The sequence below is a fragment of the Phyllobates terribilis genome, unplaced genomic scaffold, assembly GCF_046119375.1.
Source record: "Phyllobates terribilis strain yellow unplaced genomic scaffold, ASM4611937v1 Scaffold_7__3_contigs__length_470593459, whole genome shotgun sequence".
Lineage (NCBI taxonomy): Eukaryota > Metazoa > Chordata > Amphibia > Anura > Dendrobatidae > Phyllobates > Phyllobates terribilis.
This window is the reverse complement of record NW_027362767.1, coordinates 376914568-376986656: the sequence shown is the minus strand read 5'-3', so window position 1 is coordinate 376986656 and position 72089 is coordinate 376914568. Positions and strand designations below refer to the sequence as shown.

The following is a 72089-nucleotide window of genomic DNA, read 5'->3' as shown; positions in this document are numbered from 1 at the left end:
CCTGTCTAACTGGAGTTCCCGGACCTGCTTGACCCTCACGGTGATTGGAATGAGGCTTTGGCAACTGAACTATGAAAGTCAGAAACCTCCGTTTTTTCCAGCCGAGACCTGGAGTAACACGGCTGGTCCAGGGGCCGGTCCCCTTCTTGCGGACTGATCCCTCTGTCTTCTGACAGATTCGGGGCGTACGGGTGCCGTCCTGCACTCACCGTACCCCCTAGGATCCCTTCGATAGAACAGAGCCTTCCTCCTCTGGCTCTCCCCCTGGGCCTCTAGCACTAGGCCCTACTTGTGGAGCAGAGCTCCTAAAGAGACTCTGCTCCCTGACTGTCTTCACTCTCTCCTCTCACTGACTGCTCTGCCACCCTAAGATGGCTTCCCTTTTTATACCTACTACTATGGTGCACCCCTAAACTGCTTCCTCCACCCACACCCACTACTGGTTCCCCCTACCTTTGGGTTCCCCCCACTCCAGCCAGGGACAGGGCTCAGCACTGTGTACATGCATCTTGCCCTTCCAGCCGGCCTGGAGCAATATGGTGTTGAATGTGGGTGTTGGGGTTCTGGGCAGCACTCCCTCCTTACCTGAGAGAAGGAGACACCACACCTCTGGGTGAGGTGCAGTATCTCTGTGGTGACTGAACTCTCAGGGTCGCCACACTACCATGTCCTCACCAAGAGGATGACTGACCATGCTCTCCTCCTCATCCTCCTCCTCCCTCTCCTCAGGCCATCCACGCTAAACAGACGGTATGACAGTTGTGCGGGTAGTACCGTCTATAGCGCAGGAAACTAGATCCTGTTCTTTCTCCTCCTCCTCCTCTTCCTCACTGTCACCCAATCTACGTTGGGATGAGATGAGGCTGGGCTATGTGGAATCTCCCTGTATAGTTCCTTGCTCTATCTCATCATGCTCCGCCTGCAATGCCTCCTCTTTAATTGTGAGCAGCGATCGTTTCAGAAGACAGAAAAGTGGGATGGTGACACTAATTATGGCATCATCGCCACTCACTATCTTTATGAAGTCCTCAAAGCTTTAGAGCATGGCACAGATGTCTGACATCCATGCCCACTCCTCAGCTCTTATATGCGGAGAGTGACCTGAATACTGATGGACGTTTTGAAGCTGGTACTGAACATCTGCCCTTTGCTGCTTACAAATCCTCCCCAACATATGCAAGGTTGAGTTCCAATGTGTGGGGACATCGCACACCAGTCGGTGAGCTGGAAGCTGCAAACGATGCTAAATCACGGCAAGGGTGGCGGAAGCTGAAGCTGACTTTCTAAAATGGACAAGCAGATCTGGCAGATCTGGATAGGTTTTGGGAAACCGCTGAACCACGAGGTTAAGCACATTGGCCAGGCATGGTACGTTTGTGAGCCCTCCTCGCTTCAGAGCTGCCACCAGATTCTGGCCATTGTCACACATGACCATGCCTGGCTGTAGATTCAGCGGTGACAGCCACAGATCTGCCTGCTCTTTCAGAGCTATCCACAACTCTTCAGCGGTGTGCGGTTAGTCACCTAAGCATATTAGCTTCAGCACAGCCTGTTGCCGCTTGGCCGAGGCAGTGCTGCAGTGCTTCCAGCTTGTAACTGATGTGGTCATTTTGGAGATGGAGGCTGAAGATGAGGAGGAGGTGCAGGGTTATCTGCAAAGTCTTTAAAAAAGAACCAGACTCAGGGAGACCTAACAGTTGTACTGGCAACTTCCATCATATTGGTGTTCGGGGAACAGTTTCCCACCTTGTGTCTACGGCCACCACACTCATTGTTCCTGCCTGTTGTGGTGCTGTGCCTCCCTCCCCCTGTGTGCTGCTGTCCTTGCTCTGCATGTCGATGTCACCTTGCCAGGTTGGATCAGCGACTTTATCGTCCACCACCTCATCTTCCATGTACGCACCCTGGTCCTCCTCCTGACTTTCTGGCAATTGTGTCTCATCATCATCATCCACCTCTTGCAACAGTAATTGCACTTTCCCACCATCGCCTTCTTGTGACTGTGTCTGCATTTGGGCATCGCTACACACGTTCTCCTCTTGCCCCGCTTGAAGATGGTTGGGCGAGAGGCTCAAATCTATAAATGGAAAAATGAACAGCTCTTCGGAGTGTCCATGTGTGGGATCAGTTGTCTCCGGGCACTCGGCATGGTGGGAGAAAGGAGGATCAGGGTGAGGAATATGCGGTCCAGACTCATGGGTACTGAGACTTGACCGTGTGGAAGACAGGGTGGTGATGGTAGTGGCAAAGTGACTGGAAGCATTATCTGCTATCCAACCAACAACATTTTGACACTGCTCTGGATTCAATAGTGGTGTGCTGCGATCCCCTAGCAATTGGGACAGGTAGGTCGGGCGACAACATGTGAGTGTCTGTTTTGGCACAATTTCAGCTTGCCCACGGCCTCGGCCTCTGCATGCACCATCAGCATCACACCCACTTCTTCGTCCCTTGCCACGTGCCTTGCCCATTTTAAATGGCAGACAATATTTTCCACGGTCTCTACAAATGGCTGAATTTGTACCGCAGTTATATGTGATACGTCTGACGGATGCCCACGGTTTTAAATAGTGGGCTTGTAGTTTCCTATTATTCACAGCGACCACGTGTGAATAGCTTCACTGACACACTGCTACAAACTGTAAATGGAAGACAATATTTTCCACGGTTGCTACAAATGGCTGGATTTGTACTCCAGTTATATGTGATACGTTTGATGGACACCAACTTTTTTAAATAGTGGGCATGTAATTTCCTATTATTCACAGCGAACACGTGTGAATAGCTTCACTGACACACTGCTACAAACTGTAAATGGAAGACAATATTTTCCACGGGCGCTACAAATGGCTGGATTTGTACCGCAGTTATATGTGATATGTCTGACGGACGCCCACGGTTTTAAATAGCGGGCTTGTAGTTTCCTATTATTCACAGCGACCACGTGTGAATAGCTTCACTGACACACTGCTACAAATTGTAAATGGAGAACAATATTTTCCATGCACACTATAAATTTCTGGATTTTTGTCGCTGTAATATGGGATCACATCTGATGATGGAAAAGATCTGCCAATATTCTGCAGTGCTAACAAGAAAATGAAGCAGTAAAATGGTGTACTCTGGATTGCATTTTAAGCAAATAATCAGAATTAAAAAAAAAAAAAAATTAGCCCTGGCCCCTGATATCTGGGGCTATGTCTACGGATATCTGTAACAGCAGGAGCAGACAGAACATGCAATGGACTCTCTTGTGCTGTATACACTGCCACAAACCCTGCCTGACTAACTCCTGCTATCAGGATTAATATATTCAGCTGGATTAGTCCTCAGAAGGACTGTTAGTTCAGATAGATATATATATATACTCCTGGAGTACTTATATTTAACTATCACACCGCCAATTCTGTCCATAGCTCAGCAGCATCTCTCCCTACTCTGCCTGTTTCCAGGGTAGACTGTGACAAGCTTAGGGGCACCAGGTCTTATATAGACCCAATGACGCTATGCGGCCAGCCAATCCCTCTAATGCCACAACCAACATGTCTATGGCATTACAGTGTGTGGCAAACAATCCCTGCATGTTCATTGGCTCTCTAAAGAGCGCCAAACATGCAGGGCGGGGACCCGAGCTCCCACTCATGCAACCTGGAACTTGCTGAGCTTGTCGAGCAGAGTGATGCTCAGGCGAGTACAGAGCAGTGGCTAGCTCACTCGCTCATCACTAATGGTAATACCATAACAGCCACAGCCGGGTTTAAAAGTGCATCATATCAGCTTAACATAATATATCATATTATATGTGTATATATATATATATATATATATATATATATATATATACATATATATATATATATATATATACACTGCTCAAAAAAATAAAGGGAACACTCAAATAGCACACCCTAGATGTGAATGAATGAAATATTCTCATTGAATACTTTGTTCTGTACAAAGTTGAATGTGCTGACAACAAAATCACACAAAAATCAACAATGGAAATCAAATTTATTAACCAATGGAGGCCTGGATTTGGAGTCACCCCCAAAATTAAAGTGGAAAAACACATTACAGGCTGATCCAACTTTGATGCAATGTCCTTAAAACAAGTCAAAATGAGGCCCAGTATTGTGTGTGGCCTCCACATACCAGTATGACCTCCCTACAATGCCTGGGCATGCTCCTGATGAGGTTGCGGATGGTCTCCTGTGGGATCTCCTCCCAGACCTGGACAAAAGCATCCACCATCTCCTGGACAGTCTGTGGTGCCACGTCCACAGGTGGATGGAGTGAGACATGATGTCCCAGATGTGCTCAATCGGATTCAGGTCTGGGGAACGGGCGGGCCAGTCCATAGCTTCAATGCCTTCATCTTGCAGGAACTGCTGACACACTCCAGCCACATGAGGTCTGGCATTGTCCTGCATTAGGAGGAACCCAGGGCCAACCGCACCAGCATATGGTCTCACAAGGGGTCTGAGGATCTCATTTCCGTACCTAATGGCAATCAGGCTACCTCTGGCGAGCAAACGGAGGGCCGCAATGGAGGGCTGTGCGGCCACCCAAAGAAATGCCACCTCACACCATTACTGATCCACTGCCAAACCGGTCATGCTGAAGGATGTTGCAGGCAGCAGATCACTCTCCAAGGCGTTTCCAGACTCTGTCACGTCTGTCACATGTGCTCAGTGTGAACCTGCTTACATCTGTGAAGAGCACAGGGTGCCAGTGGTGACTTTGCCAATCCTGGTGTTCTGTGGCAAATTCCAAGCGTCCTGCACGGTGTTGGGCTGTGAGTACAACCCCCATCTGTGGACGTCGGGCCCTCATACCACCCTCATGGAGTCGGTTTCTAACCGTGTGTGCAGACACATTCACATTTGTGGCCTGCTGGAGGTCATTTTGCAGGGCTCTGCCAGTGCTCCTCCTATTCCTCCTTGCACAAAGGAGGAGGTAGCGGTCCTGCTGCTGGGTTGTTGCCCTCCTACAGCCCCTTCCACATCTCCTGGTGTACTGGCCTGTCTCCTGGTAGCGCGTCCAGCGTCTGGACACTACGTTGACAGACACAGCCAACCTTCTTGCCACAACTCGCATTGATGTGCCATCCTGGATGAGCTGCACTACCTGAGCAATTTCTGTGGGTTGTAGAGTCCGTCCGAGTCCGTGTTGCTTCCTAAGTGGACAGTTTGATTTCACAGAAGTTTGATTTACTTGGAGTTATATTCTGTTGTTTAAGTGTTCCCTTTATTTTTTTGAGCAGTGTATATATACACACTGTCATATCCGAAAGTGTTTACCCCATTGAAATTGTTCTAGAAAATGAAGTATTTCTCCCAGAAAGTTATTACAATTACATGTTTTGTTATATACATGTTTATTTCCTTTGTTTGTAATGGAACAACAGAAAAAAAACAGAAAAAAAGGCAAATTGGCCATAATTTCACACAAAATCCCCAACATGGGTCAGACAATATTGATGTTACCCTCAACTTAATATTTGGTTGCTCATCCTTTGGAATAAATAACTGCAATCAATCACTTCATGTAACCATCAACAAGCTTCTTACACCTCTCACCTGTCATTTTGGACCACTCTACTTTTGCAACCTGCTCCAGGTCTCTCATATTTGGATTTCTTCCAACAGCAATTTTAAGATCTCTCCACAATTGTTCAATGGGATTTAGATCCGGACTCATTGCTACCACTTCAGAACTCTCCAGTGCTATGTTTCCATCCATTTCTGGGGGCTTCTTGAAGCAAACCCAGCTTTCTGACACTGGGCACTACATTGCGACCCAAAATCCTTTGGGAATCTTCAGATTTCATGATGCCTCACACATAGTCAAGGCACCCAGTGCCAAAGGCAGCAAAACAATCCCAAAACATCTTTAAACCTCTACTATATTTGACTGTAGGTACTGTGTTCTTTTCTTTCTAGACCTCATCCCGTTTTCAGTAAACGGTAGAATGATGTGTTATGCCCAGCTGCGCTTGGTATCACAAATCCTAGAAGGGTGTATTGAAGGATTCCTCCAAAAGAGGCCCCCATAATCATTCACACATCTCCACCTTCCACCTTAAACCACCAGAGGGAGCCCGTTAGGGATAGATAAAAAGGGAAGGTGGAGCCAGGCAGCAGTTAGTTGAGAGACAGAGTCTAGTTGAGTCTGGTTTAGCAGTGAGTCCAGTTCAGTCTGAGAAGAGTTACCTCAGAGGACAAAAGCCTGTTCCAGCTCCTGCAATTGCTATCCTGCAGTGGAGCTTACCCAGATCAAGATTCAGTTGTAGCTCAGAGAGGTGAGCTTTAGGTGTGCTGGCGCCATAAGATCGGTGAAGCATGGCAAGCTGCCGTTAGTGTGAATAGACTAGTGAGGGCCCGAGTAGGCCGAAGGCGAGTGGAGAGAGTTAGTACATAGGGGGCAAAGGAGCTTAATTGGCTCACCCCGAAGCAGTTACCGGACACCGGGTCCGAAGTTTACCGGGATCTCTATGACCCAGTAAGGCATAACCGGAATCCCTGGAGAACTACAAGTTCCAGGATCGCTAAAGTGCTGATACGTAACAGAGCCAGGAGACACATAGGCCCCGCAAGTTAAGGAGCGTGCACTCCAAGGAAAGGCCCTACCACAAGGTCAGCCAGCGCAGGACAGAGACAAAGTTAGGCCTAGCTCCAGGCAGGTCAGAAACTTACTACGCAGAAGCAAGAAACAGGAGGCCCAAAACTCCCTCATTGGGGAGGATCCTGACATGCACCCTTCACCCTACAGTGCTCCGGGATGTGCCTGAATTTCCATCAGCAAAAGGTACTGAAGTAACTATTATGTCTGTCCCTGTTCTTGCTCTGACCCGACTGGGTCTCGCCTGTCCTGCATTCCCCGTCCGTACGCTGCTCACCTGTGGAGAGCTATACCATCCAGCTGCTTTATCACCGGCCTCAGTGGACTGCCGCAGCGCTGGTGATTCACACCAGAAACCACAGGTGGCGTCACGAACTTTCATAAACTTAAAAACCAAATATCTATCTTTTTAAGGAGCGACCCCAGGGTACGGGCCCGGGAGCCGACCACCGCGACATCCCAAAGGTAAAGGCTCGGGTACCGAGTTATCCCCATCCCCCTGGGCTAGTCAGATGTGCTTTGCCAAAAAGCTCTATCTTGCTCTCATCTGTGCACAAGATGCTTTCCCAGAAGGATTTTAACTTACTCATGTACATTTTGGCAAACTGCAGTAACCTTGAGATTGTTGACATTTTTCAACAATTTTGATTTTCAAGTCCTCAGACAGTTGTCTTCTCCTCTTTCTGTTCTCCATGCTTAGTGTGACCCACACAGACACACAATGGGAAGATTGAGTCAACTTCTCACCCTTTTTATCTCGTTTCAGGTGTGATTTTTATATTGCCCACACCTGTAACTCACCACAGGTGAGTTTGACGAGCATCACATGCTTGAAACAAAGTTGCTTACCCACATTTTTGGAAAGGTGCCAACAAATTTTTCCAGCTCATTTTTGCAGTTTTTTGTGAAATTATGTCCAATTTGCTTTTTTTTTCAGTTTTTTTTTGTGTTGTTCTAATACACACAAAGGAAATAAACATGTGTATAACAAAACATGTGTAACTGCAATTATTTTCTGGGAGAAATACTTCATTTTCTGGGACAATTTCAAGGGTGCCAACACTTTCAGCCATGACTGTATGTGTATATGTATGCTGCCATGTAAATAAAATGTATATGCTGTAATGTAATGTGTAAATACAATATCATGGCACTGTCTGAGCACCTTGTGTTCTAAGTTGTATTTGGCTGGGAAATCTCAGCGGCGTTTCCATGTCTTCTAAAAATAATGGTACTTTCCTGAATTCCAGTTTACTGGAGGAGATGCCAAGTGGTAGGAGGGTTAAGATGTTAGGTTAAGGGCATTGGTTGGCCCTAGAGGGGGAGGTGAGCAGGCAAGGTCCTCAATGAACTTGCTATTGGCCTGAGAGAGTGTACCTGTGCTTGTTTGCTAAGAAACCACTAGTGCCATTAATGGATTGGGAACTCAGTGGAGTGATGTGTTCCCTGAGTAGAAGGTGTCTGGAGTGACAGCTGAATTTCTCCATGGTGGGACCCAGAGTTTCCAAATGCCAAAGGGTTATGGTGTAGCAAGGTCGTCTGGTCATGGCCATGGAAAAGCAGCAGTTGAGGAGGCTGAGAAATCTGTTTTTTTATGTATTGCTAGACTGTGTGAGACCTTCAGCCCTGATGAATGAGAGTCTGGGCTGTGTAATAGTCTCAGTCTTAAAGGAGTGTCCCAAGTTTCTTATAAAGCTCCCAACAGCCACCAATAGCAATAAAATAAGTAAAAAAATGTATATTCACCCATTTAATCCACATAATTCCAGAGACTACAGAGGTCAGTGATTGGTGGCAGCGGTCAAATGGAATATATAGATATATAGGATGTCAACAGTGCATCCTATTTAAACAGCAGACCAGCAGTAAGATTCAGAGATGCTGGAACTGTGAGGACTAAATGGGCAAGTGACCATTTTTTACCTATTTTATCTTTATTGGTGCCTTGGGCAGCTTTTTTTAATCTAACTTGAAATACCTGTTTAAGAGGAATTGAGACAGTGACACATTGTGGGCTGTATGAGACCTTCAGCCCAGTGGGAGGCCATAGTGAGGCCTATGTGGAGTGTGTGAGAGATTCAGTCCCGAAAGTAAGTGACCTGAACACAATGAAATACTGCTCTGCATCCTGAGAAGTATCCTGAGTGTGGTCCAGTCATGTAAGTGTGGCACCCCAGGGGTCTGGTTTTCCACAGTAACAGCAATGTTATGTCTGAGAGCAGGTGGGAGGTCTCTTGGTCAGGGATCCTATGCATGCCACACCTCCTGCCCAGTCCTGGGAGGGGAAGAACTTCCCCTATAAAAACCTAGGGCTGAGGCAGGGTGAGTGAGTAGAGAAGAAGCAGAGAAAAGAAGCAAATATAGGAAGAAACAACAGGAGCTCTGAGGGAGCAGTGTTACAAGGAGTCAGGGGCTGGCAGCTGCAGAGCTCGCCATGACTGAGAAGTTATCACCGGACCCGGAGTCCGAGGCTGTGGGGACTGACTCCTATCCAGCAGCAGAAACCGACCGGCAGGGGATTGCAGGTCCTCTGGCCCAGAAACCCGAAGGCCCCGAGTCACCGGCCATACGGGTGAGCACCACACGGTACACTCAGGGACGTGGGCTACTTATACCCGCCTCTAGCAAGGTAGCCAGAAGAGTATCGTTAGTTTGGGAGGCCTACAACTCCGCCTGGCCAGGGGAGATCCCATCTGCTCAAGGACTGACCAGGCCCCAATCGCTAGCCAGTACTCCGGGAGGGTCTATCTTTGTCACCAGTAAAGACCCTGAACTACACAGTACCGTCTCCGAGTGGTTCCTGCTACCCCCATCATCCACGTCGGCTGCCCTGAGGCCATACCCCTCCCGTTGGGGGTTATACTATCACACTGCACAATCCTACCACCGGCCTCAGCGGTCTGCCCTGCAGCAGCAGCTCCCTGGCTGCACTCAACGGGTGGCGTAGTCGTCCAACATCTACCGCTAAAACAGCGCCACTTAGTCTGACTCCCTGGGCACGGACCGGATCACCGCCACGAGACTACAACCCTCAACAGATCCGGCTCCGGGTAAGCTCCCGCGTGCGCAACGCAGCACGACACAGGCCCAGGGGCGCGTCAACTTTTGGCGTAGTCGGCAGGATTTCGTGCCCGCAACCACCGGGTACTGCGTGCCTGAAAAAGACTGTGAAAACTTACCCGTGGTGAAGATTCCCGCCATCCGGCGCCATCTTCCGCTTTCTTCCCGCCATCGGTGGAGTTTTCCCGCCATCCGGCGCCATCTTCGGCCTTCTTCCCGCCATCCGTGGAGTTTTCCCGCCATTGGACGCCATCTTGAGGATGCCGCGCGGGAAGAAGAGGGGCGTGGACTCCGAAAACACGCGAGAACTGAAGCCCCGCCTCACGTCCGGACGTTGCGTAAGGTCCTGGAAGGAGCCCAGCAGACGCCGACGTCACAGGAGCGCGACGGAAGGTCCTCAACCCTGACGATCCACTGCGGAGCCGCGGCCTACGGAAGAGGATCATCGCAAGGTAGGCCACGGTCCACTAGGGGGGAGAAGGATGTCGGATACGGAGGAGAGCTTCACCGCTCCAACCCCCGCCAGCGCCACCACTGTTGCGGTCATGCCTTTCACCATGCCCTATATCCCGGGGGCAGCCTGGCTACCCCAGTACTCAGGGGAGTCACATACCCTGCAGGACTTTAGAGAAAAACTGGATAGCCTCTTCCAGGTGTACCCCCTCACAGAAGAGCAAAAAGTAAGCATCCTGGTGGCCCAATTAACCGGGGCAGCCCAAAGAGAGGTAAAGTCCTGGCCACCTGGGGGGAGGACTGTCGCAGGGATACTAACCCGGCTGAGGGACACCTTTGATACCCGCACCTCAGCCGAGATCAAGCTTAGATTCTACGGGTGCAAACAGCGGGCACATGAGAGTATAAGGGACTATGCCCTGAACCTACAAGAGGCCCTGAGAGCCATTAAGCAGACCGACCCTGACGGCGTGGGAGACGAGGACAGGCTGTTAACTGAACAATTTATAGAGGGTTTATATTGCAATGCCCACCGAACCCAGTTGCGGGCAATGGCCTTACAGGACCCTCATCTGGGATTTGCACAGTTCAAGGACAGAGCCATCCGGGTGCTCCGAGAACCGGCACCAGGTGGCGTTGTGACCCACAGACGCCCCACTACTACCTACCACCAGGAGGCGGCGCCCTTGTCGGCAGGGCCTGTGGGAGCTGATGCGCAGGCTTTGAACAATGACTCGGCTCCAGACCTGCACCATCAGGTCCAAGAGCTAGCTAAAAGCGTTGCTGCGCTAACCCGAACTGTGCAGTCTTTACAGGTTTCCACTCCAGGGAAGATCCAGCTGGCATCCGGACCGGAGGACATCCCGTGGCGTCGACCAAGGAGGACCCCACCGGCCAGAGGAAGACCCAGCGACCGATACAACGAGGACGGACGACCCATCTGCCGCCGCTGTAATCAACCCGGACATATGGCAAGGTACTGTCCTTTAAACTGGCACAACCTAGGGTAGAGGGCCAACCCCTAGGAAAAAGATCATCAGGCCCATCAAACTGGCGCGACAAATATGTGGGAGGACGTCCAGTCTTGCCTGTGGTACTGGATGGCATTCCTATGAGTGCCCTACTGGACACCGGGTCACAGGTCACCACCATCCCGTACGTGCTCTTCAAGCAGTACTGGAATGACTCGGATATTACCCGCTACCCTGACGACGACTTGAGTATCATCGCCAGCAATGGTCAGCCCGTGCCACAGATCGGATTTAAAGAGGTGACCATTAAAATTGGTAGAGTTGAACTGGCAGCACAGGGACTGATCATTGTAGACATTGACAAACACGAGAGTCACCCAAAGATAACTCTAGGAACTAATGTAATTGAAAATTGTCTTGCAGAGGTGATTTTCCTTTTACAGCAGGTTGCCAAGAACGCCAGCTCCGGCGAGCAGCGAGTGCTCCAAAAAGAGATCCGGGCACTGATGCGACGGCAACAGGTGGAACTCTCCGGCGGTGAGATTGGTAGCGTGAGAATGTGTGACCCTTTCCCTATTGCCATGCCCCCAAAAAGTGAAATGATGATTTGGTGCCGGGCAGCTATTGGTCTGAGAGGTAGAGATTACCAGGCAATGGTAGAACCAGTTTACTCAGACAGTAGGCCCACCATCTTGACAGCACGGGGGGTGGTTAATGTACGCCATGGGAGGGTGCCCGTTCGCATAATCAATATCGGGAAGAGGGAAGTGTACCTGCCCCGGTATGCCACGCTAGCCAAATTATATACCATTAACCAAAATGCTATACAATCTGTGGAACCCTTGCCTCCATCTCACCCGGAGGAAGGTAACGGCTCTAAGAAAACAATGGAGGACTGGTGTCAGCAACTACATTTGGGTACTGACTCCACTCCCTCACATCAGAAACAGGGAGTCTATCGGGTGGTTCAAGAGTACGAGAGAGTGTTTAGTAAACACCCGTTAGACTTCGGGGGAGTCAAGGGGGTAGAACACCACATCCCCACGGGAGACCATCCTCCCATAAAAGAGAGGTATCGACCCGTACCCCCTGCACACTACCAACACGCCAAGGGGATGCTTAGAGACATGAAGGAGGCTGGGGTGATCAGGGATAGCTGTAGCCCCTGGGCAGCTCCACTAGTCTTAGTCAAAAAGAAAGACAACACCATGAGGATGTGTGTAGATTACCGGAAAATCAACCGTATCACACACAAGGATGCGTACCCCTTACCAAGGATAGAGGAGTCTTTGGCTGCTTTAAGATCTGCTAACTTCTTCTCTACCTTGGATCTCACTAGTGGGTACTGGCAGGTTCCTGTAGCAGAGGCGGACCGGGAGAAGACCGCATTCACCACCCCGATGGGACTTAGCGAGTTTACCTGCATGCCGTTCGGACTCTGCAACGCACCAGGAACCTTCCAACGATTAATGGAGTGCTGTCTGGGCCATAGAAACTTCGAGACGGTCCTGTTGTACCTGGACGATGTCATCGTATATTCTAAGACTTATGAGGACCACCTGAAACACCTGGCGGAAGTGTTCGAAGCTCTGGCAAGCTACGGCCTAAAGGTGAAACCCTCCAAGTGTCACCTCCTGAAACCAAAGGTGCAGTACCTGGGACACGTGGTGAGCGCTGACGGAGTGGCTCCCGACCCTGATAAGATCACCGCAATTAAGGAATGGCCAAGTCCCTCCAGTGTAAAGGAAATGCGGCAGTTCCTCGGGTTGGTAGGCTACTACCGCAGGTTCATCCCCGGTTTCACCAAAAAGGCAGCTCCTATGCAGGACCTCCTGATAGGCCAGTCCCGGAAGGCCAAGAACCAGAAGCCGCCCTTCAGATGGGAGAAGTTGGAAGAGGAGTCCTTCCGCCAGCTGAAGATGGCCCTCACGGGGGATGAAATCCTGGCGTACCCGGATTACAGCCAGCCCTTTATCCTCTACACCGACGCAAGTAACATCGGGCTAGGAGCCGTGCTGTCCCAGATCCAGCAGGGGAAAGAACGAGTAATCGCTTACGCCAGCCGAAAACTGCGACCCACCGAGAGAAACCCTGAGAATTACAGCTCATTTAAGCTAGAGTTCCTGGCAGTGGTGTGGGCAGTCATCGAACGCTTTAAGCACTACCTCGCTTCTTCCCGGTTCGTCGTGTACACGGATAACAACCCGTTGACACACCTGAACACAGCAAGACTCGGTGCCCTAGAGCAGAGATGGATGGCCCGTCTGTCCAACTACGAGTTCACAATCAAATACCGGGCAGGACGCTCCAATACCAACGCGGACGCCCTGTCCAGGATGCCAAACCTACCGGACGTAGGAGAAGATCCAGAGGGACTGGAAGAAGTCGAACTCCCTGCGTTCCACCGGCATGGGACTATCCAGTATTCCCACCGGGTAAGGAGTAAGCAAGCCGCTACGTTTAACCCCTTGCCTCACTACAACTGGGAGGAAACGCAAGACAGTGACCCTGCCGTCCGACTGGTGAAGGAGATGCTGACTCGGCCAGAGGCTCGCCTTGACCCAGACGCTCCGGAGGAAGCCAAGCAACTGTGGGCTGAGAAGAGTCGACTGTTCCTTTATAAGGGGAAGTTGTGCCGCAGAATGGTTAACTCCCGGACGCATGAACTAATCTGGCAAGTAGTGGTGCCACGAAGAGACGCAGCCATGGTGATGGAGGCATACCACGACGGGGCTGGACACTTCGGATGGAAGAAGCTGGAGTTCCTGCTGCGCGAGCGGTTCCACTGGGTAGGCATGAGGGGAACCATCGAGAGGTGGTGCAGAGACTGTGGCCCGTGCAACCTAAGAAGGAAGGACCGTGCCAGCCAGAAGACTCCCCTGCAGTCCATCGTCACCCGGCAGCCGTTGGAACTGGTAGCCTTGGATCATGTAAAACTGACCTCAAGCAGAAGTGGCTACGTCTACACACTAACCATCGTGGATCACTACTCCCGGTTCTTGGTTGTCGTCCCCGTCAAGGACTTAACAGCTCGAACAGCAGCGAGAGCCTTCCAGCAGCATTTCTGCCGTCCACACGGGTACCCGGACCAAGTGTTGACAGACCAGGGACCTGCCTTTGAAGCGGAGGTCTTCCAAGAATTCTGCACTCTGTATGGCTGCCGGAAGATAAGGACGACACCCTATCATCCGCAAACTAATGGACTTTGTGAGAAAATGAACCAGGTGGTAATGGATCTTCTGAAAACGTTGCCCCTGGAAGAACGCAGTCTGTGGCCTGAGAAGCTGCCCGATCTGGTGGACCTATACAACCACATCCTGGTAGGTTCCACCAACTGTACCCCGGCTTACTCAATGAGGGCGAGACCTGGTAAGTTACCTGTTGACCTGGAAATGGGAGTCCTGACACCTGAGGACACTTCATCAGAAGCAGACTGGGACACAGAGAGGCAGCAGCAGTACCGGAGAGTACAGGAGAGCGTGGAGCGAAGTCTCTGTCAGGCTAGGGAAAGACAAGAGAAAACTTACAACCAGTATGCTCCCGCTGTTCCCCTGGTACCCGGAGAGCAGGTCTTGAAGAGGAAAAGACGGCTCCACAAGTTGGACGACCAGTGGGAGAAGGACCCGTACACCGTACTGCCCTCAAGCCACGACAACCCAAAGGTCTGTACCATCAGTAAAGACGGAGGGGAAACCACAACCATTGTATCCCGGGATCACCTGAAGAAGTGTCCCGAACAGCTACGGAACCCTGAAGAGGAACAAGAAGACCCTCGACCCGTAGAGGAAAGGGAAGACATGGTTAATACTGTGCTCGGAGACTTCCCTCGGTCTTGGACTCAAGTCAATGGTGCAGTTGTGGTACCCGTACTCACCTTCCTCCAACCAGCATCCCAAGCACCTACGGAGCAACAGGTAGAGCTGGAAGAACAGCCGGTCCAGGAGGCAGAAGACCCCACACCAGCAGACCAGGAGGATCAACCCTCTGCTTGCAGTGAGCCTGCCATATCCCTAGTGAGCCAAAGGGCCCGTAGACCGCTGCCCAGTTTACCCTTAACAGCTCCTACACCCTGTAGTTCAGGGCCAGACAGTCAGCTCCGTAGGTCCACTAGGGCCACTAGGGGCCAGTTACCCGCACGTTGGAGGATTTGAAGTGTATAAATTGTTTTATTTGTGGTTACCTGTTTATTGTTGCTTGTGTATAATTATGTGTTTCTAGTTATTTTTAGGAGTCCTTGGTGGATTTACCGGGAATCCTTTGTACATAGTTGGAGCGTAACCCAGGACGGACTAAAGACTGTTAAGGACTCGGGGCAGGACAGACCCCTACCTGGTTACGTCTCCCTGTTTTGGTGAAATGGACACCTTGCTTTCTTCAAAGACTGCACCCGGTTACGGACATGCCGTGACCACCTTTATGTGTTTCTTTATTGTTATTGTTATATCTTGTTATGTTTTTCTAAAATATGTTTAGTCCCGGAGTACTAAATTTCACTAGGGGGGAATGTGGCACCCCAGGGGTCTGGTTTTCCACAGTAACAGCAATGTTATGTCTGAGAGCAGGTGGGAGGTCTCTTGGTCAGGGATCCTATGCATGCCACACCTCCTGCCCAGTCCTGGGAGGGGAAGAACTTCCCCTATAAAAACCTAGGGCTGAGGCAGGGTGAGTGAGTAGAGAAGAAGCAGAGAAAAGAAGCAAATATAGGAAGAAACAACAGGAGCTCTGAGGGAGCAGTGTTACAAGGAGTCAGGGGCTGGCAGCTGCAGAGCTCGCCCTGACTGAGAAGTTATCACCGGACCCGGAGTCCGAGGCTGTGGGTACTAACTCCTATCCAGCAGCAGAAACCGACCGGCAGGGGATTGCAGGTCCTCTGGCCCAGAAACCCGAAGGCCCCGAGTCACCGGCCATACGGGTGAGCACCACACGGTACACTCAGGGACGTGGGCTACTTATACCCGCCTCTAGCAAGGTAGCCAGAAGAGTATTGTTAGTTTGGGAGGCCTACAACTCCGCCTGGCCAGGGGAGATCCCATCTGCTCAAGGACTGACCAGGCCCCAATCGCTAGCCAGTACTCCGGGAGGGTCTATCTTTGTCACCAGTAAAGACCCTGAACTACACAGTACCGTCTCCGAGTGGTTCCTGCTACCCCCATCATCCACGTCGGCTGCCCTGAGGCCATACCCCTCCCGTTGGGGGTTATACTATCACGCTGCACAATCCTACCACCGGCCTCAGCGGTCTGCCCTGCAGCAGCAGCTCCCTGGCTGCACTCAACGGGTGGCGTAGTCGTCCAACATCTACCGCTAAAACAGTGCCACTTAGTCTGACTCCCTGGGCACGGACCGGATCACCGCCACGAGACTACAACCCTCAACAGATCCGGCTCCGGGTAAGCTCCCGCGTGCGCAACGCAGCGCGACACAGGCCCAGGGGCGCGTCATAAGCAAGTGGACGGGGTGAGAATCGTGGAACAAGATCAAGAGGTCTCTATATAGAAAGTGGGAGTAGATACGAAGACTTCCTCATGTGCACAGTGAACGTACAGCTACAGAGCTTCATGTTACATGATGGAACCAATCTGTGACAACATTGACCTACGGGAACTTTTTTGTTCATTTGTCTGGAGGGTTGATATAGGTGTGCAACTGTTGTGCTGTGACTACAAATTACCTTAATCTGAATGGTTCTTTGAGGAACAGTACCATGAAAGAACTTGCATTGTGACTGTGTGGCCACTTCTGCAATGCAGAGACCAAGGGACGTGCATACTTCCAACCTTAGTGTCAAGAGAGGTTTGGAGCTATTCCATAATAGGTAGTGACTTTGTTGGTCAAGGATATTTTTGGGATAACCCAGCTACTAATGCTTACATAGGGCTGGTTATGTCTAGGATATAGTCTTTCATGGGCCTATAGCAGCTCTGAAGAATGTGGAAAAGCTGTCAGCCTCTTTGGGTGCCTCATCACTTTCTGTCTATCAGTGGAGTATCCCATGATTCCTGGCCCAGGAACAGAACAGCAAAGTTAGGTTTTGTAACTTTCAACTATTAATTGCAATTTATTGGATTCTGTAACCACCAAGCTTATTCTGCCACACTGTATATTTGGAACCGTCAAGTTTCATTTCCTCATTGTAAAAAAAGTGCTTGCTTGCTATTGCCCAGTTGCTCAGTCAAATTCAATGTAATGGGACTGATCTGCAATATCAAGTATAAAGAGCTGTGCCTTGTAGACAATGAAGGGGATAAGGTGCTTCCCTTTCAATCAGTTGATTCTTGGGGGTGCTGGGAACCACTCTCCTGCTGATTTGATAAGAATAGGCCATTAATCCATTTCCGATATGTGACATAATAATAGTATATCACATGCCATGCCTTCGTGTATGTGTGGCGCCCAGGGGATGGGGACTACTCGGTGCCCGGACCTTAATGCCTGGTCTTGGGGGATGTCGCGGTGGTCGGCTCCCGGGCCCGTACCCTGGGTCTCTCTTAAAAAAGGGGGAAAATGAAATGTCAAAGTTCGTGACGCCACCTGTGGTGTCTGGTGAGGATCACCAGCGCTGCGGCAGTCCACTGAGGCCGGTGCTACGGCAGCTTTGATGGTGTAGCTCCCCACAGGTGGAGCTAGGCCTTAGGGCAGTGATGTTTGACGAGGTGCACGATATGGCGGTGACCCAGCCGGGTCCAAGGAAGAACAGGGGACACACACAAACGGTTTGCTTCTGTACCTTTTACTGGTGGAAATGCAGGTACCGTCCGGAGCACTGTAGGGTGAGGGGTGCACTGCAGGACTCTCCCCAGTGAGCAGGTGTAGGGCCTCCTGTTTCTTCGCCACTTAGTGTTAGTCTCTGGCCTGCTTGGAGCTAGGCCTAACTTAGTCTCTGTTCTGCACCGGCTGATCCTGTGGTAGGGCCTTCTGTTGGAGTACACACTCCCTGGTATATGAGGCCTCGGTAACTCCTGACCCTGGTACAACAGTCAGCGGTTGGTATTCCTGGGACATGTAGTTCGCCAGTGGTTCTGGTTGTCTTCTGCTGGGTGTAAAGAATCCCTGCAGACTCGGACCCGGTGTCCGGTATATGGTTTCTGGGGTGAGCTGGTAAAGCTCCTCTGCCCCCAATGCTACTCACTCCTCTGGCCTATGGAGCACCATACCAGGGAGATGCCAGCTATGTTGCATAGCCACCATCATCCTAACTAGCTCCAGTCACTGCTGTTTAACAATTTAAATGCCTCTGTCAATTACTGCAATCAACATTTAAATAGTGCAATTGCAGGGGACCAATAGGTTTTAATGACAGAAGAAGGCCTTTTGAAGGCCCCCATGGCTGCCATATTTGTTTTCCTGTGGAGCCTAGGAAAGCATTATTTTAACTAAATATTGAAATACAAATGTATTGCAGTATACAGAGCAAGAGACCAAATAATCGTAGATTCAAGTCCTGCCTGTGGTCTCAAATTTCCCGGAAATTTTGTTATGATAAGAGATAAAGGCATAATAAAGGGGTTTTCTGCTAGAAAATATTTATCATGTATGCAATGAATAATATAAGGGATGCCATACCCTGCCCAACTATTGAGTTGTAAGAAGCAGCAGTGCCCATGCTCTCTTACTGATTCATACAAACTCTGTGACGGGTGTGTCAGATGTGACAGACAGTCACCCTGCAGTTGGTAGCAGGAGATCTCTTCATTTGGCATTACAGACATGTTCTTAGAAGCTGTCTCACTCTAGGACCCATAGGCCACCTCCCTCCTGCTCTAATTAACACGCTGCCCTGGGTGTTTAAATACTTTCAGTCTACTTTAGGGCAGCGCCGGTGATATTCACATGTTTCCTTGTGAAAGCTTGCAGCAAGTGCAGCTCTTATTTCCTCTCTGGTGCCTAGGAGGATGTTTGGTGAAATCTCTCTGAAGTCAGCTCAAGCTAAGTTACTTTCCCCGTGTCTGTCTACCTTGTTGTCTTTAGTTGCTAGAGGGGACTGGCTAGCGCTCATCCCCCCTTCCCTAGCCAGGGCCTAGCTCTAGGGAAATGCAGGATTTTAGGTTCCTGTGCGGCGATTGGTGAGAAACCAATATAGGGATGATAGGCTTATCTGATATCACCCTGTCTCCCCTATGAGGTCTCCACTCCCCCCTTTCCCTAGTGTCTTGGCTCCCTTTCCCTTATCCCTTCGTGTTGCATTTAGTCTTTCCCACATCTGGCGTGACATTATCACCGGCCCTGCACATATAGAGAAAAAAAAAACTGACACTTTGGTTTAATTGTGTATTTTTTTTTTCGGGTGTGTTTTTTTTTCTTTCTCCTTGATATGGGTTCAGTTGCATAGCTCACAGAGCAGCTGCGCGGTCTGACTCTGGAAGTGAATGACCTCCACTGTAACATTCATCAACAGCATCAGCAGCTACAGGTTGCTAATGTGGGGGGGTCTCTGCAGGTAGGCCTGTCCAGCCTAAACCCAAAGTTGCCCTCCCGGACAGGTTTTCAGGAGCTAGGGACAAGTTTTGTATTCAAGGAGGCCTGCAAACTGTATTTTAAACTTCATCCTTACTCCTCCGGAAGTGAGGAGCAGTGGGTAGGAATTGTGATCTTACTGTTGCAGTGAGATCCTCAGCCCTAGGCGTTTTCTTTACCTCAGGATTCGGTTTGTCACCGATCTGTAGATGTTTTTTTTGGGGCTCTGGCCCTCATCTATGAGAACCCTGACCGAGTCGCCTTGGCTGAGTCTAGGCTACGTCGCCTTCAGCAGGGGAATCGGTCAGTGAAGATGACGCGCCCAGGGGATGGGGACGACTCGGCACCCGGGCTTTGTTGTTGCCTGATCTTGGGGGATGTCGCGGTGGCCGGCTCCCGGGCCCGTACCCTGGGATCACTCTTAAAAGAGAAGGGGGGAAGTTGTATGGGAAAGGGGAATGTTCGTGACGCCACCCGTGGTGTCTGGTGAGGATCACCAGCGCTGCGACAGTCCTCTGAGGCCGGTGTTCAGGCAGCTTAGTTGGTGCGACTCCCCACAGGTGGAGTGGGGCCTCAGAGCAGTGTAGAGAGGGAGTAGAGTAGAGCATTGACGGGTGCAGAGCCGCGGAGAGAAAGAACAGACAGAGGCGGTAGTTGAAGCCATCCAAGTCTTTACTCACTTTGGTGCGTAGTCAGCTCAGAGCTTCTCTCTGCTGTCACACGGCGAGCTGCGGCCGCCAGGGTGGGGTTCAGCACACTCCCGGTAGTCCAGGAGCACTTGTCAGGACCCCCGCTCTAGTGTGTTCCTCTCTTGTTGAACTTCTCCCGCCTTGTGTCCCCCACTGAGTCCCGTACGGGTACTGCGATGTCCCTTGTGGGTAACGTGTAGTTCCCGGACCGACTGGGTGCCCTTTTTGGTGACTTGTGATGAGAACGTGGCGTAAGGCCGGGTCCCTCTGGATAAACTCAGATTAGGGCATACAGGTGGCGACTCCGCTCCGTCCGTATCCCCCTGGGATCCACATAAGCCTCCGGACTTTTCCGACAGAGATGTGAAGTGCAAAGTCAGATAATCGGGGACCAGTACCCCCTCTGGCGGCAGGGCCTCTCTGGCAGGGCCAGAATAAGGTATGCAGGTGGCGACTCCGCTCTGTCCGCACCCCCTGAGATCCTTTCGCCTGTGGAGCCTATCTCCTCTGCTCCCCTCCTGGGCCTTCTTGATTGGACCCTGACCGGGGACAGAGCCGGTTATAACTCTGCCCCAACCCCCCGTCTCGAGGCCTGAGACCGGGGACTGTGGACCCTCAGCCGGCTGCAGCCTTGTGCCGACTTGCTGTCCCAAGGACCCACGACCAAAGACCTTGTTATAAGGATGGCCTCCCGTTATATAGAATTCTAGTAAAGTGCTTAGGTAAATGCTTCCTCCACCCTCACTCACTACGTGGTTCCCCCTAACTTTGGTTCCCCCCAACTCCTCCATTCAGGCCCAGGGCAGCAGTATGGTGCTTTTAGGCCCCCCTTCAGAACTGGAGTGGTGTAGTGTTGAGTGTGTGGTTGGGGTCCTGTGTAGTACTCCATCCTTACCTGGGAGAGGAGATACCACACCTCGTTCTGAGGTGCAGTACCCCTGTGGCGACTGAACCCTCAGGGGCGCCACATACACATGTTTATTTCCTTTGTGTGTATTGGAACAACACAAAAAAAACAAAGGAAAAAAAGGCAAATTAAACATAATTTCACACAAAACCCCTAAAATGGTCTGGACAAAATTGTTTGCACCCTCAGCTTAATATTTGGTTGCACACCCTTTGGAATAAATACAGTTGTGCTCAAAAGTTTACACCAGCAGAACAAAGTGAAGGTTCTGGAGTGGCCATCTCAGTCTCCTGACCTCAATATCATTGAGCCACTCAGGGGAGATCTCAAGCGCGCAGTTCATGCTTGTCGTGGTTGCATCACTCCGTGTCTATGAGGGAGGCCGTAACGTAACCTCCTTGCCTTCCTTTTCCTCCACCTCCTACTTCTTCCGGCCCCGAGTCCAACTGAAAAGAATTTTGGGCACCACTGCACATGCTTTCCTCCTCTTAAGTCTGGGAATCTTTAGAGCAGACCTCTAATGCCCATGGAATAGAATGTGTAAACAGCTCTGCAGGCTCACCCATCTGTGGTTCCCTACAGTCAGTTGGGCAGTTGAAGAGTTGTGACGCTGGGGGAAACAAGGGTACTTGGGGTGCCACTTTTGAGGACTATTCTGTGTATGATGTTGAGGTGGAGGAAGAGAAGGAGAGGCCACTTGATGCAGCGCTTGCCATCTACAGGAGCACATGCTATTTATGACCCTCATCTACAAGGCATACCGCCGTGCGGCTGCCAAAGAAAGGGAGTGGAGTAGCCCGTCCTGTAACAGAAGTTGTCGGTTGACTTTGGACTGGACAAGACTGTTTTTGTTCAGTAGAGCTTTCAGTAACATTACCACCTACCCCACGTACACCTTGAACACCAAGCCTATTCCGCCTTTCACTACAACCTCACTTTTTCCCCACTCATGTTGAATGTACCCTTCCCCTATTATAACCAGATGTTTCACAACCCTAGGCCCAGACCTGTCAGTCACCTGTCACTAAATTAAGAACCAGTATTTATTTGCTGAGATAGTGTGGCTAGAGCACACTATTAGCACAATTTAGATTCTGAAATGTGGACTCCTGGCTGGAGCAAAAATATTAGCACAAAAGATTTATATACTGAAATGTGGCCTGGTTTCTGGAGCATGCTATATGCACAAATAATTTAGATTCTGATATGTGGACTCCTGGCAGGAGCACAATATTAGCACAAAAGATCTATATGCTGAAATGTGGCTTGGTGTCTGGGCCACACAATTAGCATAAAGTATTGATATGCTGGAATGTCGATTTCATACAGGATCCTATCTTTCTGACCTAGCTGACAATCAACCACCCAGATAACTATCTGACTATCCTGTAGCAGCAGGAGGAGCAGCTTCCATGTGCTGTTTACACTGACAAAATGGCGCCAAAACAGCATGTCACTTTTTATATGGAGAGGGACATGTGACTTTCGCAGCCAATGACACAAGCTCTTGTGTCTGGATGTTGGGGATGGTTCCACACAAAAAGTTAATAAAAAAAAACAGTCTGCCACTCCTCTGACCTCTCACCACCCCCTCCCCTTATCAGACACGATAGTGGTGCTCATCATACAGCACCACTATCCTAGCGAAAGTACTAACAAAAGCACTAGTGGAAACTCTGTCATTTACCGAACTTTGGTCAATTTTGCTGATTTTGAGGAAAATGCTCGGGGATTCGAACACGAATTCGAATGTTTAATGTTCGTGCCGACTTTGAGATTGGCGATTGTTTTCCAAACAAGTTCGCTCATCTCTACTTGTAACCTTGAGATTGTTGATTCTGTGCAACAATTTTGGTTCTCAAGTCCTCAGACCGTTCTCTTCTCTTCTTTTTGTTCTTCATGCTTAGTCTGGCACACACAGACACAAAATGCAAAGAATGAGTCAACTTTTCCCCTTTTTATCTGGTTTCAGGTGTGATTTTTATATTGCCCACACCTGTTACTTTTCACAGGTGAGTTTGAACAAGCATCGCATGCTTAAAGCAAAGTTGTTTACCAACATTTTTGAAAGGTTCCAACAATGTTGTCCTGCCCATTTTTGCAGTTTAGTGTGAAATTATGTCCAATTTGCCTTTTTTTTTCAGTTTTTTTTTGAGTTGTTCCAATACACACAAAGGAAATAAACATGTGTAAAACAAAACATGTGTAATTGCAATAACTTTTTGGTAGAAATACTTCATTTTCTGGAACAATTTCAAGGGTGCCAACACTTTCGGCCATGACTGTGCAATGAATCTCCGATGCATTTCACTATTCACACCTAAAGAGGCATGACTGATGTGCCAGCAACTTCCAAACTTCTTCACTGGGAGAAGGACAGCTGCTGTGCATGCCCAAGATTTTCGCACTGGTAGGAGGAGTTCAGAGAGTTGTCATCAATTGTGTGTGATTACTGCAGATTCTACTTTGATGTGCCTCCCCGATAACTAGTGAAGGTGCTTTACGTATGTTACAATGTAATTATTGATTTTAGAAAGATTACATGTATGGTTTTACCATCTTACAGCACCACTCCAGCGTTTTATTTTATTGCAGCGCTGGAGTGGTGCTTTTAATGTAAGTGTGGCGCCCTGCTACACATTGGTGCCACAGACCCAGAAGGGTGCATGGATGGACTTCTCCACAAGAGGCCCTCACATATTCACACACCTCCACTCTATCACCTCAGACCAGCAGAGGGAGCCTGTTAGGGATATATAAAAGGAGGGTGGAGCTAGGCAGCTCAGTCTTAGTTTCAGTTCAGCCTGTCAAGAGTTTCAGATTAGTGTTCAGAGAGGAAAACAGCTCTGAGTGAGCAGAGAGCGTGCCGACGCTCAGAGAGTGGTGAAGACGCAGCATGCCAGCTGCCAAGTAGTGAGGGCCCCGAGTGTGGTCGACGGCGAGGAGAAAAGGAGAGTGGAGCTAAGGGGGGCAGAGGAGCATAGTAAGCTCACCCCGTTATACAAACCGGACACCGGGTCCGAGCCTACAGGGACCCTTTACACCCAGTAGGGATAACCGGAATCCCTGGAGGGCTACAAGTCCCTGGCAAACCTGAAGCTAGACACCTACAGGACCAGGAACCATGAAGGCCCCGACGTCCAGGGAAAGTGGTTACCAACCAGAGGTCTTACTTCTGAGCAACAGGTGAAGTAAAAGCAGGACACATAGTCTAGGCTCAGTTGCAGAGAAGATCCGTGAAGTCCTTTTTGGGGCCCGTCTAAGAACCTGAAGGCGCTGCAGCATTTTCTGGGCTTTACTAATTTTAACCGGAAATTTATCCAAAATTACTGTTATTGTGAAACCCCTTAGTGACATGACTAAGAAGGGGTCTGATTTTTCCAAATGGTCAGATGCCTCTCTTCAGGCTTTTTCTTCCTTAAAGAATTATTTTGCCACTGCTCATATACGCAGTCAACCTGATGTTTCCTATTACTGTTATTACTGACCATAAGAACCTGTCATATATCTAGTCAGCTAAACGTCTCAACCCTAGGCAAGCTACATGGTCCTTGTTTTTTACTAGGTTCAATTTTGTTGTCACTTTTCATCCAGGGGTCGAAAATGTCAAGGCTGATGCTTTGTCCCGGAGCTTCCCTGGTGGCGGTGACCATGAGAACCCTGCCCCGATACTACAGAAGGGGTAGTCATTTTGGCATTATATCCTGAACTGGAGGGTGAAGTGTTGGAGGCTCAGGGGGACGCCCCTGCCTCCTGCCCTTCAGGAAGGGTATTTGTACCACCTAATCTGCGCCGCAAAGTAATTAAGGAACACCATAACTCTGTGCTTGCAGGTCATCCAGGTAGTAAGGCAACCACAGACCTCCTCTCTCATCGTTTTTGGTGGCCGGGGTTGCATCGGGATGTGATTGAACACGTATCTGCTTGTAGTATTTGCGTTCATTCTAAGTTTTCGTATACCCGTCTGTCTGGTACTCTTCTTCCGCTACCTATCCCTGGTAGGCGATGGACACACTTGTCCATGGATTTTATTACTGATCTACCGGTTTCTACAGGCAAAACGGTGGTTTTGGTGATTGTAGATAGGTTCAGTAAAATGGTTCACTTCATCGCATTACCTGCTCTTCCAAATGCCAAGACACTTGCTCAGGTGTTCATAAATGAGATTGTGCAGCTTCACGGTGTTCCCTCCGATGTGGTGTCAGATCTGGGGACCCAGTTTGTTTCCAAGTTTTGGAAAGCATTCTGTTCTCGACTGGAAATGCAGCTGTCCTTTTCCTCTGCCTTGCACCCTCAGACGAAAGGACAGACCGAGCGCGTCAATCAGAATTTGGAGACCTTCCTCAGGTGTTTCGTCTCCAAAAATCAGGAGGATTGGTCATCCTACTCACCGCTGGCGCAGAGTTTGTCATTAATAATCATTGTCAAGAATCCACTGACAGATCACTGTTCTTTGGTGCATACGGTTACCATCCACAGTTTTGTACCTTTAATGGAGAAGGAGCTTCGGGAATTCCTGAGGAGGAACATTTTGCTTTGTCACTCTCTTCGGTGTGGCATGGGGTCCTGAGTAATTTAAAGATCATGGGAGACAGGTATAAACATATGGCTCACAGGAAACGCTTGCCAGTTCCGGACCTGAATGTGAATGACTTTGTGTGGTTGTCTACCAAGAATATCAAATTGAAGGTCCCTTCTTGGAAGCTGGGACCTAGGTTTATTGGTCCCTATAAAATAACCGGCGTCATTAGCCCAGCAGTGTTTTGTCTTGAGCTTCCTCAGGCCCTTAATGTCCACAATGTTTTCTACAGGTCCTTACTTAAGAAATATGTGGAACCTCTGGAGCCCTCACCCCTACCACCGCCTCCAGTAATGGTTGATGGTAATCTGGAGTTTCAGATTTCGAGGATTGTAGATTCTCGTCCCCAAGGTCGTTCCCTACAATACTTGGTGCACTGGAAGGGTTATGGTCCAGAAGAGAGGATGTGGGTGTCAGCATCAGAGGTAAATGCTCCCAAGTTGGTTCATTAATTTCACACCTCTTATCCTGAGAAACCCAGTCCTGAGTGTCCAGAGGCCTCTCATAGAGGAGGGGGTACTGTCACGGTTGTGTCAGATGTCATAGACAGTCACTCTGCAGTTGGTTGCATGAGATCTCTTCGTTTGGCATTACAGACACCTTCTTAGAAGCTGTCTCACTCTAGGACCCAGCAGCCACCTCCCTCCTGCTCTAATTAACACGCTGGCCTGGGTGTTTAAATACTTTCAGTCTGCTTTATGGCAGTTCAAGTTAAGTTACTTTCCCCATGTCTGTCTACCTTGTTGTCCTTAGTTGTTAGAGGGGAATGACTAGCGCTCATCCCCCCTTCCCTAGCCAGGGCCTAGCTCTAGGGAATTACAGGGTTTTAGGTTCCTGTGCGGCGATTGGTGAGAAACCAATATAAGGACCATAGGGGAGACAGGGTGATATCAGATCAGCCTGGGAGGTCTCCACTACCCCCTTATCCCTTCGTGTTGCACTTAGTCTTTCACCTTGCGTGACAAACTACTTCTCAATTTGATCATATGAGTAGGAGGTTTGCGGGTCCCAGCAATCAGATCCAAACTTATTGAAATATTTTCTGTTGGGATATCTCTTTAGTTGTACTTTTAATGTTAAAATTATCAGTATACTGTATGTCCTTCCCACTGTGAAAAATCTCAGTAAAGATCTACTCTAATGTAAAAACTATCAGTAAAGGTCTATCCTAATGTGAAAAAACTCAAAAATGGTATGTAATCATGTGAAAAATCTGACTAAAGATCTATCTTAATGTAAAAATCACAGATAAAGGTCTATCTAATGTGAAAATACCAGTAAAGTTCTGTCCTAATGCGCAAAATCTCAGTAAAGACCTACAGTGGTGGCCAAAAGTATTGGCACCCCTGCAATTCTGTCAGATAATACTCAGTTTCTTCCTGAAAATGATTGCAATCACAAATTCTTTGGTATTACTATCTTCATTTAATTTGCTTGCAAGGAAAAAACACAAAAGAGAATGAAGCAAAAATCAAATCATTCATCATTTCACACAAAACACCAAAAATGGGCCAGACAAAAGTATTGTCACCCTCAGCCTAATTCTTGGTTGCACAACCTTTAGCCAAAATAACTGCGAACAACCGCTTCCGGTAACCATCAATGAGTTTCTTACAATGCTCTGCTGGAATTGTAGACCATTCTTCTTTGGCAAACTGCTCCAGGTCCCTGATATTTGAAGGGTGCCTTCTCCAAACTGCCATTTTGAGATCTCTCCACAGGTGCTCTATGGGATTCAGGTCTGGACTCATTGCTGGCCACCTTAGAAGTCTCCAGTGCTTTCTCTCAAACCATTTTATAGTGCTTTTGGAAGTGTGTTTTGGGTCATTGTCCTGCTGGAAGACCCATGACCTCTGAGGGAGACCCAGCTTTCTCACACTGGGCCCTACATTATGCTGCAAAATTTGTTGGTAGTCTTCAGACTTCATAATGCCATGCACACGGTCAAGCAGTCCAGTGCCAGAGGCAACAAAGCAACCCCAAAACATCAGGCAACCTCCGCCATGTTTGACTGTAGGGACCGTGTTCTTTTCTTTGAATGCCTCTTTTTTTTTCCTGTACACTCTATGTTGATGCTTTTTCCCAAAAAGCTCTACTTTTGTCTCATCTGACCAGAGAACATTCTTCCAAAACGTTTTAGGCTTTCTCAGGTAAGTTTTGGCAAACTCCAGCCTGGCTTTTTTATGTCTCGGGGTAAGAAGTGGGGTCTTCCTGGGTATCCTACCATACAGTCCCTTTTCATTCAGACGCCGACGGATAGTACGGGTTGACACTGTTGTACCCTCGGACTGCAGGGCAGCTTGAACTTGTTTGGATGTTAGTCGAGGTTCTTTATCCACCATCCGCACAATCTTGCGTTGAAATCTCTCGTCAATTTTTCTTTTCCGTCCACATCTAGGGAGGTTAGCCACAGTGCCATGGGCTTTAAACTTCTTGATGACACTGCGCACGGAAGACACAGGAACATTCAGGTCTTTGGAGATGGACTTGTAGACTTGAGATAGCTCATGCTTCCTCACAATTTGGTTTCTCAAGTCCTCAGACAGTTCTTTGGTCTTCTTTCTTTTCTCCATGCTCAATGTGGTACACACAAGGACACAGGACAGAGGTTGAGTCAACTTTAATCCATGTTAACTGGCTGCAAGTGTGATTTAGTTATTGCCAACACCTGTTAGGTGCCACAGGTAAGTTACAGGTGCTGTTAATTACACGAATTAGAGAGGCATCACATGATTTTTCAAAGGGTGCCAATACTTTTGTCCACCCCCTTTTTTTAGGTTTTGTGTGGAATTATATCCAATTTGGCTTTAGGACAATTCTTTTTGTGCTTTTTTCATTGAAGACAAATTAAATGAAGATAATAATACCAAAGAATTTGTGATTGCAATCATTTTCAGGAAGAAGTTGAGTATTATCTGACAGAATTGCAGGGGTGCCAATACTTTTGGCCACCACTGTATTCTAAAGTGGAAAAATCACGCTAATAGTTTGTAATAATGTATAAAATCCGAATAAAGGTCTGTCCTAATGTGAAAAATCCGAGTAAAGGTCTGTAATAATGTGAAAAATCTCAGTAAAGACCTATGCTAAAGTGGAAAAATACTAGTAAAGGTCTGTATTAATGTGAAAAATCTCAGTCAAGGTATATCCTAATGTAAAAAATCCTAATAAAGGTCTGTAATAATGTGGAAAATCCCAGTAAAGACTTATCCTAATGTAAATCTGTCCTAATGTTAAACATTTCAGTAAAGGTCTATCCTAATGTGAAAAACCCCAATAAATGTCTGTCCTAATGTGAAAAATCCCAGTAAAAGTCTGTTCTTATGTGAAAAATCCAAGTAAAGTTCTGTAAAAATGTGGAAAATCCCAGTAAAGACCTATCCTAATGTAAATGTATCTTAATGTGAAACATTTCAGTAAAAGTCTGTCCTAATGTGAAAACTTGCAGTTATGGTCTGAAATGTAAAAAATCTCAATAAAGACCAATTCTAAAGTGAAAAATCCCAATAAAGGTCTGTCCTATTGTGAAAAAATCTCAGTAAACGTCTGTTCTAATGTGAAAAATCCCAGTAAAGGTCTGCAATATTGTGGAAAATCCCAGTAAAAATCTGTCTCAATGTGAAAAATCCCAGTAAAGGTATGTCCTATTGTGAAAAATCCCAGTAAAGACCTTTTCTAATGTAAATCTGTCCTAATGTGAAACATTTCAGTAAAGGTCTACTCTAATGTGAAAAACCCAAGTAAAGGTCGGTCCTGATATAAAAAAAATCCCAGTAAAGGTATATCCTAATGAAAAAAATCCCAGTAAATGTGTGTCCTTATGTGAAAAATCTCAGTAAATGTCTGTCCTAATGTGAAAAATCTCAGTAAAGGTCTGAAATGTAAAAAATCTCAGTAAGGACCAATTCTAAAGTGAAAAATCCCAATAAAGATTTGTAATATTGTGAAAAAATCTCAGTAAAAGTCTGTAATAATGTGGAAAATCCCAGTAAAGGTCTGTAATTATGTGAAAAATCCCAGTAAAGGTTTGTCCTATTGTGAAAAATCCCAGTAAAAGTCTGTAACAATGTGGAAAATCCCAGTAAAGGTCTGTAATAATGTGAATGATCCCAGTAAAGGTTTGTCCTATTGTGAAAAATCCCAGTAAAGGTCTGTCCTATTGTGAAAAATCCCAGTAAAGGTCTGTCCTAATGTGAAATATCCCAGAAAAAGGTCTGTAATTATGTGGAAAATCCCAGTAAAGACCAATCCTAATGAAAATCTGTCCTAATGTGAAAGATCTCAGTAAAGGTTTATCCCAAAGTGAAAAAAAAACAGTAAAGGCTGGTCCTAATATGAAAAACCCCGGTAAGGGTCTGCCTTTTTGTAAAAATATACCATATTTATATATATATATATATTTATGTTTCGTATCAAAACAAATTACACTTCCAAATAGACTTGAATATGAAAAATCTATTTTGAGCATCAGCCAGATGAAATGCTGCTTTAAAATCATTTTTGCATTATTTTTCCTTGTTTAATTCTGTTGCAGTCAGAGCCATGGGACCGGATACAGAGAAGCCTATGGGGAGATCTAATGGACCGATTCAATTTCCAAAGGATGACGCCACTTAAGCATTAGGACTACAGCAAAGGGAAGGAGAGAGAGAGAAAGGAGAGAGAGAAGAGAGAACGTGTGAGAGGGAACCTGAGACAGCCGGCAGAAAGAGACGAAGAAATAAAAATACTGTCATCTGTTCTGTTACATTCAATAATCCCATCTTTTGGGGATGGGTTGCATGCTTTTTTTTTTTTTAAGGGGGGGAAAGAAAAGCCAGGGACGCTGGGTGAGAAATTGGCCATTAATTTTTCTATAAGACAGATGCAGAGAAGAGGACATTTCCTACAAGGAGATATGATTGTAGAATGAGAGGGAGAAACAGAGACTCCACACATCTAGAACGCAGACTGACAAAGCCCTGCAGACTCCACCTCTCTCCACCCCCTCAACTCATTCACAAGATAACTGAGAATATCCGCATTCACAAAACAGAGTGTCACAGATCAGCACCACCTCATACAATCATCCATTGCTGAGCAGAGATGTACACCAGGAGGGAGCCAAGAAGACATCTATAGTGCTGGCTCCTGCAAAAACCCTATATATTTATTGACGTACAGATGTTTGCGGAAGACATCCTTTAAACCAAAGCCCTAGCTTCGGATTTACGCGAAAGACTTGGTGATGCAGCTCCAATCCTGGAAGTACGCACTGCTAAGCTTTGCCCACATTTGCCTCTAGCATTTCTGTTGCCATCCGCATAAAATGCGCACGTCGGCGCGAATGCTGGCGCTGCGTTTTGGAGACACACCTTCGTTTCGATAAACCACGATCAAGGAGGAGTATTCATTCAGACTTTTCCAATAACTAGGATGCATACAAAGGGTAAGACGGAGAATCAGTAACTACCTGGATCTGGGTGGGGACTATATATACTCAAAGCATCATGGACCTAAAGTCTCACATAGGTAAGTTGACGATAGAATACTAATATTATTTATTTGTTTCCAATATTGGAAAAAATTCTTAAAAATAAATTAAAAAAAAATTGTCTTATGGAAAATGTCAGGTCTTCTCCATCTCAGGAAATAAAAAATAATTATTGATTTAAGGGGCATTAATTCATTCTGTCTTAAAAACACAATATTCGGTCCGAGCATTGTGAAGAGCATATGGAAAGAAATGCTGCATCGTATAGATTTGTCATTTCCCTACGGAAAAAAAATAAAAATTGGGAATGTTTGGATGGTTGGTGAATTTATATTCATTGATTGTAAGATTGAAGTTAAATTAAAAGGGCGGACAAGTATCAGTTTTGCTCGGTATTTCTCTCCTAATTATTTAGACACTAAATTCTAATGTGGGGGGGGAGGGAAAAAAATGCCCAATCATCATCGTAGCAGATAAAAAAACCGAAAGAGTAAAATAAATAAATAAAAGTAAAGTAATTCTTTTTGTGAATTACTTTTGTTACATTTCGTTCTTTTATGCTATAGAAAATAATTAGTGATCATTTATCCCAAACTGCCCCACCGGATTAGATATTAATTTGCCATAAAACTACATAGTCGCATAGTCAGTGTGTTTTCAGAATGGAGGCAATTTGCAATTCTATGAAAAGCCACATCAAGAATGGGCTATGCTGATGTATATAGAATTCTGTAGAATGTATAACATTCATAGGTGAAATAGAAAATGGAAAATATATTACAATCAAGGGAATGGAAGAATTATTAACACCAAGATGACAGATGACGGAATATTCTAAGATCAAATAAATATTAATATTTTTATAATATATATATATATTTTTATTTAAATCCATCCCCAAACCTCATATGAATAAGAAGGGAGTTGTCAGGCAAGAATAGTAGAGGCTGAAGTGCAGTAGAAGAAAGTGCTTCATTAGAAATGTCCAGGTTCTCGTAACCTTGGCTAAAGATAATATCACGGTGAACTGTCACGTTTCTCACCATTTATGTCCCAATATATAATGTCTTGTTTAAGTTCTATACTTGGTGCCTCTTATGGAAAAGTGTGGACCTTGCTCTCACCATTAGGATTATAGTTTAGCAGGTAGCTGGGTGTTGGTCATAGGGATCTTGCCAAGGACGATGATCTCTGATGTAATATTCCTTAAAATATTTTTTTTCCTGAGAGATATTTGTATCAGAAAGGGTCACAATCGAAAGGTTTATGGTTTATGACGACACCTTGGCTTTATTACGTCAAGATGTCCTGAAGATATCTATGTAGATGGCTTGGGCCCATGAACCTCTCTCGAGTCAAGGAGCCTCTGAATAAGCCTTGGGCCTATGAACATATCTTGGGGGGACTGGGGGAAATGTGTCTATATCTCTATGGATAGATTGATTTTTATGGTTTTAAAAGATATAGTTAGCACAACCTTGTTTCTTCCTATTCATTTATAATATGAGTAGAGCATGGAATTAAGAATTATGATATATACCTTGTTTCGTGTTCTTTCTAAAGAATGATTTACAAAATATTTCATGTTATAATCGTTGCACTGGGACAGATGTGACATAATCGGATTTGGATTTTCCTTTACATGGTCATTTTCTTTTATTTGAAGCCCAATCATTATGTAATTTTTAAATTAATTTTGGCTGATAAATCCATGCCCAGTATTGCAGAAATCCCTATATTCTCCTTCCGATATCTTCAGAGTTATCATGTTACTTTCCATTGGTAAGTTAGATACAGAATGGATTGTTATCTATTAGGCTTTTTTAGACATTGGAGGTTGACAACTTTTCTTTCTGGATTTAGGGTTTCCACTGTTAAGGTAACGGTGGACTAAATCATTGAGTTGCCGTTCCCACGATGCTGTAAATACTGCTGTCTATTAGAATTTTTCTATGATACAGATCCACATCGTAACATCACATCCAAGTCACTAATCATCATCAAGTCACAATGCAGATAACACCCTATGTCCAAGCCCAATATTGCAGATGGTAACCTTCCAATCCCTACAGAATAAATATGGGAATATACAGAAATAGGTCTATTATATTCTTTCTGAATAGACTATTCAGTCGGGTGTTATCCCATGACCATGTATGCTTGCTATCAATCTTTAGCCCCTGTCCTTCCCTGGATGGTAGCACTTTCCACATGACAATGGCATCCAGTCTATTGCTGGAATTCCGGTCTGGTGATATTACATAGTAATGGCATATGTACTGCCTCCATGGTAAGATTTATACCTAATTATGGTACAACCATTGCTGTCTTCTATACTTGCCATAGACTGCTTGATGTTGACCTGTTTCTTTGCCGAGGAGGGGATGAAACTTGGCCTTTTGCCAATATACTGCACCAATGAACATCTTCATTCAGGGACATTTTAGCAAGTCTATAGTACTAGTTCCCATACTAGGTTATGGGAACTACTTTATGCTAATATGATTGCGGTGTTAGCAGTGTGTTTTCTTACTGAAATATGCAAAAATCCTCTTCAGAGATGAGCAAGACAGGATCTCCAGTGCCACCTATTGGAGGTAGCAATCGTAAAAGTCAATATCGACCCCTTTAAGGGCCTTGCCATATGACGTAGGATAGAAGCCAAACCAGAATCTCAGTTTGCAGACATGGTGTTTCTGGATATTACCCCTCGTCATTGCAAAGTATGAGATTTGATTTGGCTAGGTGAGAGGCTGGGATCTAAGGGTCTTGCCATATGAACTAGGATAAGACGCCAAACCAGACATTTAATTTGCAGACGTGTTTCAAGGGGTTTGCCCCTCATCAGTGCAAAGCAGAAGAGCATTGTATGGCTTATAAGTCTCCTTATGACAACTTGGCACTCTCCACAAGGAGAAATTTTATCCCTTTTTGCTGGAAAAAATGTACACAATGTAGGCTGTGCTTATGAAGGTTTTCATGATGTCATACCACTCATTACTGGTATAGTTTTGGGGTCGAGAGCATTAATGTTTTTAATATTACTTGGCTAGACCATTCTTCCTGAAGTTGGATTTTCATGAAGCCTCAGGGGTTCCTTGGAACCTGGTGAGTGATTCCCCTATAGGCAGCAACAGCAAGCTATCAACATTATAGTAGAGACAAGGTAGGTATTGGGGTTGCCCTGAATGGAGACATTTTTATCAGGTGTTCCTAAGAGGGTCAAGCCTTGCCAGATGTAGCATTGCATGGACAGGTCAGATGTATGGAGCAACGTTGAAACGCAGCTGTCTCATGTGAAGTGCTGCTGTGCAAACCTTCCAGCCAATGTGTGGGCAAGCCATTGTAATTGTGTGAGTCAATGGATTCTGCATAAAACTACTCAACACTTCAAGCAACTCTTCGTACATGAGATGCTGGATTCAATGGGGAAAGATCAGATGAGTTATTGGATTAATTTATAATTCCGTACAAGAAAACTGGAGGAGCAGTCACTGGAAAAAAATACCCTGATATCACAATTAACCCAATCCAATATACTTCTGTACTTTCCTACCTTTGCCCTTGACTCGAGAAATCCAACATGATTTTGAGATATTCTGTCAGCCGATGTTTATGCTATATGTGTCTCTCTTTGGCCAAACAGTGGTTGCGATGTGAATTGTCAATGGTTTTGGTAGGTTGCATCAATATGGTGCCCAGTTTATTTCAGGAATATTTGAGGTCCTTATTCAAATTCAAGAAACTGTAAGGATGGACAGATCTGTCTGACATGCGAACCTACAGTATAACATAGTCCTAATTATGGATGTTATTATATTCTGCTACTTCAATCTTCAAACTGTTTCCTTTTTTCATTTACTATTTTCTTTCCAGCTTTGCAAATTTTACTAATTCAGTGAGAACGTTATTATGTGAGGTTGTATGCTCATCATCTTCTATTATGGACATATCTGCTGATATAGGAAGTAGCAATAGAAGGGGGATGAGTTTCTGTGACCTTCCCAAGGGCCTGTTCGCTTGCTGCGTTTTTGGGGTATTTTTTATATGTGGTTTTTTTTCCAAAGAAAAAACTCAGTGTTTTACAGCACCAGCAAAGTGAATAAGATTTCTGAAATCTCATCCACACGCTGCTTATTGTTTCTTTACAGATCTGAACCATCAAAGCATTTTAAAAATCTACAGCATGTCGACTCTTTCAGCGTTTTTGTGGCGTTTTTTACCCATTCAATTGAATGAGAAATAAACGCATTTAAAATCTTCAGTGTGCACATTGAGCATTTGAAGCAGATTTTCCTGCAGCAAAAACCATAGTGTTGCCAAGAAAATTGTGATTTTTTGATGCATTCTTGCATGCATTATTCATGCGTTTTTGAATGCATTTGTTTTCCATTCATTTGAATGGGTGAAAACGCTGCAAAAATACTAAAGGTATTGACATGCTGCAGATTTGAAAAAATGCCTTAATTAAATCTGCAAGGAAAAAATAAGCAGTGCTTAAACAAGATTTCAGAAATCTCGTTCACTTTGCTGATACTGTAAAATGCTGCATTTTTTTGCAGCAATACAAGCCCTAATAGTGTATTTCTCCTATTAAGCCAATCTGCAAAATAAAGTAACCTCATAGGATCTTGAGCAACTATGAAAATAAACTTTTACATATATATATATATATATATATATATATATATATATATATATATATACTGTAAATATAAACCTTCCACAGTTCCACCACCCACTCTTGGAAAAACTCCACTTCTGCACCAATGACACATTAACAGTTCCCATCAAACACCATATCACATACATAGCCATCAGTTTTTGTTTTGGCCAAAAGATGTTTTAAGCTGCCACCACGACAAGGTAGACTCTTTTGGCCGGACCCTACTCTACTCTAACCTATTAAACATTTCTTAAAATATCCAATACTCTTTTTAGGTATATTTTTATTTATTTTTCTTTAAGGGAATGTGTAATGTACATTTTTTAAAATGACCAATAATATCATATACAAGGGACAAATACTGTCACACCATGACTGGACCACATAGTGACCGGATAATACCACATACAAGGGACAAATGCCGTCACACCATGGCCAGACCACATATTACCATCACATAGTGACCAAATAATACCACATACAAGGAACAAATACCTCCACACCATGACCAGACCACATATTGCCACCATATAGTGACCGAATACTACAATACTTACCATGAATAAAACAACACAATACTAATATTACCTAAGTGCCATTATACACAGGAGCTCTGTACATAGTATATAGTGTACAGTGTAAGTGTACAGGTAATATAGCAATCACCACTGACATTCTAAACAGGAGCTCTGTTTATAGTGTCACTGTACAGGCAATACAGGGATCACATGTGACATTATACACAGGAGCTCTGTATATAGTGTCAGTGTACAGGTAATACATGGATCACCAGTGACATTATATACAAGAGCTCTGTACATAGTATACAGTGTATAGTGTCAGTGTACAGGTAATACAGTGTTCACCAGTGGCATTATAAACAGGAGCTCTGTATATAGTGTCAGCGTACAGGTAATTCAGTGATCACCAGTGCTCTGTACATAGTATATTGTGTATAGTGTCAGTGTACAGAAAACACACTCACTCAACAGTGATGTCTCTAGTTAAAGTCCTTCATTTTTGCTTTTCTCCTTCATTCTGCGCAGACTGCCAGGACTCGTCTCTGCATAAAATAACACACAGTTATCTAGAGCACCTCTTCAAGAGCACATTCTCCAACTTCTACACTATGCAGCAGAATACAGACATGCACCCAGCATTAATTTATAATTAGTTATTATGCAACCGACTATTCCAAATATAAATTGTAATCCACCACTGCACCCCCACTAACTATAAATAACCACTTTTCCCAGCCAATAAATATATAAAATAATTAGAACCTGTACTCTTTTCCCCAATTAATTTCCTGTCATACTCCATCATTTTCAACGTCCCCCACTCTCCCAATTCATTATATTTACAAGCCCCCCTGCGCCCCAATTCATTTTGTCATGTCCTCTCTCTCCCATCCCCACTTGATCATCATTTACTCTCCACCATCCCCATTTGATCATCATTTACTCTCCCCCACCCCCAATTTATCATAATTTGTTGTCCCCCACCATCAATTCATTATCATTTGCTCTCCCCCTCCACCTTCAAGTCATCATTGCTCTCCCCGTCCCCACCTTCAATTCATCATTTGCTGTCCCCTATCTCCCACCGTCAATTCATCATTTGCTCTCCCCACCTTCAATTCATCAATTTCTCTCCCCGTCCCCCACCCTCAATTCATTATTTGCTCTCCCCATCCCCCACTCCCAATTCATTTGCTCCCCCTACTCCCATATCATAATTTGCTCTCCCCACCCCCCATTCACCATTTGCTCTCCCCCTCCACTACCAATTCATCATTTGCTCCCCCCACTCCCAATTCGTCATTTGCTCTCCCCACCCCCCACTCCTAGTTCATCATTAGCTCTCCTCACCCCCCACTCCCAGTTCATCATTTGCTCTCCATTCCCAGTTCATCATGTGCTCTCCCCAAGACCATTTAATTAATTCTAATAAAATAAAAGCTTTCATACTTACCTCTTATATGATCCCCTGCAGCTCCACTTCTGGACTGGCAGCATCTTGGTGCTCGATGAAGGCGAGTACACAAGGACAGCGCTTCACAGAAGAGGCAGAGGGACTCCCTTGGAGCTGCACAGCCGTTCAGTTTTGACGGCCGTGAGAGCTCCCAGGCTCCCTGGGCCAAGATGTACGCCGAGCTCTGGCACAAGATACCCCGGGGCCCGGTGAGTAGAAGCATAAGAGGGGAGCCCCGGACTGGGCCCCTGCTCTTTTCTTCTGTTCACTGGGCCCCATACAGCAGTAAGGGCAGTAATTCCCTGATGGCGGCCCTGTTGTTGTCACTGCCATAGCCACTGCACAACTCTCCTGTCCATAATATAGCTGTAGATGCAGTAGCATGTGACCAGAATTGTCAACCTGCATCCTCCACACTGCATCCAGGAAATTAACTGAATAGAGGATGAGGAATGAGCTTTATGGTTTTCCTAAAAGGTCCAATCCTTTTATTGACTTATAGGTTCTGTGGCTATAGGTAATTTCCAAGGTCATCACACCAGGATCAGACCGGGCCACCAGAGTTTCAGAATATCTTTTTAGGGCTCAAGCTCTGACACAAGGCCTCCAAATGTCCAGTTGCAAGCAACCTTTTGGCTCTGACTTTAGAGCCAGTCACTCGTCACTGGCTTAAAACTTTAAAACTTCTCTAACTAGTCTTTAACTCAAGAAACTTCATATTTCATTTACAATCTAATATTTATATAAGGAATGATAAATGTCAAGCTTTCTTGCTCAATCCAAGGAATCAACCCAATGCTGATAGTCTCAAAAGATTCATCTTAAAGGGGTTGTCCAACCCCTCAACTAAATATTTGGCCCCTATAAAATAAAAAAACCTATGCTCACCTCCCGTGCTGGCGCAATTCCAACGATGTCAGCCCTCACGGTCCTGGAGCTCTGGTGTGGTGGAATGACACGTGGTGCCCGGCGCCCAATCAGCGCTGGCTTCCCTGTCCCCACCTTCGTACGGATTAAACATAAAGAGTAAGTCAGAGTTGAGCTGCAGCCCTGGCTTCCTCTTCATGTTCAATCCGTACGAAGGTGGGGACAGTGACGCCAAGGTAAATTGGGTGCCAAGGCACCACGTGTCATTCCACCGCACCAGAGCTCCAGGACAACGAGTGCTGACATTGCTGGAACCACGCCGGAATGGGAGGTGAGTATAGTTTTTTTTTTATTTTATTGAGGCCAAACATTTAGTTCAAGAAGGGGTGGTCCTAGTTGTGGACAACCCCTTTAAAGAATCAATTGTGCCTTATTGGTAGTAAAGAAGAAGGGGGTAGCATGACAATGATCATGCCATAAAATTATCACTTTCAGACTTCTTTATTAATCTGATTTTTTAAATGGATTGTAATGAAAAACATCTATTAGGAACCGACTGTTGAGTCGGTCAATAGGTTCAACAACAAGCATTATGATAAAATTAAAAGTGGTCATGCACAGGTTCTGGAGCATGAGCCTTCAGTATTATTTCCTATTGTAGGCCTAAATAATCCCAGTTTAACTCTGCCTAAAACTGTGATCGATGAAGTCTTTCCAATTAATATATTTTGTTATATGCCACAGTTTTGTACTCTTTCTTAATGCGGTTCTCCAAGAATGTGATAAGATGGCCCCATCCCATAATTCAAACTGCAGCTTGACCTAGTCAAATGTCAGGACAGGTTACAGTCTGAAAAAACACAAATCCCGAGACCTGTGTCTCAACTTACAGACACATAGTATTGTAAACACACATATCTCCCTGAACTATACTGCTCCTCTGACAGTTCAGACACAGGTCTCAAGTTGTGTTTCTTCAGACTGCCACATGACTAGGACGGGCTGCAGTTTGAATTATGTGATGGGGTGCAATTTTATCACATTCTTGGAGAATCCCTTTAACAACATCTATTCTGTTTCCCACATGTTGATTGATATGTTATAAAGTTAGGAACAAAACTTTAAAGAGGAACTACATTTTACACATCAATATATTAGGGGATTTGCCTTTGCTCCTGTAAACAAAATTGCATGCAAGTAGCATGGCTTTTACCCAGTCTATTTGCCTTCTTTTAGCTGCACGAATATCAGAACATACTCATTTGGAGTACAAATGCTGGCAGTGAAAGGATCAAATGTTTTATTAACACTGGGGATAAGCTGCTGCAGGAGATTGTTCTGATAAGCACAACATGCAGAAGAGGAGACAGCTGTTGACCCTTTCACTGCCATCATCTGTACTTCAAATTTATTTATTTATTTTACTCACTTATATAGCCATTAATTCTACAGCTCTTTACAGATATTATCAAGTGAGTATATTCTGATATTAATGCAGTTGAAGGTAGGCAAATAGACTGGGGAAAAGCAGGGGTTTGGAAGTTGCTTACATGCTTTTTTTTTCAGGAATGAAGACCAGTCGATATAAAAGGTGGTGGATGGGAAGGGCGACCCAACCCAAGCTCAAAATAAGAGCACAACGACCAGTGTTAATATAAATCATGTACAGACATAAAAGGTACAAAACAAAAGTACACAATAGCGTTAAAGATTATGTATAAGTCAAAGAGGCAATAACACAACAGGATCAAAGGCGTACTGATACATAAACAGTCAATAAAACAGCACTAAATACAAAAACAAGGGCAACAAACTCAAATACTTTAAGAGACAATGGAGTACAATTTGTCAAGTGCCCAAAAAGTGTAGAAAAAATGAGCCAATAATATAACATCTAAAACCAGATGTGGGGTGAAATGGGGGGTCCTAGAAATCCAATGTGTGAGAAATAAATCTACACATATCTCCATTCTTGCATGACTTCTTCCACCAGATAGATGATAAGTGGTTGATCGATGGTGGTCCGATAGCTGGAACCCACACCACTCGAGACACTTTCCTACCTGTTAGAGTGGATCAGCAGTGTGCATGCTCAACCTGCGCTCCATTAATTTCCTTTGGGGCTGCGGAGAGCATAGTGGATTTGATAGCAAATGACAACATTGACAGCAGCAGAGGAAGACTTAGGATTTCTTTAAATACTATATACCCTTTACCCACCACATGGAAAATAGCTTTAGTTTTTAAAATCGGACGAAAAAAGCCATATTGTTGCCCATAGACACTTGACTTGTATAGTTAGGTATGTAAGCAATAGCATACCTACCTTAGAGACTGACTTAATGTCCATGGTGGAAAGGAGTTCAAAACGGGTTGTTCCATATTTCACCATGATTAGTGTGAACCTGCGCAGGACTCCCTTTTCACATTAGCAGATAAGGGTAAGAAAAGCAGTCCTAGTGCCTCAGGTTCATTTTGTTCTGAAGGGAATAGGCAGGAAGGTCAACAAGTCCCAGATTGTCATGTAATGAGGATGGCATTGTGATGTGAATCAGCATCAGGAGAGGTGCCTACTAGTAGACATGAGCAAATTGATTCAATCCAAATTGAATTATTGTAAAATTTTAGGAAATTTCACGAATTTGAACAATCTGTTAATTGATTTGCACGAATGGCCAAAAATGCGTAGAATTGATACAGCCAGAGAAAGTTTACATGGCTTGGGCGCAATTGGGCAGGCGTCCCTAAGACGCTTTGCAGCTATCACATAGTATAGTCCATCACATAGCACAGTGTAATATAATTGGTCGGTGCCCCTGCATGGCTCCCCTCCTCCCTCCATGCAGGGACGCCAGCATACTCACAGCCCCAGCCGCAGCAGCGTTATCGCGCTCCTCCTTCCCTCTTCGTGCACGCCGCACTGTCTTCCGGTGGCACAACTAGTGCGTGCGTGCTCCCTGCTCTTAAAGGGGCAGCGCGCATATAGTAAAATGCCCGCAGCCAACAGCTGGGAGGCATTTTAGTAAGAGTACACCTTCAAGATGGCTCCCAGCCAATATCTGGGAAGCATCTTGTATAAAAGGCACCTTCCCCAATAGGGAGGTGCCCGAGCAACCCCTATAGTTAGTGGTAGTGGTGTTGGTATGTGAAACTGTATGTTTCCAGGTCTTCTGTCCTTAGTCTGTTTTAATTAATTCCTTTCCTGTGTTGTTCCTTTAGTATAGTTTAGTGTGTATCTGTTCCTGTGGCCGCATCGGCAGTATCCAACTCCCGGTCAGTGTGATAACTGTCCTGAACCTGAAGTCCCTGGTCCTAATGCGGCCTCTGCCTGAACCCCTGGCATAGGGAGCTGCAGTACTGGCAACTGCCTAGGAGTAGTACCTGGTGGCTACCCGCGGCCCACCATCAGGAGCTCCAGTAAACACCAGGTAGCCGCTTAGCTATGCCCTTTCCTAGGCAGGCCTGGCCCTGTGGCACAGTGGGTCCACGAGTCACGTGCGCCACCTATGGGCGTGACATAGCATATCATAGCCTGTATAAAAGCTGAGACAGGGAATGCAGAGCAGCAACCATTGTACTGAGAGGATATCACAGCTCACAGCTTAGTAATAGAAAAAAACATACAGATAATATGTGTGACGGAACAGTTGTGAAGAACGGTTACCATCCCTTTTCCCATAGCCATATACTGTATCTGGAGGTCATTTTGATATTATTATAAAGTACGTGTTTGTGTTAAATAGCTTGAAAGGTGTTCAGTACAGTCCTAGGAGACCTCAGAGTGTTACACACATCTTTTCAAAGCAACTGGGGTACCTACGATTCGCAGCAAATTTATTTGAAGTATATCAAATATTTGGGAAACATTCAAAGAAGCCAGCAAATTTCAATTTTAAAAGATTGGATCATCTGTAGTGCCTTTAGCAAAGAATTGCTAACAAAGAGTGTCTCCATCTGTCAGTCCTTGCCCTTCGTTGGCCATTTAGCCATATATTTGAATGGCCTTTTGTAGCTTCCCCCATTTATAACCTAAGGGGGTTCGGAACCTGTTGATTTATGGGTCAGTTTCAATAAATGGATTGTTATAATGAAACCGCACCATTAATATTATAGAAATATTTTAATAAATCAGTAAACACATTTTTTACAAACCATCTATTTTTTTCATCTACAAATGTCTTCCTTAATTTGAGCAATACTAGTGCAGAATCATGAAAATCCGACCATAGTGATTTTAGGTGATCGCTAATTGACAATAGTGCATTTATGCCATATAAGGTTTCTTTTTAAACGTGCAGAAATATATCCCGGCCATTAAAATATTCTATAATGAAAGACAAGAATATTTGACTTATGCATTAGATGGTGTGGTGTAAATGGCATACAGTACAGTACAACACATCACTTACTCCACTTGTGTCTCCTGGAAGCCTCTCCGGGGAGTAATGCCTGGAAAAGCAATTAGAGCCACAGTAATAAGGAATAAAGTGGTTTTCTCCAAGCAGACTGCAGTATAGATAAGGTCATGTATTTCCCCTGTGGTCGGACTTAAGTTAAAACTTTCACTGAGTGATTTTTAATACACATTATAATCAGGGTTTATATTAAGGAAATATTATTGATATAGCCCAGCCACCATAAATGTCCTGTAAAAGATCATCTTTAGTTCTTTGATATCCAATATATCTTACTAGTTTGAAATGTATTTTGAAAAGTCTATGCATATGCCCACCTACTGGTATATGGAAATCACCCCTGCTCAGCGCAGGGGTGTAGATTGCCACCACCTGGGGCAAGGCAAGTTTTGCTGCGCCTAAACAGGTAATAACATCTGCTTAGTGCCTCCTTAAATCAAATAATGCCCCTTTAAAATAATGCCCCTTGAGTGCCCCCTTTAAAAAGTAATAATGACTCCTTAGTAGAGATGAGCGGATCGCTTGAAATTCAAATTAGCCAGTTTTGTTGAATTTTCCCCCCAAATTCGATCGGCGCAAATAAATTCTATGCGAATCCTAATACTGAAAAGCCTCTAATTGTCCAGGAAAATAAGTGTATAACACCCAGAGGCTTCCTAGTACTGTATTGTATTATGAGTTCTTTGATTCAAACACAGCTATAAATATCCAAGTGACCTTGACCTATCTGGCTTAGGGAAAAATGGTGGTAACCAAGATTGGTATTCGGATGGCATGGATGGGTCTAATATATATATATATATATATATATATATATATATATATATAGTACAGACCAAAAGTTTGGACACACCTTCTCATTTATAGATTTTTCTATATATTCATGACTATGAAAATTGTACATTCACACTGAAGGCATCAAAACTATGAATTAACACATGTGGAATTATATACTTTACAAAAAACTGTGAAACAACTGGAAATATGTCTTATATTGTAGGTTCTTCAAAGTAGCCACCTTTTGCTTTGATGACTGTTTTGCACACTGTTGGCATTCTCTTGGCGAGCTTCAAGAGGTAGACACCGGAAATGGTCTTCCAACAATCTTGAAGGAGTTCCCAGAGATGCTTAGCACTTGTTGGCCCTTTTGCCTTCACTCTGCGGTCCAGCTCACCCCAAACCATCTCGATTGGGTTCAGGTCTGGTGACTGTGGAGGCCAGGTCATCTGGTGTAGCACCCCATCACTCTCCTTCTTGGTCAAATAGCCCTTACACAGCCTGGAGGTGTGTTTGGGGTCATTGTCCTGTTGAAAAATAAATGATGGTCCAACTAAACGCAAACCGGATGGAATAGCATGCCGCTGCAAGATGCTGTGGCAGCCATGCTGGTTCAGTATGCCTTCAATTTTGAATAAATCCCCAACAGTGTCACCAGCAAAGCACCCCCACACCATCACACCTCCTCCTCCATGCTTCATTGTGGGAACCAGGCATGTAGAGTCCATCCGTTCACCTTTTCTGTGTCGCACAAAGACACGGTGGTTGGAACCAAAGATCTCAAATTTGGACTCATCAGACCAAAGCACAGATTTCCACTGGTCCAATGTCCATTCCTTGTGTTCTTTAGCCCAAACAAGTCTCTTCTGCTTGTTGCTTGTCTTTATCAGTGGTTTTCTAGCAGCTATTTTACCATGAAGGCCTGCTGCACAAAGTCTCCTCTTAACAGTTGTTGAAGAGATGTGTCTGCTGCTAGAACTCTGTGTGGCATTGACCTGGTCTCTAATCTGAGCTGCTGTTAACCTGTGATTTCTGAGGCTGGTGACTCGGATAAACTTATCCTCAGAAGCAGAGGTGACTCTTGGTCTTCCTTTCCTGGGGCGGTCCTCATGTGAGCCAGTTTCTTTGTAGCGCTTGATGGTTTTTGCAACTGCACTTGGGGACACTTTCAAAGTTTGCCCAATTTTTCGGACTGACTAACCTTAATATCTTAAAGTAATGATGGTCACTCATTTTTCTTTACTTAGCTGCTTTTTTCTTGCCATAATACAAATTCTAACAGTCTATTCAGTAGGACTATCAGCTGTGTATCCACCTGACTTCTGCACAACACAACTGATGGTCCCAACACCATTTGTAAGGCTAGAAATCCCACTTATTAAACCTGACAGGGCACACCTGTGAAGTGAAAACCATTTCCGGTGACTACCTCTTGAAGCTCATCAAGAGAATGCCAAGAGTGTGGAAAGCAGTCATCAAAGCAAAAGGTGGCTACTTTGAAAAACCTAGAATATACGACATATTTTCAGTTATTTCATACTTTTTTGTTAAGTATATAATCCCACATGTGTCAATTCATAGTTTTGATGCCTTCAGTGTGAATGTACAATTTTCATAGTCATGAAAATACAGAAAAATCTTTAAATGAGAAGGTGTGTCCAAACTTTTGGTCTGTACTGTATATATATATATATATATATATACAGTTATATGAAAAAGTTTGGGCACCCCTATTAATCTTAAGCTTAATGTTTTATAAAAATTGGTGTTTTTGCAACAGCTATTTCAGTTTGATATATGTAATAACTGTTGGACACAGTAATGTTTCTGCCTTGAAATGAGGTTTATTGTACTAACAGAAAATGTGCAATCTGCATTCAAACAAAATTTGACAGGTGCATAAGTATGGGCACCCTTATCATTTTCTTGTTTTAATTACTCCTACCTGACTTACTAAAGCACTTTTTTTGGTTTTGTAACCTCATTGAGCTTTGAACTTCATAGCCAGGTGTATGCAATCATGAGAAAAGCTACTTAAAGTGGCCACTTGCAAGTTGTTCTCCTGTTTTAATCTCCTCTGAAGAGTGGCATCATGGGCTCCTCAAAACAACTGTCAAATGATCTGAAAAGAAAGATTATTCAACAAAGTTGTTCAGGGGAAGGATACAAAATGCTGTCTCAGAGATTTAACCTGTCAGTTTCCACTATGAAGAACATAGTAAGGATATGGAAGAACACAGGGACAGTTCTTGTTAAGGCCAGAAGTGGCAGGCCAAGAAAAACATCAGAAAGGCAGAGAAGAAGTATGGTGAGATCAGTCAAGGACCATCCTCAGACCACCTCCAGAGAGCTGCAGCATCAACTTGCTGCAGATGGTGTCACTGTGCATCGATCAACTATACAACGCACTTTGCACAAGGAGAAGCTGTATGGGAGAGTGATGCGAAAAAAGCCGTTTCTGCAAGCACGCCACAAACAGAGTCGGCTGAGGTATGCAAAAGCACATTTGGAGAAGCCAATGTCTTTTTGGAAGAAGGTCCTGTGGACTGATGAAACCAAGATTGAGTTGTTTGGTCATACAAACAGGCGTTATGCATGGCAGCAAAAAAACACAGCATTCCAAGAAAAACACTTGCTACCCACAGTAAAATTTGGTGGAGGTTCCATCATGCTTTGGGTCTGTGTGGCCAATGCCGGCACTGGGAATCTTGTTAAAGTTGAGGGATGCATGGATTCCACTCAGTATCAGCAGATTCTTGACAATAATGTTCAAGAATCAGTGATAAAGTTGAAGTTACACAGGGGATGCATCTTTCAGCAAGACAATGATCCAAAACACCGCTCCAAATCTACTCAGGCATTCATGCAGAGGAACAATTACAATGTTCTGGAATGGCCATCCCAGTCCCCAGACCTGAATATCAATGAACATCTGTGGGATCATTTGAAGAGGGCTGTCCATGCTCGGCGACCATCAAACTTAACTGAACTGGAATTGTTTTGTAAAGAGGAATGGTCAAAAATACCTTCATCCAGGATCCAGGAACTCATTAAAAGCTACAGGAAGCGACTAGAGGCTATTATTTTTAAAAAAGGAGGATCTACTAAATATTAATGTCACTTTTCTGGTGAGGTGCCCAAACTTATGCACCTGTCAAATTTTGTTTGAATGCAGATTGCACATTTTCTGTTAGTACAATAAACCTAATTTCAAGGCAGAAACATTACTGTGTCCAACAGTTATTACATATATCAAACTGAAATAGCTGTTGCAAAAACACCAATTTTTATAAAACATTAAGCTTAAGATTAATAGGGGTGCCCAAACTTTTTCATATAACTGTATATATATATATATATATATATATGTATATATATATATGTATAGTATATATATATATATTATTATTTTAATAACAAGCACACCTTGTGAGCTAAATAGTTGTGTTGACATTTATGGATTGTGAAAATGTTTCTTTTTTGTTTAAAAGGAAAGATGGATTGCCTAGCTCGCAATCCAGGAAGAACACTTTCTGTGATACGCAAGCCTTGGTTTCAAGATTTTTTATTAGTAATAAAATTCAGAGTAGGGGTGTTAAAATGCCCTCCTTGTTTGCAGTGTATGAAGAATGAAACAAAAGTTGTTATTCAGGTGCAGCTACTACAGTATATCAGAGATCAATCAATTCACAGTCACACTGACTTTGCATATCCAGTACCTCCCTATATTAATTCAATATATATATTATTATTCACAGACTGGGACTACCACTTCCATTTCAAATGTACTTAAACATTGTAGCCATGTACATCAATCAGATTTAGGCCTTTTTCTATTCCTATGTGGAATGAGCAGTACACTCTGACTTCCTATCCTTAGGCTATAAACTTCTAAAATATCACTGCTTTCATTATTTATAGTGGTTTTGATAGTCCCTCTTAAATGGTTGCCCTAGATCATGTCATGGGATAGCTGTAGGGAATCATGGGAAAGCCCACGTGGGTGCGCCTGACGTCAATAGCCCACTTTCCGGCTGCTGTAGTCTTCGGTAATGTGTAAAATGGCGACAGGCATTTTCTTCAATTCTTTTTAATTGAATTTCAAAGTGTTTAAATTTGCGGAAACCTGCGAATTTGAGAAAATTTGACACAAAGTCGATCTTCTGCTGATTTATCCGCTCATCTCTACTCTAGTGCCTCCTCCAAAAGTAATAATGCCACCTTTGTACCATCCTTCACAAAAAAAGCAAACAAAATAAAACAAATCTAAGTCACTGATTCGTCTTCTCTCATGCACACAGATCATCCAGGTGCAATGCAGCAATGTCATTGGGCCGCCTGAGATGGAATGCTGATGTCTTCTAGACCGTAGGCTACCTGCTCTACCACAGGATCCAACTGTATCAGTGTCTTATTGAATTTGGCTCTCACCTGGAGATCTGGGGTACTCATCTAGAAATCCAGTCCATGGATCTTCAGCGCAAATGACGCCATTACTATTTTTCTTTTTTTTTACTCTTTTACAATTTTGTGCCCTTAAGAATTTTGCGTCCAGGTCAAAGTTCACAGACCACCAAAGCAAATGAAGTCTGTAATAATTTTTAAGGAAAAATAACTTTAAAAGAGACCTATCACCAATCTGTGACTGCCCTTTTTATTTAAGAAAAAAATGGTCAACCCCAGACAGATGATTTTACTAAATAGCACCTATTACTAAAAATGCTGTCATTTGTGCTTAAGGGATGTGACGCGTCCCCTGGGCCGTGGGGTACTCGGTAGTCGGGCCGGTCGGTGCTGGGGGATGTCACAGTGGTGGTGATCCAGTCCGTGACCCAGGGCGGTCAATAAAAGAGGAACAAAGAAAAGGGAATATAGTTTTTATATATAATGTTCGTGACGCCACCTGTGGTATGCAGCTATATGGAGCCGCCGCTGCGGTGCAAATCCTCTGGAGCTGATGATGACGTAGCTGAGTTGGTTCAGCTCTCCACAGGCAGAGCTTAGCTCCAGGGCACTAAGTGGTGATTTTATAAATGTTGCTGGTGTAGTGCAATGCAGGTGATGGCGCCGATAATGACCAGTCCACAACTTAATAACGGTTTCCTCTTATCTTTACTTGCGGTTGTGAAGTAGATCGGGGCACGGGCACGGGTACTAGCTGGTAGTAGAGGTCCGGGCGGCCTGGAAGCAAGTAGGGGATCCACCTCACCAGGTAAAGTTGTAGGCCTTTCCTCTGCGCTAATCTCTTTGGCCCTGCTGCTTGTAGCTGTGCTGCAGCCCTCGTCCCTGAGTAAAACGTCTGTTCCTCACCCGTATGGCAGGCAGCTCGGGCCTTCCTTATGTGTCGCTCCCACGTGGCGGTGCTGGGCCCTATGGTGCTGCTGTGTCGCCGGGCATCTGATGGGGCCAGGAGATCTGCAGTCTCCTGCCCTCCGGTTTCTGCTGCTGGGCCTTCAGTGCCCCACAACCTCTGACTCCGGTGTCCAGTTGTTCTGCGCTTCCCTCTGGGGTGAGCTGGCTTACAGCTCCACTCCCCAGGTCTTTCCTCTTCGCTGTCCTGTCTTCAACTCCTCTCAACTAACTCTTATTAACCCTGCCTCCAGATCCCAGTTGCTAAGGGGAGGAGCTCCCCTTCCTGGTCTGGGGCCTGGAAAGTGTTGTATGCTGGTAAACCTGATTAGGGGACCCCTCCTTGCTTCCAGGCATAGCATCACCCCCTATGAGGAAGGCAATGCCACAGTGGCAACCGGACCCCTGGGGTGCCACAGATGTACTAGCAAAAGTTTGGTCCGAACTTCCGGATTGTTGGATCCCTCTCTTCATGCCGGAATCTTCACAATGAAAGAATGAGTTCTCACATATTATTATTATTATGAGATCTGTGCATGCCGATATAACAAAACGCGAAAGTTTGGACCCAACTTTGGTAGAAAGTCAGGTCCTTCGAGGGGCTTTTAGTACACTTGGCAGCATTTTTGGTCATAGTTGGTATTTAGTAAAATGACCAGTATGTGGCTGCCCCTTGTTTTCTTAAATGTAATGGGCAACCACAAACCGATGATGAATTCTCTTTATCTGGTTCCCAACCAGTGATTCAAGCAATTTAAGATGTTTGATAGAGGGAAGGAACTCCTCCTGTAATGCATCTCCCACCACCCATGTCCCAATCACAGTATGCCAATAGTTTGCTATCGCAGCTGGCGGCTTGACGTTGGCCAGTAGGTCTGCCATCTCAGTACACCTACTAATACTCCTGCCAGCGGCATAGGAGGTTAGTTATCATTATGACTCGCCCCCTGGGCCGTGTGGCACCCGGAACCGGGCTTCAGTGCAATGCTGGGGGTAGTAGTGGCAACCCGATCCCGTGGCTCAGGGTGGTCAGACCAAATTGTGGCAGTCTATTTATATGGTTTGCAATGTCCGACTACGCCACCCGTGGATTGCGGTCAGAGTGAACCGCCGCTGCAGAGCAGACCGCTGAGGCTGGTGTTGTGGGTGCAGCAGGGAATAGTATAACTCCCCACGGGAGAAGTGTAGCCTCAGGGCAGTGAGCGTAGATGGTGGGGGTTGTGGTGCAGGGCGTCCCAGTACCGTTAGTGCTGGCGCGGTAAGAAACACAGAGACAACGTGTTGCAGTCCTGGGTCTTTTACTCACAGTTGATATCCAAGTCACTTCCACCGGTAATGACTGCCCAAGCCGTACTGCGTCCACCAGGTGAGGGGCTCGGTCAACCCCCAGGCAATTCAGGAGTATGGCACAGGACTCCCTTCTATCCTTTCTCTGGCTCATGCCCCACCAGTGACCGAACTTCTGTCCAGCTGCCGCGGATCTATGCGGGCAAACGTGGGCCCCGTTTCCCGCTATCCTATATGGTGCCTTCCTAGCTGGTTTGGTGGGGGGTCGCACCAATAAATGATCACGACCTCCGGTTCTTGGCTGAGGGATGATTTACCTCCACCAATTTGGGATCCGGTACCCTTCTCTTGCCTGACCCGTCACCCGATATCACGCTGGTCCTTAGGGTCCCTTCTGCCTTCGTGTCTCTGAGCCTTTCTACTCCTTGGTTCCTTCTCTTTCTGTTCCGTTCCTTCTCCTTTTCTCTCTTCTGGCTCCGGCCTTCACCCTAGGCCTGCCTTCTGAGCAGAGCTCCTACAGAGCCTCTGCTCCCTGTCAGCTCTCTCTCTCTCTCCACTTCACTCCACTCTCCCTGAACTAAGATGGTGCCCTCCTTATATACCTCCTCCTCTGTGTGTGAGCTCAGGTGACCAGCACCCAATGAGCTCCTACCTATGCTCAGAAACCAACCCCTATCTGCTCCTACACCACTGGGTTTTCCTCCCCCTCCCCACTCCAGCCAGGGACATAGTCAGATGTGCCTGCATATATATATAAATGGGAGCACCGTAGTGCTGTCCCCCGGAAATGGGGCGTGTGTGGTGTATGCAGCTAACAGAGCCCTGGTCCATACTCCATCCTTACCTGGGAGTGAAATATCACACCTCTGGTTGAGGTGCAATACCCCTGTAGCAACCGAACCCTCGGGGCGCTACATTCCCCCCTGGTAAATCACAGCACATCCTCGGGCTGGAAAAGAGCAAAAACATTTGATTTACAAGACATGCAAAACTTTTTCAAAACTTTTCACATTAGAAACCGGCCGGCATTATTCAACTTCCCTTTATGGGAAACACTTTCTCTTACTAGACATTATACTGCATTTTTAATATTACCCGAACTCTTTCGTCATATATCATATAAAACATTTCCAATACTATGTAACTCTTTAGCAGCATATAAAACTTTTCATATAAAACATTTTAGTAAATTCTCTTCTTCACTGGCCACTGTGCAACTTGCGACCAGGTGTCCATTTTTTCAATAAGTGCAAAACTTCAGCAAACTTTCAAACATGTGGGACACTTTGTCCAGAGGTAGACGTTGCAGTTCTTTTATCAAACCAGTAGGGGGCGCTTTAAGAAGCGCAACTATTTACAGGGGATTGACCGCTCCCAGTCCTCGGCCGGTTGGAAAGGGGAATGGCTGCTCTCAGTCCTCAGCCAGGTAACAGTTCAATCAGGATCTATTCTGTATCACACAAACAGTTCCTTTTGCCCTGATGGGCAACTATGTACACAGGCACTCTGCTACTCACTAGTAGTGGTATCCTCCTGCTGCTCCCTCCTCCTCCTCATATTGATCTTCAGACCCGTCCGGGTCCTCTTGGTATTCGGGTTCTGATTCAAGGTGCTGCTCCTCTTTTATCCACTGGACATGAAGGGCATACCATCCCTTTAGGCCTCGGTGTCGGGTGTAGGACACCAAGTCTCCTGGAATCAGATCTCGTTCTGGGTGGCCTTCTGGCAGGTGACTCTCCACATCTCTCCGGGTAACGAACACGTTCGTGTCTGTGGTCGGGTCCTGGATGAAACCCCATCCTTGCACCTGTTGGAATTTGACGACGGTCCCGATGATTCGGGACCTCACGCAGCCTGGGGATCTCGCCGGACGCGCATCTTCTGCTCCGCGCTCCGGGCGTGTAGCCGCTCCTGCCTCTGTCATCGCGCCCGCCTCTCCCATTCAAACTGCGCCACCTGTCGGTCACAGAACTCTCGTCTGCGGGCTGCGGCCGCCCGCGTCTCCTGTGAGAACCCCATGAGGTCTTCTCCTGTCGGGTCCCACTCATACTGGGCCTCCTCAACCGGGAGCTGGGGGCCTTCGACAGGCTGTGGGTTAGGCGGGGGTGGAAGCAGAGGAGCTCCGGTCTCCGCGGACGGGTCTCCCCTTTGCTGAGGATTAACCCACCCGGGCGGCAAGGTAAAGGGCTGTCCATCCGGACCCGTATGTTGGGCGTACAGGTCCGCACCCAGAGGTGATGGTTTTGGGACCGGGGTCGCACACGGTCAGGAGGCGCCTGGAGTGGTCAGGCCTTGAGACCGGGCCTGGAGCCGGCCGCTTCCTTCTGCGCTCGGGGTCAGAGGGCACGACTGGGGGGGGTGGTTCAGCGACGGTGCTCGTGGCTTGCGGCCTAGGTGCTTGCGGCGGGAGCGTGGAAGCTGCAGCGGCTCCTTGGACTTCTGGCTCCGTGACGGGATCCAGCGGTACGGCTACGGTGGTGTCAGGACACGGGGCAGGGATGTCCGCCTTACTTGCCTCTTCTGCAGCGTCATCCTCGGCCTCCGGTCTCCGCTCTCCGTCCTCGGGGGCAGGCGCGCTATCGGGTGCTGGCAGTGTCTCTTGCTGCCGGTCCGCGACCCGCCGGGCCGCGACCCGCCGGGCCATCTCCTCTTTCCACCCGGCGATGACGTCCCTCTGCCCTCGGACCATTCTCCTGTCCAGCTCCTCCAGCGCAGTCTCAGGAACTCAGGGTCTTCTGCGGGGAGCCGAGCCATCAGCTCCGTGAGGCTGTACGGGGCCGCCTCGGCCTGCAGCAGGCCGCTTGCCAGGGTGCTGGAGTTGACGCTCCTCTCCATCTCCGGGTGTGGTCTCGCGAAACTGATCCAAACCACACCCTGCCCCGCCATTTTCTTCTCTTTCCCCTCCTGTTGGGGGTGGTCCTGGGGCAATCTGCTGACAATCACTCTCAGGGGCAGCCCCCCCACCTTGAGGGACATCTCTACAGCCGCACTCATGGCTGTTTGGGGTGGGCTCCTTCTTTGGCGCCATTCTGGGACCTGGCCCACTATGGGAGGTGGCTTCCTGTTGTCTTTTGGCGCGCACATTATGGCGTCCGTTCTTCTGGGGCGGCCGCCATTTTTAATAGAGTGAAACTGTCTCTTTTCAGGCACGCAATACCCGTTTGTGGCGGGTTGGTCACAATCCTGCTGACTAAGCCAAAGCTGACTCACCCCCTGGGCCGTGGGGCACCCGGAACCGGGCTTCAGTGCAATGCTGGGGGTAGTAGTGGCAACCCGATCCCGTGGCTCAGGGTGGTCAGACCAAATTGTGGCAGTCTATTTATATGGTTTGCAATGTCCGACTACGCCACCCGTGGATTGCGGTCAGAGTGAACCGCCACTGCAGAGCAGACCGCTGAGGCTGGTGTTGTGGGTGCAGCAGGGAATAGTATAACTCCCCGCGGGAGGAGTGTAGCCTCAGGGCAGTGAGCGTAGATGGTGGGGGTTGTGGTGCAGGGCGTCCCAGTACCGTTAGTACTGGCGTGGTAAGAAACACAGAGACAACGTGTTGCAGTCCAGGGTCTTTTGCTCAAAGTTGATATCCAGGTCACTTCCACCGGTAATGACTGCCCAAGTCGTGCTGCGTCCACCAGGTGAGGGGCTCCGTCAACCCCCAGGCAATTCAGGAGTATGGCACAGGACTCCCTTCTATCCTTTCTCTGGCTCATGCCCCACCAGTGACCAAACTTCTGTCCAGCTGCCGCGGATCTATGCGGGCAAACGTGGGCCCCGTTTCCCGCTATCCTATATGGTGCCTTCCTAGCAGGTTTGGCGGGGGGTCGCACCAATAAATGATCACAACCTCCGGTTCTTGGCTGAGGGATGATTTACCTCCACCAATTTGGGATCCGGTACCCTTCTCTTGCCTGACCCATCACCCGATATCACGCTGGTCCTTAGGGTCCCTTCTGCCTTCGTGTCTCTGAGCCTTTCTTCTCCTTGGTTCCTTCTCTTTCTGTTCCGTTCCTTCTCCTTTTCTCCCTTCTGACTCCGGCCTTCACCCTAGGCCTGCCTTCTGAGCAGAGCTCCTGCAGAGCCTCTGCTCCCTGTCAGCTCTCTCTCTCTCTCCATTTCACTCCACTCTCCCTGAACTAAGATGGTGCCCCCCTTATATACCTCTTCCTCTGTGTGTGAGCTCAGGTGACCAGCACCCAATGAGCTCCTACCTATGCTCAGAAACCAACCCCTATCTGCTCCTACACCACTGGGTTTTCCTCCCCCCTCCCCACTCCAGCCAGGGACATAGTCAGATGTGCCTGCATATATATATAAATGGGAGCACCGTAGAGCTGTCCCCCGGAAATGGGGTGTGTGTGGTGTATGCAGCTAACAGAGCCCTGGTCCATACTCCATCCTTACCTGGGAGTGAAATATCACACCTCTGGTTGAGGTGCAATACCCCTGTAGCAACCGAACCCTCGGGGCGCTACAATTACAGTACGGGTTTATTTACACGACTGTATGGAGACCATAGTTTATGGTTTGTGTTGTGGACCCATTTCATGACCCATCTGATCTCTTAACATAATCTAACATCAATATACATGCTTGTCAGGCTGTTAGTTCAGGTGAGGAGAACATCGGTTGGGCCAAGACTTCTGACCGTAACAGACAAAATAATACAGATACAAAAAACACTGAATAAAGCAGCACAAGTCACTGGCTATATTTTGACCCGCAAATCACCAGGTCCGTAAAATAATAATAGTGTGCTTACTATATGGACCAGTTTGGAATGGCAGACCATTTGGTAAGACACATAACATAAAGAGAACCACCGAATGATAACTCCAAAGAGACAAAGTAATTTCTATAAACAACCTTTATTGAGAAGTGATAGATAAAGTGGCACTAAATGCACAAGCATGACCGTACTCAATTGCCAAACATAGTATACAAAGAAGTGTACAAATGAAAAAATATTTTTTATATCATTGTTGTTACTGATGCACTATTGCACTGCAATCACATGCTGGTCTAAGTGTCAAAAAAATGTAAAACAGAAGAAACACATGTCAGTAACAGATAGATAGCCAAAATAGTTAAACTATTCATATGTAGGTAGCAGGTATATAACCCAAGTAATTGGTCAACAGTAGATACTTAAGTAGCCAAGGCATACGATACACCTATATTATAATTAAATAAAGTGATCAATTGTTCATGTGTCTCGCATGCCCGGGCGTGAGTACCCATATGGAATCCATGGCAAACTATCCTGTAAAAACAACGGTTCAATACCTGTATCAATAGTCCAGCTGACTGGTTGGCACGGTGCGGAACAGCCCCGACGCGCATTTCGGACACATCCCTGACGAAGAACCTATCATTCGGTGGTTCTCTTTATGTTAAAATAATACAGATGCAGAATGGTCTCACTTAGTGGCATCATACACTGTAATGCTGAAATATTGTGGTGTATTTTATGAGTAATCAAAAAAGTTCACGTTACATAGTGGGACTAAAAAAAATGCAAAGAAATGTCAAATATAATATTTCAAAATATAAAAAAAAAACGTTTTTCCTAATGAAAAACTGCTTATATCTCTAAAAAAGAAAAAAACAAGTAATTGATAGTGCCACAGCCATAATGAACTAAGCTATAAAATTACTACATTATTTAGCCACAGAGTGAAAAATAGCAAATTTACACATAGCTCCATCACCCGGAAAATTAAAATGTTCTTGAAATAAGGCAGCACAAAAATAAATTTTTTAAAGTGTTTGTATAAACTGTATACAGTGAAAAAAACAAAACCGAAATCAGATACAAATTTGGTATTGCCATAGTCATACTGACCCACAGTTCAGGAACTGGAAGAAACCCTTTTTTTCACTTGTTGTAATTTTGTGTATCCTCTTGTCTGACCTTGCCTTGTATTTTTGACTACTCTCTTACCTCCTGATTTTGCCCTTGACTTGACTTCCCGGTATTGACCCAGCGTGATGATCCCTCTTGCTTTGGTTAGCTGCTCCGGCCAGCAGCCATTCTGTGGACCCTGTTGTAAGTCCAAATCCCTTTACAGGTGTTAAAGGGTGAAGGCTGTGGTTCCTCTGGAATCTGCCAGACGGAGTGGTTTGTGCCAAGTCTGTGTGAGGTAGCCCTTTTGAACCTGTGGCCTCTGACAGGTGTGACACATATGTGGCCAGTCAACTAGGCTTGTTAAAATCCTGCCTGAGATTAAATACTGTGGAGAACAAGCCAAGTCAAGGATAGTTACAGAAACTGGTAGACCAATGGTCAAGGGACTCTTTTTTTTCCAATAGATGAGGGTTCTGGGAGTTAGACCCCACCTATCATACATTTATGGTACAACCTGTGAATGGGAAAACTCCTCTAATGTATCAAGAAGCTATACATTAGTATAGCTAATTGATTTTTTTAAGGCAATTAGGATTTTGTAAAGGTGAATATGTCCTAGTGTACTGCATGATTTAGTTATAGTTTGAATTAGAATCAATACAGGAAAAAAATAAATGTTTTTCTTTTCTTTTTTTTTCAGGATCTTCAGATGTACCTTGATGGACAATACAACATAAAACCATTAACATCCAAAGAGGGTCCTCTGATACATAGCAACAAGAGATTTTTTTAAAGATCATGGAGAGTTCTACTGGGGACATCCAACAGGTACTTTCCATAGACCAAATCCGTTCCATCAGGGCCAACAACGATTATGTGGAGCGACCTACTGTCTCATTCATGCAAACCTGGTCAAATCCTTCACTTTCCCAACATGCTGCAAAGCAAGAGTGGCCTAATGATCATCTGGTATCTTACAACCACCAGGATCTTCATCGTAGCCAAAGTCATCAACACCAACCGCAACATCTTACCCATGATTTAAGCCATTCCAGTACAATAAGCTCAGTGTCTCGAAGCACCACCGCTTCAGATCAAAGACTACTAACTGGGATAACTCCATCTCATTCAAGGCATTCTCTTATGAGGACACAACCCAAGGATGGAGACCTAAAGCAAGATCAATTTATCAAAGGATTAATGGAAAAGTCAGACAGGTATATGGGCCACCTCTTTATCTGTGAAGAATGTGGGCGCTGCATATGTGATGAGTGTACGCAAGTTCGAAAACTTCCTTCTTGTTGGATTTGTGACCAGCGCTGCTTGTGCTCTGCCGAAAATGTATTAGATTATGGAACTTGCCTTTGTTGTATCAAAGGCATCTTCTACCACTGTTCCTCTAACGATGAGGACGAAGAAGACAATTGTGCTGATAATCCCTGTTCTTGCAACCAAGGCTCCTGTTGTGCTCGTTGGGCAGTCATGAGCTTCCTTTCTTTCTTCATGCCCTGTCTATGCTGCTATCCTCCTATGAAAGGCTGCCTGACCCTCTGCCAGAAGGGCTATGATAAAGTAAAAAGACCAGGCTGTCGTTGTGAAAATCACACCAACACGGTCTGCCGAAAAATATCCTCATCTAGTGGCACACCATTTCCAAGGCCTTTCGATAAACCGGTATGACCTAAAGAGGATCATTGTGGAATGAATCCTACTTCACTATTTCCCTGAATCCTCTCTGTGATCCTCTTCTCTGAAACACTTAGTGTCAGAGTCAGTGAAAGCCTTACCGAGACCCCACTTGCAATCGAGGAATGTAAGAACGTTTTATCTGAATGTAATCCTAAAAGAGAGAAAGAAAAAGAAGAAAAAGAACTGTGCAACTCAAAAACTTAGAATGCTATGACAAGTTTTGGAGATACCTCTGCCACCTCATCACTTAATAAGATATAACATGTTTGTCCTGGTGGAAATTATTTGATGGAAATTGAAGATTTGCAACTGAAAACTGTTACAAAAAGACTACAGTATTGACAGCTTAGTGAACTAATTGGGCTTATGGTGATATGTCCTTTGATCTTGTTGGCAGTGCCGAATAACTCAACTAGGAACTCAAGGTTGACTTTGAAAGCCTGTGATAAACATGAAAATGTGTGCACTTTATTATAGCAGACATAACAATTGCAAGAAGAACTGTAATTTGTAGAACAGTATAGACATTAGGGATAAATTGTCAACATGAATCAAACAGGGAAAAAGAGATGAATCTTCAGAAGATGCCTGGTTGAAGTAGAATTAATGCCTGGTTATAAACCACACGTAGAACACCTATGATCCAAACTAGGGAGCTACATTTCTGTTTTTTTCTTTTGTTTGCTTTCTTTTGTTGTTTTTTTCCAATTCAAGAAAGAAGCTTTTAGCAAACATAACAACTAGGCAAAATGCATTTTATCATATATGATAATATGATGTAAACCAAAGAGATATATTTTGCATGGATTGGTTATGTTTCTTCACCACTCCTTATATTGAAATGGTTGTTCGTATTTGTTGCCATTACTTCTTAGGTGGCATTTAAAGCTAAGATCAAAATCTCCATTGCTTAGAAACCTTACTGGCAGTGTTTTGCAGGTCTTCTTCAGTAGTGGATTTATCTGCATATCACAACTTTAGATGGAAATTGATATTATATTGCATCAGCTTCCACTGAGTTGGGAATTAAAAAAAAAAAAAAAAAAAAGATATATCGGTCCCTTCTAAAAGGTACCAATGACATACTAATTACTAGAATACCAACTTGTTCATGCTGAAGCCTCATTCACTGTACATTGCACTTTGCAAAAATTCCGCAAAAAAAAAAAGTATATATACATATAAAGGTGCTTATATCTACTGATTGTTCCATGTATTTTGGAGTGTTACATGCAAATTTCTCAAAGTGACCAAGGTTTAAATAAAATATATAAATATATATCTAATGTAAAATCAGGGAGTCAGGAGCTAGGTAGCCAATAAATCCGTAAGTATAATGATGACACCTACATTTTGGAAGATCGTTTCTATACATCTGACTTTTAGAAAATAGTCTCAAGCAGCGCAATTATGATCTCATCAGTCTCATGGAGACCTTATGTTTTTGCCCAAGGAGCCTTAGGTGAATTGGAATTCATAAGCTCACACCCAATGAAAAATAAAAGTGAAATAATCCTACACAAGCCCATTGGTATTTGTCCATTAAAAGCTGAAGAGTGCAGATTTGGTTCAGATTTGGTTTCCTACTTTAGTGGTGCTCATCTCCCATAAGGTCAAACAGGCTGATTCTATGAAATATTCAATTAAATGGTACCAATAAAAAAAATTCATAGTAACAAACAGATAACTTAGCATTACACCGACCATACTAGATTGGTTAATGTTGATATCTGTTTGGTTGGTATGGATGGCTACATCTCTTATATCCCATAGTTCATCTTACCTGCTGCTACACACAATGGAGGCATCCATGATATTATAGATATTATTGGTATCATAGATATTATTGATTTTCTCTTGGTCCACCTGCGGTCTATTGGAATAAACAAAGATCGCCATTGGATATCTTGGTAATTTAAAGGGGTTTTCCACTCTTTTATTTAAAGTTAATGAAGGGAAACCTTCCTTATAAAGAGATAAAAACACATAAATACCACCAGATACAGCCCTTCATTCCTGTGCTACCAATCTCACGATCTCCTCTGGATTGGAAGTGATGACATCTGACTACAAGTGACCTGAAAGCTGAGGCCACTGATTGGCTGCAGAGTCACTTGACTGGTGTTTGAGACGTCATCACTTCCTGTCTTGGAGTGGGAAACAGATCCTGATGGTAAGTATTGCTTTTTTTTGTAAGGATGGTTTCTTTAAAAGGGAACCTGTCACCAGATTTTCCCAAAATTAAATAATGCCACCACCTTTAAGCCCTCTGTTACCGCATTCTAGTATGGTGTATACATGTCCCCAAACCCCTCCTTAGGCCACAAAAAAGACTTTATTATACACACAGATGGTGCTGTCTGGTCCCATGGGCATCTCTGGTCTCGATCCGGCGCCTCCTCTCTTCTTACGATCACCGTTCTCCTTCCCTGCTTCATGTGGATGACGAGTCCTATGTCATCCACACAGTGTCCCCCATTGTGCTCCTGCACAGGCGTACTTCTCTCTACCCTGCCGAGAGCAGAGCAAAGCACTCCAGTGCACATGCGCCGGCTTTACCTATGGTTCATCGGCATTCTTTGGCCTTTCCTGCCGCATGCGCACTACACTACTTGGCTCTGCCCTCGGCAGGACAGAGAGAAGTGCACCTGCGCATGAGTGCGATGGGGGACACTGTGTAAATGATGTAGGACGCATCATCCACATGAAGAACTGAAGGAGGAAGAGAGGAGGTGCCGGATCAAGACCAGAAACGTCCATTGGACTGGACCGCTCCATCTGTGGGTATAATGAAAGGTCGTTTTTTTACTATGTAGAGGCGATTGGGGACATACAGCATACTAGAATGCTATAAAAGAGGTAATAAAGGTAGTGCCCGTACTTTATATGGGGAAGATCTGGTGACAGGTTCCCTTTAAAACTTTAAAAACAGAGAGGAAAACTCCTTTAATTGTGATGCAGGAAAACTGCAGGAGGGACCAACACTTGTGTCTGTAATATGTATACTAAACAGTGGTCCTATAAAAGCGATTAGACCTGAAGGCTGCATTGTCATGACTGGTGACAAAACCTTTTTTTGGATCAATGTTTGTAAGCTTTAAGGAAGAGCATTTACTCTACCTGCAAAAATCAGATATACAGGGCTTTCCACAGAAAGTCACACGAAGGTCATTCAATGATTCCAATATAACGAGTAATTCGTAAGAAGAAAAGATGTATGTAAAATGTTTAAGAAAATATATATTTTTGATCTTTTTTTATAAACATGAAATATTAGCATTAAAATTATTTATGAGAATCAGTGTATGCTTTATTGAATAACTGGACCTTGTTAACGTAGGTCTTGATTGCATGCCTGGTACCCAAGTAATCAATTTGTTAAGCATGAAGGAGAAGCGATACAGATACCATATACATTAAATTAAAAAAAAAAAAATGACAAAATTACTGGGAAGGCAATGTTATAACGTAAGCTCAACCAACCCGTACAAGATGTGGTTCATTTTTGTAGAAAAGAAATATTTTGGAATATATTATAACATTTTTATCTTGTTTCCTGGGGAGAGCTCATATATAGACGTTCTGTTCTCTGCTTTTGTGAGAGAATAAAATTATATATAATATATATATATATATATAGTATATGTTAACATTGAATTATTACAGTGGCAAAGATGTCATGCATGGTTTATTGGCGCTTAATGAATTTTCCCTTAATTAAAGTCTAGTTCCTTATTTACTCATTTAGTATCTCACATTTTTCATATTTTTTTTTATTTTGCATTTTTATTTTAATTATTAGAGACATCATACCACAAGTAATTTCCTGTAATTTATACCTAAAAAAAAACCCAAAAAACAGTTAATGGGTTTTCCATCCCATCCTCGGATATAGTGGTTGCAGAGGTAACAGTTACGTCTGGGCCTCTTGGTAGTTTGGAGTTTGTTACAGATTTTCGATTGGTCTTGTTACACCTATGACTGGCTGCATACTTATTAAAGAGAATGTACCATCAGAAAATGACCTTCTATTTAAATCATTTTTTTATTTTTAATCTACTTATTATTTTTTATTTCAATTTACCATATCACTATATTAAAAATATAAGAATAAAAAACTGAGATCTTGCCATTTTCATACTGGCCACTTGACCTAAATTGGATGTTTGCATGAGGCCGAAGGAAGTGAGCTGTGAATAGTGGATCCTGTGCTATCTACTGTATATAGAAGTTTTGCCTGTCATACTAATCATGTCTGTGATGATAACGAGGCTGTTGAAAAGTCTGTGTAAAAAACAGAACAGGAAGTGTGAGGCTAGTATAAGGTCTAATGGCCAGTGTGAAAATTGCAAGATTTTTGTTTTGTATTAATATAGATGTAATTATAATGGAAAATTTGAAAAAAAAATATTTAACATAAAAACTCAGTAGGTCATTTTCTGAGGATACACTCCTTTTAAGTGAATTGATGTTATCTCTATGGCTGTTGTAACCTCATATCCAGATAATACAACAGATTTACTGGGCTCTATTTCCACCAAAGAGCTGTCTTATATGACTGGCTCTCTACTGAGTAGAGATAATAAAATCGATTTTAATCGAATTTTAGGAAATTTCACTGGACCCAGCGAATTCAAACAATTTCTGATTTGAGAAAATCACCCAAAAAATACAGCTTACCCATAATGCCTTGCAGCTATCACATCTCATCATATGATATTGAACAGTAAATAAGGGTGGACTTCTTAGCCTGCAAAAAAAGCTAAGGCAAGGGATGCAGCGGCTAATTTGTGATGAATATGGATAGTGAGAGGACGTCACAGCTCATAGCTTAGCAATATGGACAGGGAGAGAAAGTCATAAAATACTGAATAAACCTTACAAATAGTGACAGGACAGCAGTGAAAAAAAGCTACCATATGTTTACCTATAGCCATACACAGTAGTTTGAGTCCACTGTAACACTAATAAGGATGTGTGGGCATTAAAGAACGTGAAAGGGGTTCTCTTGCAAAAGAGAAGACTGAGAAGAGACTTAATAGCTGCCTACAAATATCTGATGGGCTGTCACATTGTAAAGGGATCAGCTTTATTCTCATTTGCACATGGAAACACGAGAAGCAATGGAATGAAACTGAATGGGAGAAGATACAGATTATATATTTGAAAACATTTTTTGACAGTGAGGGAGATTAATGAGTGGAACAGGCTGCCACGAGAGGTGATGAGTTCTCCTTCAATGGAAGTCTTTAAACAGAGGCTGGACAGACATCAGTCTGAGATGGTTTAGTGAGTCCTGCATAGAGCAGGGGGTTGGACACGAGGACCCTGGAGGTCCCCTCCAACTCTACCATTCTATGATGACTTCAGAGTATTGCACATGTGTTTTCAGGGAAATTAGAGGCTTTGCAGTATTTTCAATTTGTTGCGAGTCAATTCCCCCCCAAAAATTTCTACATTTTGGAAAAAACTCAGCCAAGCTGGCAAATTTCAATTTCAAAACATTCACTTGTCTCTACATTAAGGCTTACTTTTCAATGGGAGGTAACCTTATGGAGAGTGGGTTGTCAGTAAGTAGGTGTAGCCTAAACTGTGATGCTACGAGCTAAAATTTGGCACAAAATAAGACAAAAATAGGTGGTAGAAACTTAGACTGGACACTGTAACAACATGAGCAACTTTGATAAATGTGGTGCATTTGAAAAAAAACTAGTTTAAAAGCCGCACAGATTTAGAAAATCTGACTCTTTTCTTTTTTTTTACTTCATTTTAATCCTTTATGGGGGATTTTGACACAAGCAATTGTAAGGTGCAACAATCATGTAGGAATTTGAAAATGGTATGGAAAGAAAAAACACAATTCAGTACAGACCAACATTGTATTATTACTACTATTATTATTATTGTTATTCTGCAAAAATAAAATTGTTCCCTACAAAAATTCCCATTCATGCCATTAATTTTAAGTATTTTTTTTAACTCTCTTCATGTAATAACTTATTATATTTAAAAAAAACACTATCCTATATGCAATTTTGTTGACTTTACTTGTGGACCTACTAATTATAAAATAAATTCCTTTGCAATGTGCTATATATATATATATATATTTTTATGCCTAAAAGGAAATGCTCCTTCGGATACAGAAAGTTTAAAATGACCTTAGTGCCTTTGTGAATTACATATGCATCCTGCTACACTAAAATTATTTGACTTCCTTCTTACTTGTTTTTAAGACAAAATTCATAAATTGAAAACTTGTATTCTATTTTCTTTTCTATTTTCTCTTTTTTTTGCTCCATGTTAGTTATCATAAAGCCCCCCTTAGTGATTAAAGTCAGTCTAAAGTGTATGGGGGCCTCCTGACTCAGCCCCCAAGGAGAGAAAGATCTGGCCTTTTGTATTTCCAATATTACTGTTGTCACCCAGAATATTCTTTCCGCCAGTGATATAATTTACGGGTATATTTATAATTCTTCAATTTTGGGAATTTAACAAAGCCCCTGAAAGTAAATGATCAACCTTAAGTACCTGTTTTCTTTAGAATCTAAATAAACTTAACATTAAGTGTTGATAACTTCTTGATAAATCTTTACAGCAGCCAGAGGTTCATTTTTCTTATTCATAGCCCCGATTCCGTACAGAATAGAGGCAGTTAACCTTTAAAAGGAACTTGTCACCATAAAGGAGCAGTCAAAACTGCAGGCCCCATATTATAGAGCAGGAGGAGCTGAGCAGTTTGATGTATAGTTTTGTAAGAAAAGGTTCAGTTTAATTTGTGTTTTAATCATTTAATTTTTCTGCTCTTTCTGGGATTTTCGGTGCAGTGGGCGGTCCTATCAGTGATTGACAGCTACCTCTGTACTCTGTATGCACACTTAGAGCAGGGGTTTAAGTATGAAAACTCAGGTTATACTGAATATTTTTTTTACAAAACTATATATCAATCTACTCAGTTCCTCTTGCTCTATGACATAATGCATATTAAAGGGGTTGTGCACCTTTGGGGACAATTTTTCTTTTCTACTTAAATGCATTTATTTGGGGCTTAAAATCATTTGTGCATTTGGGTTCTATGAAAAATTTTCACCGCTTGACTTCAATAACCTCTGTGTTCAACTGTCTATTACTGGCTGCAGTTTTCCAAAAATCTGTCAGTGAGCACGTTCTGATGGTCTAATGAGAGAGTTTTTAGCTCTTTTATCTGTCTATTTCTGACCTGCTCTTAGCTGATTTACAACCACCGACTATATCGAAGTTGAATGTGCAGAGAAACAAAGAGCTTGTAAAAGCCAAATGGTGCCGAATTGCAAACAGTATATTTCATCGCCAAATACACAGATTTAAGTAAAAAAAAACAAACCTAAAAAGTGAACAATTCCTTTAATTATTACAATAATACTAGAGTCTTTAGTATTTTCAGGTTAATCCCCCATCATTTAAAACTTACCTGGGGCCCCATGATAATGAGCCATTGGTCTACCTTTTCTAGATCTTCACAAGCAAGACGTGTATAGTGTGGAGTCATAATCAATTCTGTCCTCTGTAGAAAGAAATGCTCCTGGAATATAAATTACAATGATTGGACGAAGATACTTAATCTTAAAGGGGTTTTCCACTACCATGATCCTTATGATAGGTTATTAATATTAGATTAATGGGGTCCAACACCAATCATCCCTTTTGATCAGCTGCCATTAGCTCTGGCAGTGGCCGGATATAAACATTAGTCTGAACAGCAGTCCCCCCTCTGTCACACTTTTCTGTAGCCCTCTTGGCTACAGAGGGCTACAGAAAAGTCATTCTGACGTGAATTTTCATAGTAAGCACACCAGCTTCATCCAGTCTTAGAGATCCATTTAATATTGTTAATAATGTATGCAGTTTGTATTGTGAAATCTGATGACAGATCTGCTTGAAAGGCCTAATAAAAGTGGACACCATGAATTCAACCTTTGTCAATATAAAGTATGCTGTATGTTCTTGTTCGAAGATAATATTAAGCTCATCCATCTTTCTCAGGTAGACAGAACCGATTGTTGGGCGATTTCTTGCAGTGCTGATTGCAAGTCTATGGCTTATTTGAAATAGATTCTTCAGATGAAAATTAGAAATCTGTAATGTCCTGCAACTTCTTAGAGCTTTTTTTTGAGCGCACACAAGTATAGTCAAGCAGTTGTAAAAAGGGGTATAAAAAAATAAACTCTATGCAAAGTCTTCCAATTTAAAATTGGGTAGAAAATTTTGTAATTCTGAGTAGTGCGCTATGTTACTTATGTACATCTATAAATGTCATTGAATGCTTTTCTGTCTATATGTTACGGTATTTTTCATGTAGAGCATTTTTTTAAAAAGAGGGTATCCATCTGTCTGACTAGTCTCCAACACTTTTATAATATACTTTTGCACCACAGCATTTCAGAGTCAAAGATACCTGGCTGAGATCATACAACCAGTGCCTTATACATGCTGCCCGTGGATTGGGCAGCATGTATCCAATGTCAGGTTCTCTTTAACTGCTATCCTGTTACATACACTATCTGGAATATTTATTTAGTGTTTTAAAGCACTCTCTCCTTATCACTATGGCTAAGCTGTGTGGTGTGACTTCCTCTCACTATCCAGATTCATTTGTAAGTGGCTGCTGCATTCCCTGTCTCTGCTTTTATACAGGCTATGATAGTACCTCTTGACTGGCTGTGCTATATCATGTGGTGGGATAGCTGCAAGACATTAGGGGGAAGCCTGAGCTCCAATACCTGAGATGATGTGTGCCTTCTTTGGCTTATGCCGACTTCAGCCTTGTGTAAAATGACAAAGAGCATTTTTATGGCGATTTGCACAAGTTGAACCGCAAATTGCTCCAATTTCTCAGGTCCAACAAATTTCCTAAAATTTGATTTGCATCGAATCTATTTATCTATGTACTCATCTATAATATAACATATATGTACAAATATATATATATATATATATATATATATATATATATATATATATATATATATATATTCATATATATATAGAGTGGGGAAAAGAAGTATTTGATCCCTTGCTGTTTTTGTAAGTTTTCCCACTGGCTAAGACATAAACAGTCTATAATTTTAAGGGTAGGTTAATTTTAACATTGAGAGATAGAATCTCCAAAAAATATCAAGAAAATCACATTGTATAAGTTAGATCAATTTTTCTGCATTTTGCAGTGAGAAATAAGTATTTGTTCCCTTACAAACCATTGTGAGTTCTGGCTCCTATAGACCAGTTAGATGCTCCTAATCAACTCATTACCTACATTAAAGACAGCTGTCTTACATAGTCATCTGTATAGAAGACTCCTGTCCACAGACTCAATTAATCAGTCAGACTCTAACCTCTACAACATGGGCAAGACCAAAGAGCTTTCTAAGGATGTCAGGGACAAGATCATAGACCTGCACAAAGCTGGAATGGGATACAAAACCATAAGTAAGACGCTGGGTGAGAAAGAGACTACTGTTGGTGCAATAGTAAGAAAATGGAAGAAATACAAAATGACTGTCAATCGACATCGATCTGGGGCACCATGCAAAATCTCACCTTGTGGGGTATCCTTGATCATGAGGAAGGTGAGAGATGAGCCTTATACTACATGGGGGGAACTTGTTAATGATCTCAAGGCAGCTGGGACCACAATCACCAAGAAAACCATTGGTAACACATTACGCCTTAAAGGTTTAAAATCCTGCAGTGCCCGCAATGTCCCTCTGCTCAAGAAGGCACATGTGCAGGCCCTTCTGAAGTTTGGCAATGAACACCTGGATGATTCTGTGAGTTATTGGGAGAAGGTGCTGTGGTCAGATGAGACAAAAATTGAGCTCTTTGGCATTAACTCAACTCGCCATGTTTGGAGGAAGAAGAAGGATGAGTACAACCCTAAGAATATTGTCCCAACTGTGAAGCATGGTGGTGGAAACATTATACTCTGGAGGTGTTTTTCTACAAAGGGGACTTGACGACTGCACCGTACTGAAGGGGAGATAGATGGGGTCATGTATCGTGAGATTTTGGCCAACAACCTCCATCCCTCAGTAAGAGCATTGAAGATGGGTCGTGGCTGGGTCTTCCAGCAAGACAATGACCCAAAACATACAGCCAAGGCAACAAAGTAGTGGCTGAAAAATATGCATTTTAAGATCATGGAGTGGCCTAGCCAGTCTCCAGACCTTAATCCCATAGAAAACTTATGGAAGGAGTTGAAGCTCCAAGTTGCCAAGCGACAGCCTCAAAATATTAATGATTTAGAGATGATCTGCAAAGAGGAGTGGACCAAAATTCCTCCTGACATGTGCGCAACCCTCATCATCAACTACAAAAAATGTCTGACTGCTGTGCTTGCCAACAAGGGTTTTGCCACCAAGTATTAAGTGTTGTTTGTCAGAGGGATCAAATACTTATTTCTCACTGCAAAATGCAAAAAAATTGATCTAACTTATACAATGTGATATTCTTGATTTTTTTTGGAGATTCTATCTCTCAATGTTAAAATTAACCTACCCTTAAAATTATAGACTGTTCATGTCTCTGTCTGTTGGCAAACTTACAAAAACAGCAAGGGATCAAATAATTATTTCCCCTACTGTATACACACACATCATGTACCAGAGCGAATTTCTAGTTAGACTTTGCAAAATAGATAAATACTTATATAAATTAATTAAGCTATCATACCGTATGGTTGTTATGAATCCAACAATTAGCAACATTTTTCAAATCTACATTGCACCAATGGACAAATTAATTAGGATATGGCTGTCTGTTAGAAAGAAAATATTTGAATATTTAGGTTTTTACTTTTGAGCGAATTATTATTTGTACATATTGCTATAATATTTTAAAGTTTTCTTAAAATTTTGATTAAAATTTTGCTTTTAAATTACCATAACATATGGACCAACATCTATTCTCTTTATTTAACTATCTAATAAGGTAATCATCAAAAATACAGGAATTCAAGCTCAGTAGCTAGCTAGACATATTATCTACTGAACTCTGCTCTTTCACTATGTGTACATGTGCAAAGGAATACGATATTTAGAACTTGTAATCTTTACTATTATATGACCAAAAAATGGAATTCTAAACAATTATATTCTATATAACTTCAGACTCATTCTCTTTGCTTAAAGTTATTTTTATATATTATTTTACATATACATACAGTACAGACCAAAAGTTTGGACACACCTTCTCATTTAAAGATTTTTCTGTATTTTCATGACTATGAAAATTGTACATTCACACTGAAGGCATCAAAACTATGAATTAACACATGTGGAATTATATACTTAACAAAAAAGTGTGAAACAACTGTAAATATGTCTTATATTCTAGGTTCTTCAAAGTAGCCACCTTTTGCTTTGATGACTGCTTTGCACACTCTTGGCATTCTCTTGATGAGCTTCAAGAGGTAGTCACCGGAAATGGTTTTCACTTCATAGGTGTGCCCTGTCAGGTTTAATAAGTGGGATTTCTTCCCTTAAAAATGGGGTTGGGACCACCAGTTGTGTTCTGCAGAAGTAAGGTGGATACACAGCTGATAGTCCTACTGAATAGACTGTTAGAATTTGTATTATGGCAAGAAAAAAAGCAGCTAAGTAAAGAAAAACGAGTGGCCATCATTACTTTAAGAAATGAAGGTTAGTCAGTCCGAAAAATTGGGAAAACTTTGAAAGTGTCCCCAATTGCAGTTGCAAAAACCATCAAGCGCTACAAAGAAACTGGCTCACATGAGGACCGCCCCAGGAAAGGAAGACCAAGAGTCACCTCTGCGTCTGAGGATAAGTTTACCCGAGTCACCAGCCTCAGAAATCGCAGGTTAACAGCAGCTCAGATTAGAGAACAGGTCAATGCCAGACAGAATTCTAGCAGCAGACACATCTCTTCAACAACTGTTAAGAGGAGACTTTGTGCAGCAGGCCTTCATGGTAAAATAGCTGCTAGGAAACCACTGCTAAGGACAGGCAACAAGCAGAAGAGACTTGTTTGGGCTAAAGAACACAAGGAATGGACGTTAGACCAGTGGAAATCTGTGCTTTGGTCTGATGAGTCCAAATTTGAGATCGTTGGTTCCAACCACCGTGTCTTTGTGCGACAGAGAAAAGGTGAACGGATGGACTCTACATGCCTGGTTCCCACCGTGAAGCATGGAGGAGGAGATGTGATGGTGTGGAGGTGCTTTGCTGGTGACACTGTTGGGGATTTATTCAAAATTGAAGGCATACTGAACCAGCATGGCTACCACAGTATCTTGCAGCGGCATGCTATTCCATCCGGTTTGCGTTTAGTTGGACCATCATTTATCTTTCAACAGGACAATGACCCCAAACACACCTCCAGGCTGTGTAAGGGCTATTTGACCAAGAGGGAGAGTGATGGGGTGCTACGCCAGATGACCTGGCCTCCACAGTCACCAGACCTGAACCCAATCGAGATGGTTTGGGGTGAGCTGGACATCAGAGTGAAGGCAAAAGGGCCAACAAGTGCTAAGCATCTCTGGGAACTCCTTCAAGATTGTTGGAAGAACATTTCCGGTGACTAGCTTTTGAAGCTCATCAAGAGAATGCCAAGAGTGTGCAAAGCAGTCATCAAAGCAAAAGGTGGCTACTTTGAAGAACCTAGAATACAAGACATATTTTCAGTTGTTTCACACTTTTTTGTTAAGTATATAATTCCACATGTGTTAATTCATAGTTTTGATGCCTTCAGTGTGAATGTGCAATTTTCATAGTCATGGAAATACAGAAAAATCTTTAAATGAGAAGGTGTGTCCAAACTTTTGGTCTGTACTGTATATATATATATATATATATATATATATATATATATATATATACACAAATGTGTATATATATATATATATATATATATATATATATATTTATATATATACACACATGCATTGCTCACAGAGGTAGACACAGGAGTGCTTCTTGTGTTAATCTTCTGTTAGTTTATTGGAACGTGGCATAAACCTATGCAGGGTTCAACAAAATAAATATGGCCTTTCTAGCATAACGGGAAAACAAAAGATAACGTATAACATAGTCCATATGCCAGCGGGGATCCGCCCGCTCAGGGTGCAATAACAGAGTTCACATAAAAACGTGTCTGGAGCTCCCTTGCCTCCAGACACGCAGAAAAAAAAACTCAGTGGCTGGACATTTAACTTGCCGAACCACATCCTTGGGGTGGAGATAATGTGAGTAGCTGTCCCGTCCATCTCTTACAGGCACTCACAAGAAAGCCCCTGTCATGGCCGATTAACCCCTCTCAGCACTTAATATGCTGGATAGAAACTTCTGGGTTTTCACACCACGGTTGACAGCAATCTTCGTGATGCATATCTCCCCTCACTTACATTGCAAGTGACCCTGGCAAAAAAAAAAATAAAAAAATAAAATAAAATAAAAAAAAATAAATATATATATATATATATATATATATATATATATATATATATATATATATATATATATATATATATTGGAAGCAGCACTCCGATGGAATTATGGAAATTAGTGAAAAAAGTGGACTTTATTCACACAGATACATGCGACCTTTCAACTTCTCATGTATGAAACGTTGCATGTACAGTATCTGTGTGAATAAAGTCCAATTTTCTCACTGATTTCCACTGGAGTGCTTCTTACAATCTATTTTTTCTACATTTGGAGGCTTCTTGGCTGGTTGTTAGAGGAAGTATTGCACCCACCATGGGCAGACACTGACAACTTGGGGCCCCTGTGCAAGAAATGTGTCTGCGTCCCCTCGTTTTATGGTGACAAAGCTACAGATATATATATATATATATATGTTTGTGGCTATATATATATATATATATCTGACATAGTCTCTTTTATTATGTATATTGCCATCTCTTATTACACAGTGCCCTCTCTTGATATGTACAGCTCCGTAACTTACATGTTGAATTATTTATAGTGTCCTGTTTTTTATTACATACTGTCCTTTCTTGTT

General features: G+C 44.1%; 1 protein-coding gene across 1 annotated transcript; it reads left to right on the top strand.

Moving 5' to 3' along the window:
• The first annotated feature begins 30286 nt into the window (after positions 1–30286).
• Positions 30287–59165, top strand: SPRY3 (sprouty RTK signaling antagonist 3). Its single transcript, XM_073641386.1, has 2 exons — positions 30287–31245; positions 57085–59165. Exon 2 carries the CDS (start codon positions 57183–57185, stop codon positions 58062–58064), a length of 882 nt encoding a protein of 293 aa, XP_073497487.1. The 5' UTR covers positions 30287–31245; positions 57085–57182; the 3' UTR covers positions 58065–59165.
• Positions 59166–72089: the final 12924 nt, after the last annotated feature.

What these genes read in the sequence shown, in the direction of transcription:
- SPRY3 (XM_073641386.1), top strand. Translation starts at nt 57,183, where the DNA reads ATGGAGAGTTCTACTGGGGACATCCAACAGGTACTTTCCATAGACCAA.